General features: G+C 42.7%; 1 protein-coding gene across 5 annotated transcripts; it reads left to right on the top strand.

Moving 5' to 3' along the window:
• Positions 1-388: 388 nt before the first annotated feature.
• mettl14 (methyltransferase 14, N6-adenosine-methyltransferase subun) lies at positions 389-53,030 on the top strand. Of its 5 annotated transcripts, none has more exons than XM_055640639.1 (12): positions 389-550; positions 9,076-9,164; positions 12,958-12,972; positions 13,549-13,636; positions 14,805-14,882; positions 26,930-27,017; positions 38,107-38,197; positions 38,326-38,467; positions 42,139-42,231; positions 43,051-43,167; positions 47,392-47,602; positions 51,661-53,030. In XM_055640639.1, exons 1-12 carry the CDS (start codon positions 485-487, stop codon positions 51,963-51,965), a joined length of 1,383 nt encoding a protein of 460 aa, XP_055496614.1. In that variant the 5' UTR covers positions 389-484; the 3' UTR covers positions 51,966-53,030. The 5 variants fall into 5 exon arrangements, with proteins under 5 accessions (XP_055496614.1, XP_055496624.1, XP_055496631.1 ...); XM_055640656.1 differs by lacking the exon at positions 389-550 and adding an exon at positions 10,649-10,721; XM_055640666.1 differs by lacking the exon at positions 389-550 and adding an exon at positions 11,260-11,323 and having other exon boundaries at positions 9,091-9,164.
• Positions 53,031-60,948: the final 7,918 nt, after the last annotated feature.

Below are 60,948 nucleotides of genomic sequence, written 5' to 3'. Positions count from 1 at the left end.
TCCCCCGCCCCTAATATCTCCCACCCCAATGCCAAACCCAACCCTAATCTCATCACCTCATCTTCTCCTCTTCTCTCCTCTCATACACCCCTCCCTTCTCCCCTCTCCTCGCCCCGCCCCCCCTCATCGCCCGCCCCGCCCCCTTTCCTCGCCCCGCCCCCTTTCCTCGCCCCGCCCATGTTTCATCGCCCCGCCCATCTTTCCTCGCCCCGCCCCCTTTCCTAGCCCCGCCCATCTTTCCTCGCCCCGCCCCCTTTCCTCGCCCCGCCTCTTTCCTAGCCCCGCCCATCCCCTCGCCCCGCCCATCTTTCCTAGCCCCGCCCATTTCCCTAGCCCCGCCCCCTTTCCTCGCCCGGTCAACGCCAGTTCAGTTGCAGGCAAAGATCTTTGGTTGCAGGTTGACTCGTTCGCGCATGCGCTGGTGCTCGCCGCGCAGGAAGTGAGGCAGGCGGTACGCGGTACGTGAGCGGAGCGGTTGGCGACGATGAACAGCCGGTTGCAGGAGATCCGCGAGCGGCAGAAGCTGCGCCGCCAGCTGTTGGCTCAGCAGGTGAGGAGCGGCCGCCGCCGCCGCCGGCCGGGGGGACGCGACAAGACAAGACGGGACAGGACGCGGGCTGTGTCCGCTCTCTCCAGGCCTCTGGCCTGCGCTCCATGTGAGGCGAGCCGGGCCGCTGCAAGCCAGCCGGCCTCTGTAACCAGTTTGAGCCTCGGGGCCCGGCTCAGGGTCGTGTTTGAAACTGGGTGGTGAATCTGTGCAATTCATTGCCACGGAAAGCTGTGGAGGCCAAGTCATTGGATATTTTAAAGGCAGACATAGATAGATGCTTCAGAAGGAACTGCAGATGCTGGAAAATCGAAGGTAGACAAAAATGCTGGAGAAACGCAGCGGGTGAGGCAGCATCTATGGAGCGAAGGAAATAGGCAACGTTTTGGGTTGAAACCCTTCTTGAGGGTTTTGACCTGAAACATTGCCTATTTCCTTTGCTCCATAGATTCTGCCTCACCCGCTGTGTGAAAGATACATGTTCTAGATTCTTGGAGCTGCACTTTATCTAATTGACCCTCGGGCTATTGAAGGGCTTCCAACAGCCCATTCCACTGACGCCTCAATCTGGACACATTGACCCACGAACGTGCCATCTCTCTCCCCACGTGGCTATCGCTCTAACACCATGCTCCCGAGACTCCTCAGTGATGTGACCTGGGGTCATCGGGTGTTTTGGGTCTCACAACATAAGACACCCTGGCCCAGGCGACCCAGCCGAGGTTGCCCAAGCTCTGACTTGCGTCTCAGCAGCAACCGTTCACGGATCAGCCCTCTTAATCCAAAGAGTTTCTCCAGCATTTTCATCTACCTTAGATAGGTGCTTGATTAGCACGGGTGTCAGAGGTTATGGAGAAAAGGCAGGAGAATTGGGTTAAGAGTGGAAAATTGATCAATCATGATTGAATGGCAGTAGACTTGACGGGCAGAAACTCTGCTTCCTGTAAAACGTCTATCCCCTACTCACAATTCCTCCATCTATGCCGCATCTGCACCCAAGATACATAGAAAATAGGTGCAGGAGTAGGCCATTCAGCCCTTCAAGCCAGCACCGCCATTCAATATGATCATGGCTAATCATCCAACTCGGTATCCTGTACCTGCCTTCTCTCCATACCCCCCGATCCCTTTAGCCACAAGGGCCACATCTAACTCCCTCTTAAATATAGCCAATGAACTGGCCTCAACTACCCTCTGTGGCAGAGAGTTCCAGAGTTTCGCCACTCTCTGTGTGAAAAATGTTTTTCTCATCTCGGTCTTAAAGGATTTCCTCTTTATCCTTAAGCTGTGACCCCTTGTCCTGGACTTCCCCAACATCGGGAACAATCTTCCTGCAGCTAGCCTATCCAACCTCTTAAAAATGTTGTAAGTTTCTATAAGATCCCCCCTCAATGGCTATAGCGTTTGGTGATTTCACCAAAGGTCAAATGAGCGTAGATCCCCCCCTCACGTGACCGGAAATTTTAACTGGAGGACATATCTCAGTTCGGTACATGTTAGTGAATGGGGAAACACGCACTTTCCCACCCGTTAAAAACATTGGAAAACGGCCGATTTTTGAGCTGAAATTTTCTGTGCTAGTCGGGGTGACCGTGGAGCACAGCGACCTAAATTTTCAGGCAAAAAAAAAGATAGAAAGTAAGGTAATTACAAGAGGGAACTGAAGGTAGAAAACAGCGGAAGTGAACAGCCGACATTTGCCATGGTGATTTAAAGATCCAAAATATCGGGAATTATCGCGTTTGCTCGCTGAATTTCATCAAAAGTAAGTTAATAATTCCTTACTTTTGATGAAATTCAGCGAGCAAACGCGATAATTCTAGAGAGTATAAGCCGAGTCTATCCAGTCTTTCTTCATATGAAAGTCCTGACATCCCAGGAATCAGTCTGGTGAACCTTCTCTGCACTCCCTCTATGGCAATTATGTCCTTCCTCAGATTTGGAGACCAAAACTACGCAATACTGCAGGTGTGGTCTCACCAAGACCGTGTACAACTGCAGTAGAACCTCCCTGCTCCTATACTCAAATCCTTTTGCTATGAAAGCTAACATACCATTTGTTTTCTTCACTGCCTGCTGCACCTGCATGCCTACTTTCAATGACTGGTGTACCATGACACCCAGGTCTTGTTACATCTCCCCCTTTCCTAATTGGCCACCATTCAGATAATAGTCTACTTTCCTGTTTTTGCCACCAAAGTGGATAACCTCACATTTATCCACATTATAATGCATCTGCCAAACATTTGCCCACTCACCCAGCCTATCCAAGTCACCTTGCAGTCTCCTAGCATCCTCCTCACAGCTAACGCTGACCCCCAGCTTTGTGTCATCTGCAAATTTGGAAATGTTGCATTCAATTCCCTCATCCAGATCATGAATATATATCGTAAATAGCTGGGGTCCTAGCACTGAGCCTAGCGGTACCCCACTAGTCACTGCCTGCCATTGTGAAAAGGACCCGTTTACTACTCCTCTTTGCTTCCTGTCTGCCAGCCAGTTCTCTATCCACATCAATACTGAACCCCCAATACCGTGTGCTTTAGGTTTGTATACTAATCTCTTATGTGGGACCTTGTCGAAAGCCTTCTGAAAGTCCAGATATAACACATCCACTGGTTCTCCCTTATCCACTCTACTAGTTACATCCTCGAAAAATTCTAGATACGTCAGACATGATTTACCTTTCATAAATCCATGCTGACTTTGTCCAATGATTTCACCACTTTCCAAATGTGCTGCTAGCCCATCTTTAATAACTGATTCTAGCAGTTTCCCCATTACCGACGTTAAACTAACTGGTCTGTAATTCTCCGTTTTCTCTCTCCCTCCCTTTTTAAAAAGTGGGGTTACATTAGCAGATGAGGTATTCCATACTATCTGAAGAAGGGGCTCGACCCAAAACGTCACCCATTCCTTCTTTCCAGAGATGCTGCCTATCCTGCTGAGTTCAGCATTTTGTGTTTACCTTCAATTGAAACCAGTATCTGCAGTTCTTTCCTGCACTGTTTCATACCATCAATGTGCTAATTCTTTAGGGAATGGGGGTTATCCTGTTCCATCATAGATGAGGCTCTCTCTAGAGTCTCCACGATATCCCACAGATCCGCTCTTGTTCCCCCTCCCACCAATCGTAACAAGGACAGAGTCCCCCTAGTCCTCACCTTCCACCCAATCAGCCATCGCATACATCACATAATCCTCTGACATTTTTGCCACCTCCAACGGGATCCCACCACTAGCCACACCTTCTCATCTCTACTTTCTGCAGAGACTGCGCCCTCCACAACTCCTTGATCAACTCGCCCCTTCCTACTGAAATCACCCCCTCCCCAGGTACTTTCCCTTGCACCTGCAGGAGATGTAACACCTGTCCCTGTACCTCCCTTCTCGACTCCATTCAAGGACCGCAACAGTCTTTTCAGGTGAAGCTGAGGTTCATTTGCATCGCCTCCAACCTCATCTTCTGTATCAGTTCCAGTTGTGGACTGCTGTATATCGGTGAGACCAAGCGCCAGTTTGGCGATCATTTCGCTGAACACGTCCGCTCAGTTTGCCTGAAGCGACCTAATCTTGCTGGACACTTTAACTCCCCTTCCCATTCTGACCTTTCTGTCCTGGGCATTGTCAGAGGGAGGCCCAGTACAAATTGGAGGAACAGCACCTCATATTTCACTTGGGCAGTTAACACCCCAGTGGTGTGAACATTGACTTCTCTAACTTCATATAACCCTCGCTTTCCCAATTTCTTCCCCTTCCCTGTTCTGCCTACTTTTTATCGGTTTACTTTGTTGTTACCTTAGAGAGTAATACAGTGTGGAAACGGGTCCTTCGGCCCAACTCGCCCACACCGGCCAACAATATCCCATCTACCCTAGTCCCACTTGCCTGCGCCTGGTCCATGTACCTGTTCAACTGTTTCTTAAAAGATGGGATAGTACCAGCCTCAACTACCTCCTCTAGCAGCTTGTTCCATACACCCACCACCATTTGTGTGAAAAAGTTACCCCTCAGTCATATTAAATATTTTCCCCTTCACCTTGAACCTATGTCCACGGTCCTCGATTCCCCTACTCTGGGTAAAAGACCCTGTGCACATACCCGATCTATTCTTCTCATGATTTTGTACACCTCTATAAGATCTCCCCTCATCCTCCTGCACTCCATGGACTAGAGACCCAGCCTACTCGACCTCTCCCTATAGCTCACACCCTCTATTCCTGGCAACATCCTTGTAAATCTTTTCTGAACCCTTTCAAGCTTGACAATATCTTTCCTATAACATGGTGCCCAGAACTGAACACACTATTCTAAATGCGGTCTCACCAACATCTTATACAACTGCAACATGACTTCCCAACTTCTATACTTAATGCTCTGACTGATGAAGGCCAAAGTGGCCAAAAACATTTTGACCACCTTATCTACCTGCGACTCGATCTTCAAGGAACCATGCGCCTGTACTCCTTGACCCCTCTGCTCTACAACACTACCCAGAGGCCTACCATTTACTGTGTAGGTCCTGCAAAATTCAACACCTCACACTTTTCTGTATTAAATTCCATCAACCATTCTTCCGCCCACCTGGCCAGTCGATCCAGATCCTGCTGGAATTGTTCACAACCATCTTCACTATCTGCAAAACCACTAACTTTTGTATCATATGCAAACTTGTTATTCTTACCCTGTATGTTCTTATCCAAATCATTGATGTAGATGACAAACTACATGACATCAGTAGATGACAGCACCGAACCCTGAGGCACACCACTAGTCACAGGTCTTCATTCTGAGAAGCAACGTTCCACCATCACCCTCTGCTTCCTTCCAAGGAGCCAATTTGCTATTCATTCAGATATCTTTCCTTGGATCCCATGAGATGTAACCTTCTGGAGCAGCCTATCATGCGGCACCTTGTTGAACGCCTTACTAATGTCCATGCACACATCTACAGCTCTGCCTCCATCAACCTTTTTGCTCACGTCTTCAAAACAATCGATCAGATTTGTGAGACACGATCCCACTGATAAAACCATGCTGACTGTCCCTAATCAGCCTTTGCCCTTCCAAATGCCTGTATATCCTATCCCTCAGAATACTCTCTAATAATTTACCAACTACAGATGTTAAGCTCACTGGCCTATAGTTCCCAGCATTTTCCCTGCAGCCCTTCTTGAAAAGAGGCACAACATTTGCCACCCTCCAATCATCTGTCACCTCTCCTGTATTTAAGGACCTCATAAATTTCTGTCAGGGCTCCCACTAGTTTCCCGGATACATCTCATCAGGCCCCGGAGACTTGTCTACGTTTAAACACGACAGTGCCTTCAGTACTTCTTCGACGGTAACCCTGACTGCTATCATGACACAACTCCAGTGACTGCTCCAATTTCCTTTGTCCACTCCTGTCTTTCTCCTCGGTAAATACAGAGGAGAAATACTCATTGAAGACTTTGCCCATCTCCTGTGATTCCACACCGAGGTGACCACTTTTATTCCTGAGAGGTCCCACTCTCTAGTTACCATTTTCCCCATAATGTATCCCAGCTTCTCCCAGCTAACAATGATCTATTCTCCATATTCCTTGATCTCCATTCCCTTTGCCCTGTTTTGACACTTTCACACTTCCTTATCTATCTACCTTTCCCCTGACGTCAGTCAGAAGAAGGGTCTCGACTCGAAAGGTCACCCATTCCTTCTCTCCAGAGATGCTGTCTGTCCCGCTGAGTTGCTCCAGCATTTTGTGTCTATCTATTGATGGGCTGAATGGCCTAATTCTGTTGCTATCACTTATGAACATGATCTTCAATGTGCGGAGGCACACACCGCTGCAGATGCTGGAATCCTGTGTGGAGCCAGGCAGCATCCGTGGAGGGAGTTGACGGGCAACATTTAGGGTTGAAACTCTCAGTATGTGGATCTGTTCTATATTCATTTCAATACTGTTACTTGTCCCTGCATTCACCATAGGATCACAAGTCATCCCCTCCCTATTCAGCTTTCCAACATTTGCAGTGTTTGCCTGTGGAATACTTGGGGCTGGTGTTAAGGTTGTTTGCCTATAAAATGGTGCTGTGACCAGAAACGTCACCTATTCCTCTTCAAGAGATTCACTTGATTCCAAATGTCTATACCTAATATATGCCTCCTTTTTGTTGACCAGAGCCTCAATATCTCTAATCATCCAGGGATTAAAAACTGCAGCCAGTCTTGCGTGTCAACGAAACACGGCACAGACCATGAACACTGTCGTAATTAAAAGCCTCCCATACAGATATTGCTTTACCTACAAACGTCCTCCCCACAATCCACTACTAAAGTTCCCTTCTAATACCATTAAAAATGGCTTTGCCTGAATTTGATACTTTTGGACCAGTCCTATTCTTTATTATTGCAATTTTAAAATTGATAGAATTATGGTCATTTTCCCAAAATACCCATCCACGAATACTTCGGTCAACTGGCCTGCCTCCTGTCCCAAGATGGGATTGGGTTTATCCCTTCTCTCACAGCCCCATCTACATTTTGATTGAGAAGTTTCCTGAATACATTTACAAATTCACTCCATTCATACCCTATGCACTATGACAATCCCAGTCAAAATCCCCACTATTACAACCCTCTTATAGTGAATAGACAATAGGTGCAGGAGTAGGCCATTTGGCCCTTCGAGCCAGCACCGCATTCAATGTGTTCATGGCTGATCATCCCCAAACAGTACCCCGTTCCTACCTTCTCCCCATATCCTCTGACTCCGCTATCTTCAAGAGCCCTATCTAGCTCTCTTGAAAGTATCCAGAGAACTGGTCTCTAAGGCAGAGAATTCCACAGACTCACAACTCTCTGTATGAAAGGTGTTTTCTCATCTCCGCTCTAAATGGCTTACCCCTTATTTTTAAACTATGGCCCCTGGTTCTGGACTCGCCCAACATCGGGAACATGTTTCCTGCCTCTAGCTTTTCCAAATCCTTAATAATCTTATATGTTTCATTAAGATATCCTCTCATCCTTCTAAACTTCAGAGTATACAAGCCCAGCGGCTCAATTCTCTCAGCATATGACAGTCCCGCCGTCCCGGGAGTTAACCTTATAAACCCACGCTGCACTCCCTCAATAGCAATGATGTCCTTCATCAAATTAGGGGACCAAATCTGCACACAATACTCCAGGTGTGGTCTCACTAGGGCCCTGTACAACTGCAGAAGGATCTCTTGGCTCCTTTACTCAACTCCTCTTCTTATAAAGGCCACCATGCATTCGCTTTCTTCACTGCCTGCTGTACCTGCATGCTTACTTTCATTGACTGATGAACAAGGACCCCCAGATCCCATTGTACTTCCCCTTTTCCCAACTTGACAGCATTTAGAAAATATTCCCAACTTGACATCATTTAGATAATACTTTAGATCATAATTTAGATTATTCATGTAGATCTCCTGCTATTTCCACACATATTTCCTCCTGATGATTACTGAGGGCCTATAAATATAATTCCATTGAAGTGATCACCCCCTTATTTCTCAATTCCACGCAATTAGGTTAACTGGACGATCCCCAAGGATATCCTCATTAAACCACTCTGATTTTCCTTCCCAAAAGTGCAACTTCCCCTCCTCTCTCACCTCCACCTATATCCCTGCTGTAGTGTTTGTACCTCTGAATGTTGGGATGCCAGTACAGTCTTTCCCTCAGCCATGTTTCTGTAATAACTAGTTGTAATAGTCCCACATAACCATCCATGCTTGGAATTGATCAGTGTTACATGTTAGGCCTTCTGTATTGTAATCAACAGGATAAACCATTAGTTTTCCCTTACTCCATGCCTGTCATGTTTATTGAGGACCAAATAGATGGCAGCTGCTGAAATCATGAGCAAAAAAACAAAGTGGAGCAACTTAATGGGTCAGGCAGCATCGATGGAGATATTGGATAAATGATGTTTTCAGTTGGGACCCTTCAGACTGGTGTAGGGAGAAAAAGCTAAAATAGGGAGGTGGGGTTGGAGCAAAGACTGTCATGTCATTGGTGGTTAAAGATGGGGAGGGCATATTGGCAGATGGGTGGAGATGGTGATAAAGGTTAGGTGCAAAGGAGACAAAAGAGTGTCAAATAAGTTATAGGAGTCAATCGGCAATAATGAACACCATTCCCTCCCACCCCTCCCCTCATGGTGCACTACTATGACGGTTTATTGCATTTGTGTCAACCTCCTCATCTGCCACCCTTCGAAGTAGCCACCCTTCAAAGTAATTTCTAGCAGATTTCTCTGCCTCAGATCCCAATGATCCAATAACCTGACCCCTGCTCTGCTCCAGCAGCTCAGCCATATTAATCTGCCCTAATCTCCTGTTCCCACTCTCACTTACATTATTGCTAAAGGCATTAAATCAGATACAATTTTATTATACTCTAATCTTTCTAAAAAATATTATTTTCTTCACTTTTCTTTACGAATACCTCTTCTTTACCTTACTAAAGAATGATCCCTTTTGTGTAGCTTAACTAATAAAGTTGCTTTGTTTCCTTAGCTAGGAGCTGAAAATGCAGATAATATTGGAGCAGTTCTAAACAGCAAGGAAGAACAGAGGGAGATTGCTGAAACAAGGGAAACTTGCAGGTTAGTATGAAGGCATTTGTTTTCTGAATCTTCCTAGATAAAGTATTTAAGAGAACAGTTTATAGATGTTAAATTTAGATTGCCAATAACTGCAGTTCGATCTGTATAGCGAGCAATAAACTCAATAAACTTTGTTCAGGGAACATAAAGCTGCATAGAACAGCATTCTTAAGTTGATGTTCAAAAGAGATCTGACTTCTTTACATAGTGCAATCTTGCATATCTTCGGCAATATTCTTTAACAAAGATGAAAAGGGAATCATTTCCGTTTGCGGGTAGCATTCCCTGGCTCTTAGATATCTCTACTTGAAGCCCATATTTTTTATGCAATTTACTTGCAAAATTGGTGAACAACTTTGAAGTTGTTGGCAGAAGTTGCTCTTCAGAAATGTAAGTTAATACATCCTTCTTTGCAGCATGTGCATTTGCTTTTCCATAAACCCCAGGCTTGGAATCTACAACTATACAAATGAAAAATTCTATGTGTTTACGTCCCACAGTACAACAACGTGTTATTTATTAAATTCAATTATGCTCATTTCAACTTTCGAAGACCAATTTGGTATGCTGTAGAATTTTTATTTTGTATTTGGAAAGAAACAATATGCAGTTTGTACAAGTGCCTATGCTTGGATATTATTTGTCAACAAGGTGATACTAACTTTATAACTTCATATAGTAGTCTTCAATTTCACTTTTGATTAAAAAAACAAAATTTGTAGATTAATATCACTGAATCTCATTTTCATGTTTGCACTTGTTACTTCTGAGCAATTTTACAAAACATGCAGATGCTGCAGAATCAGGCATTATCTGCCTTGTTTTGCATTTAAATTTGAATGTTCAACAAATATTACAACAATCCAAAGAGCAAATGCCCGTGTTTTATTGATGCTAAAGAGGCATTGTCAACTGAGGAAAGAATCTGAAGTTCACTGCTATTTTGAATAATTTATAATTTCAGTATCTGTATAAAAATTATACTCCAACATAAAATCAAGTTAAATTGAGTCATCAATTTCAAGAACCAGATCGATCAAGAAAATGCCGTCAGTGCACCCTTGTAATATGTTGTGGTTTGAAATACTTGTTTCTATACCTATTTATTGAAATCTGCTTGATATTTGTACTTCAGAGTTATAAAATCTGAGCCAGGTATTTAAAGGATTGCTTTTGAGCAGAATTTTATTTTTACAGTGACTAACTTAGGAATTTTAATTGTTAAATCAAATATTTTTAATGGAAGAAACTGACTTTTATCAAATCACTTCTGTTTATTCGTTGTGCAACTGCAGAGGTTGCAAATAGGTACTTTGTACTTTCACAATCTCTGCAGCTGAGCCATTTCATTATATAAAGTGCAAGGTTTTATTTTGATCATTGACAATTGAGTAACATTGTGGTTATAATAGTTGGAGTTGATTATAATATTCTCAACTCTAGTGCTATGTGATGACACAGTAAAATTACTCTTTCTATTGCAGCAACCCAGCCTCTATTGAATTGTGCTGTGGATAGATGTGTGCGGTCGGTCATGGTTCGCTTGAACAAAATAGGGTACTATGTTTCCTCCTGTGATTAAGAATGGTACTGCACATAATATATACAGAAGTTTATGCATCCATTTTTTTGTATTTTGCATGGTAGAACAGCCATGTAATTAGTAAGACTAACAATTTGAGGTTGAATTATGGGGAGTTCTGTTATAATTATTTTTCACGTAACAGAGTTGAGACTAGTCCAGCATGAAAGTGAGTCTTTAAAATCTTCTTGGAAGATTTTTCTCCACACGGCTTAAGGGCTTTATTGAACAAGTGAAAGAAAGTATTTTCTTATTCATAGTAAAGCAGATGTACACTATTATTTGTAAATGTACCTCTTGATCTAATGATTGATTGTGTTAAAAATTATTTCATTAAGAAATCTTGTTCCTACCCAGCACAGAAGGAATTGGTTTGGAAAGTAGATTGACCAAGAAAAATAACAAGCTAAACTGAGCTGATGGCCTTTAATTCTTGAAGTAACACGGTTTTGGAATATTGCTCATTTGTAGCATAGATGAGTATTTTTATAATTGCGAACTATCTGTTTTTAGATGCATTGAGATTGAACAGAGTGAAGAAAAGGTATAGATCAAAATTGCATATATCATGAAGCTGGTAAGCACTGTTTGATGAAAAGAGCTGATGGGAATGAGCTGCACTGAAGTAATTAACAGTTTTATAACAATGTTAGCAAATCCTGCCAAAACTAAAATAACTACTTGATTCTTTGAGTGATTATTGCCAAATACACTCCTGTTAGAGGAGTTATATTAAAAAAGTCTGTTTTAATCAGTACTGATCTCTCCTCTATCCTCACCCATATAACTATACTGGAACATTTTTTGATGTTTAGCTCGGTGTTGGATTCAAATTCCCCAAGCAGATTATAGTCAAGCTATTTTAAATATTCCATTTTAAATATCCTTAGTAACTATGAAGACCACTTGACCTTGGTTACATTTAAAGCTGTTTTATGGATAGTTGTACACATTTCCTGTACAAACATATGGATGTGGCTTGTGGTTAGCATTGTTTTTATGCCTCAATATTAAAAAGCAAAATGTCTGATATAGTGTTTCCTCTTTGGGTTTCATTGAGGCTGCAGATATGCATTAATTTGAATATTTTAACTTTTGAATGTTATGCAATGTTTGAATCTGGAAAAGCTGTGTGAGGAGATCAGTGAAACCAAATTTTAGTACAACAGTGATTCACTTAATGATAAAAATAACTTGCTGCTTTTATAAGGAAAGATCAAGTTTTGTCAAGCTGGTATTAAATTTGTACCTAAGGCAGTGCACAAAGTGAGGAGGAAAGGTGAAAGGGCACTTTCCAGGTATAGTTTAGGAAAAGCAATCTTGAATAATCTTTCCTTGTTGTTCTTGATTAATTATACATAGCTGAGGTTCTACAGCTATACAGTATGATTAACACCAGATAAGGAATGCTTTATAAAGGTATTGAATGTCACAGAGGGTTAGAAAAATAAACCTTTACCCATTGGCAATAGTTAGAACAGACAACTTGAATGTGTAGTGTTATTAATACCGATCTCATGTGAAATATGTTCATTTCAATCCAAGAACTCTTCTAATTGGCATAAAACCACAACAACATAAAAGCATTTTTCAGGTGTCATAAGTACCTTTTGAGTTTGGGATTAGGGTACAACTAGTCCAGTTAGAACATTGGTTTGTGCAAACAATAGGAAAATATAATGTTCTTAATATATATGACTTCAGAGTGTCAAAAAATTAGCATTGCCTTGAAGTAGTTTCTGATTTTTGTTTGTTCCATTTTGAATTTTCATGAGAACTCTTGGCATTTAAAACTAATGCATCAGGTAAAATACATTCCACCACTTACAGTTCTAGAGGGATTGCACTTTTCTAAAAATTCCTTAACATTCCATATCAATATGTAACCATGAACCTATTGCATTGAACACAGTTAAAACAGTTTATCGATTTCTGATTCTTTGGTACAATTCAGTACAGTTCTGTCACCATCTGCTTTTTGTATACATAAAATGCTTAATCACTTCATTAAAAATTTGGATTGTGATTTGTTTCCTGTTGCCCTACGTTAGTTATTATGCATCAAAAATATGCAAAACTGAACAAATGGGGCAATTTGGAAGCAAACATCGATGAATCTTCTAAGATGAAAGTTTTAGTGAGTAAAGTCCAATTTAATCAAAACACAACGATTCTAGATGATGATGCATTTTTGTTTCCTTTTTTTTAAAGGAGCAGACTATTCTGGTGAGTACTTTTCAAAGAAAAAAATATTTCTCCAAGTTTTGATGGAGAATGCAGCTTTAATATTGGTACATTCCTCCTCTGGTGTTATGTGCTAACATTACACAATCAATTTCAGAGAATTTATAGTTCAACAATCTGATCTTTTGAATTATAGCATTTATAAAATAAAGGTTATTTGCATTTCAATCAAAATGAAACATTATGAGACTCCAACCCATCTTGTAATTCCTTCTTCTATTTGTTTCAAGTTTTCATTCCATATTAAAGCTCCATTTGTAACCAGTAGTGTAAACTTCATAATTTATGGTCGCCAATTATTTTGCTCTGCCAGCATCTTTGATGTACAGAATGCAATAGTATTTGATGTACTTTGTGTAAATTAATTCATGGAATGGAAGGGGTGAGAATGATAATTCTTTGCAACATTTGGAGATAGCCAGAATAATGTTGGGTTGTTTGCATATTATTCCTGCAGTATATTTTGCATGTGCATGTAAGAGAAATATTCTTACATTTATGGTATTTCTTAGGAACTAATGCCTTTCTTAACACACATATTTTGTTTAATGCCTCTAGGGCAACTTATGACACATCAGCCTCAATTACAAAGCGCAGGCTTCCAGAAGAAGGGGAAGCCAGTGAAGAAGAATTTGAAGAATACAAAGTAATTATGACATGCAATGCTTCTGGGTTTATTTATCCTAAAGATTAATATTGATATATGTGTTCCCAATTTCCTTTGTCTTGCACATCACATTTTATGAATAATGATTCGAATTTCGAAATAGTTTCCAAAAAAATAATATGTAATTGGCTTGTGGTGTTCATCGCAGTGTGTTCATCACCAAGATCTGTAAATTAATATCAAGCTGAAAATAATTCCGTTTATTGGAGTAGAAACTGCATATGAATCGCTAATTCACTGGGAAAGACTGTTTAGATATCTGGATGGTGGAAAGAAAAAAGATGAAAGAAATGTGACATCTGGGAAATAGTGATGGGGCGGGAAAGTACTATATAACTGGGAATGTTTAAGAAAGTACTGCAGATGCTGGAAAAATTGAAGAAAAATGCTGGAGAAACTCAGCAGGTGAGGCAGCATTTATGGAGCAAAGGAATAGGCGACGTTTTGCGTCGAGACCCTTCTTCAGACTGATGTTGAGGGGGGTGGAGGGAAAAAGAAAGGAAGATGCGGAGATAAGAGGCTGTGGGAGAGCTGGGGAGGGGAAGGAGGGAATGATAACTGGGAATTATTGTTTGTGGGGACTTTGATAAGTTCTGATTGCAACTTCTTGATCCTTGCTTCAGAAAGTTTATTTGTCATAATTATAGTCCATTACCCACGTATCATTTTGGACATTATTTAACCTTCCTAAAATCACAATATTGTTTGTAAAGTAGGATATTAACACAACTTTAACTCCAGCCTAAGTAATGATTTTCATAGGCATAGAATGTTATACTTGGTGTGCTTAGTTATATCATTGATTCCATAATTATATCCTGCAAATGTATCAACTTGTCTTGGCTCCTGGGTAAATTCATCCATGGTCATTGGAACTATGTTTATTCTGTGTACTCTGCCTCTGAAATTAATACCATAAGCTGACCTGGGAAGCCCATCCCCATAACATTGACATAAAATATGCTTAAAGGGACAGGAACTTGATATTTTAAACTAATTTTTTTAAAAATATTTTACTATATGTTGAAAAGATGTTCTAAAATGGCCGTTCTAAATGTGTAAAATTGAATATGTTCTGTACTCAAAGGAAGCTACTGTAGAATCATAGATCTATTTTAGTGTTCACAAATATTTACTCTGTTGATAGGATGAAGTTGTGGAAGAGGAGGAAACAGAAATGCAATACAATGAGGAAATATACAAAGATTCCAGCACCTTTCTAAAGGTAAATACATGATTTTAAAATATTGGACGTGACAAAAGTATACTAGCTTCAAGTCATTAAATTAGCAGGATGCACTTTTGAACTTCTATGACAATAAGAAACTTAATGTTTTGTGATATTACTTCAATAACATTGAAGAGCGCTTTAACTATAAAATATCAAAATGTGGACTGTGCAAGCCAACCATTTACTGTACCTCCCCAAAAAAGATATAAACACATGTCAATGATAAAATATTATAATTCCATGTACATTATTATTACAAGCAGCACCTGGGGTGATCCGATCACCATAAAGATACGAAGTTCAAATATAGTGTGAAATATTTATTGTAAACATGGAAATGATAGTAACGAAACATTCCTGTTGAATTGGCATTTTTCATTTTAAACAAAGTAAAAACAGGCTTATTTCATCAGTAGTTGCAAGCACCATGCAATAAAATAATAAGCATGTTGGAGCACAAAAGCAAATGCCAGGTATCACAAATTGGAGTGTTTAAAGCCTTTGGGAATTAAAGTTTAAATACCTGGTTAAATAAACATATTTATCAAGCATTATTACCTCCAATTGAATTTGCATTTTACCTTTGAGTATAACATCCCATGATTATCCATAGGAATACAATCAGACTATAATGGCACTTAACCAAAAGAGAAGATATTGGGATTTACCCAAAAGTTTACTTGGATGTTTCATTTAGAAAATAAACTTGCCATTTACATTGTTCTTCAAAACTTCCCTGTCCCAGTTGTTTTACGCTTGGGGGGCATTTTTTTAATGTAATATTTGAAGATTAGCATGTTCTTAGCCCGGTTTCCTATTATTTTGTAGTCTTCTGCCAGAAAATAGAAATTAAAGATATTTTGAGCATCTGCAAAACCAGTCTACATCTCTGCTTAACAGCTGATCGGAAATACTGGTCCCCAACAGAGTAGCCCTCCGTCAATATTATATTAGAGTGTTGGTTTGTTGCAAGTGCTCAAGTCTTGCCACTGGGACTTGAAATTGCAACCTTGTACGAAGATCTTAGGACATGGTAACTAGATATAGATGAGTGGGTGAAACCATGAAATCAAGTTTAACATAGACAATTGATGTTTCAAAGGTTATTTATTAGTCACATACACCATAGGTGAAGTGAAATGCTCCTTGCCAATGCAGCACATAAAAGAAAGAATACAGACATAACAATAATTAAGAGATTTAAACATAAAAAAAATCCCCCCACAATGGTTCCCATTATGAGGGAAGGCACAAAGTCCAGTCGCCATCCCATGTCCACCCATAGTCGGGCCTATTGAGGCATCCACAGTCGCCTTTACGGAGGCTCGATGTTCCAGGCCGTTCTCACCGGGTGATGGTGCTCCGGTGTCGGGAGAATCCTCTCAACGGCTTGGGACACCTGGAATGGCCACTTCCTTACTGGAGATCACGGCTTCCGAAGCGAACAAGGCCGCGCTGGATGGAGCTCCACCACTGGCGATCTCGGCAAGATATCCCAGGCTCCTGATGTTAAAGTCAGTGCCGCCGCCCGCGGCTGGCCGCTCCACAGACCCGCAGCTCCACGATGTTTTTCTCGGCGGTCTCAGCTCACCGGAGTTCCAGCGCGGCGGCCCGGGCAAGGCATAACAATAATAACAAGGCATCGCGATAGCGCTCCAGCGCTCTGCCGCCACATTAATAATAAGACATTATTGTTTAAACATATGAATGAAATAGAATATCAGAGGAAATGAAGGCTACAGACCTTTGGTTATTGAGTAGAGCCACTGCTCGTGGAAAAAGCTGTTTTTATGTTTGGCTGTGGCGGCTTTGACAGTCCGGAGTGGCCTTCCAGAGGGAAGTGCTTCAAAGAGTTTGTGGCCAGGGTGAGAGGGGTCAGAGATGACCTTACCCACTCGCTTCTTGGCCCTTGCAGTGTACAATTCATCAATGGGGGGGGAAGGTTGCAGCTAACAACTTTCTCAGCTGATCAGACGATTCACTGAAGCCTCCGGATGTCATGCTTGGTGGTTGAGCCAAACCAGACCATGATGGAGAAGGTGAGGACAGACTCTACCCTGGCAGCATAGAATTGAACCATCATTGCCTGTGGCCAATTGTGTTTCCTCAGCTGCCGCAGGAAGTACATCCTCTTTTGGGCCTTTTTGACTGGAGTCGATGCAGGCCCCCCATTTAAGGTTCCTGGAGATGATGGTTCCCAGGAACTTAAAAGACGCCACAGATGTGACTGTGGTGTTGTTGATGGTGAGTGGGGGGAGGGAGGGGGAGCTCTCCTAAAGTCTACAATCAGTTCCACTGTCTTAAGAGCATTGAGCTCCAAGCTGTTACGTAGGCACCAGGACGCCAGCGGTGTCACTTCTTGTCTGCAGGCAGATTCCTCCCCATCCTGGATCAGTTCAATCAGGGTTGTGTCGTCCGCAAACTTAAGCTTGACAGGAGTCTGTGGAGGTGCAGTTGTTGGTGTAGAAAGAGAGTAATGGAGAGGAGAGAGTGTGCAGCCTTGTGGTTCTCCTATGGTCTGTGGGTCCGAGATGTGGTTTCCCAGCCTATCATGCTGCTTCCTGTCTGTCAGGAAGTTGGTGATGCACTGACAAAGGGGTTCAGACACAGTCAACTTGGAGAGTTTGGAGTGTGGTAGCTCTGACACAATGGTGTTGAATGCAGAGCTAAAATCAACAAACAAAATCCTTGCGTAGGTCCCCTGGCAGTCTAGGTGCTGGAGGATGAAGTGCAGGCTGCAGAGGGTCCAGCAAGAGGGTTTGTGATATTTTTGATAACTGAACTGCTCTTTTCATTGTCCATGTTATCACTTTCACATCCTACACACGAGAGGCAATTTACAGAAGCCAGTTAAACAACAAACCCGCACATCTTTGGGATGTGGGAGGAAAAACCTATAAACCCACACGTTTGTAAGATGTGGGAGGAAACCGGAGCACCCGGAGGAACCCATGGGGTCACAGGAAGAACGAGCAAACTCCACGTAGATAGCACCCGAGGTCAGGATCGAAACTGGTACTGGTGCTGAGTAGCACTGCCATTTATGTACAAATTCAGTATAAACAAAACAATTAAGTTTATTGTTAACTGCATGGAATATATTAAAATTTGTTTTGAGAATTAAAATTTCAAAATGTGAATTTTGCAATATTGGACAATGGATTATTTAAGTATATCCACATGAAGATGAACAGGAGTATAGGTAGATGATTCACCCCCTAAGACTGTTCCACCGTTCACCAAGATCTTAGCTAATCTACCATTTACTGGTAATCTGCCTGACCCGCTGAGTTACTTCAGCATTATTTTTGGTATAAACCAGCAATTCAAAACAAAAGAGAATAAATTTGACTACAACATCTGAGGATACAGATAGACCTTGAAGTTTTGCACTTTGTTCAGATTTTGTTAACGTGAAGTATTTGAAAAGCAATGTTATCTCCAGGTGAGGTAGTGACATTAGTTCCTGCCTGCAGACATGATCAATTAAAGTTAACGTTACTGGATTACTGCCTATTGATCCCATCAATCCGAGCTGTGATTTCAAAATAACCGTACAACAGAGACTTGCTCAAGAACTTTCTGTGAAATGGCAAAATTTTTCAATTATTTCAATTAATGTTAGTTAAGGCAGGCTCTGCATTATCGTCATCTTGGGCTGTAAGATTACCTATAAATTGGTTCAGCTGCGAGCAATTATTTGATCGGTGAGCCTCCAGAGATTGATAGATTACACAGTACATATGGAGTCTTTTCATAGGCAGCATTCATTGAAATCTCTTATACTGTACCTATTTGTCTTGGATTTTTTTCCGTATTGTCTTTTGGACAAGATGTTAAACAGTGGCCTTCTAATAACATTATTTTGTAGAAAAAAATGCAGATAATCCCGTGGCAACCTAGACAGCAAAAACCAGGATTAAAAACTAGCTGTTGTTGCATTGCTGTTTGTGGCTGCCTCCTGTTCTTAATTACAGCATTCCCTACATTACATACGAAGCCATTTCAAATGCATTAGGTTCATCGAGACAGTTTGAGCCATACTAGGACATAAAAGGAAATTTTTTAGTTGCTCATCCAATAAGACTTTTATAGTCTCTTCAGTTTTAACATGATATTGATTAGTGACTTTTAGACACAGCGCAGAAACACTGACTCATTATCTGTGCCGGCCAATTGCCTCACATGGACCTGCACAGGCCCATATTTGTACCTGCACAAGCCCAAGCCTCAATTCCCTCCATATTTGTGTCTCTAAAAGTACCTTAGACAATAGGTGCAGGAGTAGGCCCTTCGAGCCAGCACCGCCAGCATCTTAAATGCCATCTAAAAGCGCACAACATCTCGTGATGCTGAGAATTGAGGAATTGGACTGAGATTGCAAATAAGGTAGGTATGTTACAAAGCTTACCTGAAGCGTGTCTGAGAATCTGCCCCACCCCTTGTACGCGATTTTGGCGCTGTTTAGAGGGGGCGGGTTTAAAACGTGATTTTTACTAGGCTGTTGCAATCGAAAATGTTCAGCCTAGTAAATCATTAACGAAAAATCGCTGAAAGACCCCGTCGCAAAAGGTATTATTCGTTTTTATGGCCTTGTATAATAGTTATAGTAGTTTAAAAATCACTCTCTAAACCCGCGACCTCTCGCAGCCCCAGGGTTTTATAAAGCAAACAATTAAAGGTATGTACCTTATTTTTACATTAAAAGGGGCTTCTTAAGAACCCTGTATATAAAGTTTTCTATAGCGAGTAGCTCATTTTGGGCTCTTTATATCCCGCAGTATTTTTCTGGGCATTTGAGGACACAAATCCAGCGCAATGTGAACGTTCTAAACCAGCGCGTTCACAGGAACCCACTGAAAAGCCGATTTAAATTGACTTTAATTTGCAGCAATTGAACACTAAATTCCTTCCATTTGGCCTATAAATTAATGTAAATGAGATTTTAAAATCATGTTTTATTGTGAATTATTCATGAATATTATTTGGACACAGTCTATTTAAAAACGTTAATCATTTATTAAGAAATGGATAGATGTTTAGATCTAGTAATTGAAGTTTGAAATTTGCTACACTTGGGTAACTAACTAATTATATGCTTTAATTTCAGGTCATCCAAGTTAGATTATTTCATGTTTGTTTCAGAATGGTTCAATCTACGATAACTGAAAATTTCATTCAGTTCTCTTAATTTTTAAGAAGGTTATGGCCTTTTGACAGCACGCGATCACAGCTTTTTTGTTATGTCCATAGAAAATCAATAGGGAACAAGATGCTAATTTCCGAGTATGAAAATGGCCATAACTTTTTAAATACTTGAGATATTAAAGTGAATTAGGTGTCAAATTAAACTTATTTTTATGCTTTATCTGATGGGATAAATTACAGACTTTATTTTTTAAATCTCAAAATTTTGTAACATTGCTAAATAAGGTGGTGAGTTTGAATATTTCCTCTATTTGAGCTCTAGCTTTTTATTTGCAAATTTCTAAAGCAACTTTGCATTGGACAGTTTACTTTCATCGTCGACTTGGTGGCTCTTTGATGTGTCAATCCTCTGACCAAGAAATTAAAGAGATTTCCTGTCAAACCACGGTGCAGATAATAGCACCCTGACAGTGTACAGGTACAATTAGAGGTCATTTAACATACTCTCTGAAAGATTCCAGGTCTTTGGTTCTGTCATCTATATTAGTAAGACAGAAACTTGTTTCAACCTGCTTCTCATTCCAGTACTTGACACTCATCTTCATTTGGGATATGTTGAAAAAATATAGCCAGTGTTAGCAGAATAGTCTTCAAAGATCAAGGAAATGAGTTGCCTCTTGGCATCAGTGATATCAGTTCAGTCCTCAACTCGGTATCTGCTCCTCCACTAAAGGTCTACGCCATAGTTGTTTTAACATCTGCTTTGCGTTTTTGAAATTGGGACTCCCCACAGGTGCTACTTTACCCCTGCTCCCTTTCTTTAATAATGAGCATTTGCTGTTGTTCATTGTTGCATATGAGGAAATGCTGCTTAAAAATACAACTTTTGTAGACTGGAGATTAGATCGCATGGAATCCAAGGAGAGATATCTGAATGGATAGAAAGTTGGCTTCATGGAAGTACAAAGAGGGAGACGGTGGAAGGGTGCTTCTCAGACTGGAGGCCTGTGATTAGTGGTGTGCCTCGGGGTTCGGTTCTGGCCCTGCTGCTATTTGTCATCGACATCAATTATTTAGATTAGAACATACATGGCAAGATTAGCAAGTTTGCTGATGATACAAAAGTGGGTGGTTTTGCAGATTGTGAAGATGGCTGTGAAAAATTGCAGCAGGATCTTGATCGATGGGCCAGCTGGGCTAAGGAATGGTTGATGGAATTTATTACAGATAAATAAATATGAGGTATTTCATTTTGGGAAGTCTACCATTAGCAGGACCTACACAATGAATGGTAGGGCTCTGGGGAGTGTTGTAGAGCAGAGGGATCTAGGAGTGCAGGTGCATGGTTCATTGAAGGTCAAGTCACAGGTAGAAAAGGTGGTCAAAGAGGCTTTTTGTACATTGGCCTTCAATCAGAGTATTGAAGTTGGAAGGTCATGTTACAGCTGTATAAGACATTGGTGAGACTGCATTTAGAGTATTGTGTTCCGTTCTGGGCACCATGTTTAGGAAAGATGTTGTCAAGCTGGAAAGGGTACAGAGATGATTTACGAGGATGTTGCCAGGACTAGAGGGTCTGACCTATAGAGAGAGGTTGAGTAGGCTAGGACTCTTAATCCCTAGAAGGCAGGAGGATGAGGAGTGATCTTATAGAGGTGTATAAAATCATGAAAGGAATAGCTCGGGTACATGCACAGAGTCTATTGCACAGAGCAGGTGAATCGAGGACCAGAGGGCATATGTTTAAGGTGAAGGGGAAAATATTTAATAGGAATCTGAGGGGTAGTTTTTTCACACAAAGGGTTGTGGGTGTATGGAACAAACTGTGAGAGGAGGTAGTTGAGGCTAGTCCTCTTTAAGAAACAGACAGGTACATGGATAGGTTTGGAGGGATATGAACCAAACGTAAGCAGGTGGGTCTAGTGTAACTGGGACATGGTGGCCGGTGTAGGCAAATTGGGCAGAAGAGCCTGTTTCCAAACTATCATTCCTGGTTTTATAGTCCCTCCCCCTCCCTCCAGCAGGGGCAGCAGAGAGAATGGGGAATTGTGTAAAACATTAATATCTCTGTCATTTTTCATCAACGGGAAAAATCCTCGGCACACATGCGGCGGAGGGGGGCTCTGAGCAAGGTGGCCAAAAATGACGGCCGTAGATGGCGGCGTTCTCTCGGAAATCGCAGCACAGAAGGCCAAAAGCGGTCAAGAACAGAGATTTAGTAATATAGATATATGTGTGTGTGTGTGTGTATATATATATATATATATATATAGTCTAACAGGGCCCTCGCTTAACTTTTTTTCACTGTTGCCAGCCGGGCAACCTTGGCAGCTTGTTAGCTTGCCTATTTCGGTGGTCATTTGAGATGGCTTGCATGACGCGTGCGATAATGTGCTCGGACGAAGTGCGTAGTTACCAGTCGGAATTATACTCAATGAAGCATTCACATATTATTTCTGCTTCAAATAAAGTCACAAACTAAACATTTTCACCAATCAAGACATGATATATCCCACAATGACATGCAGCAAAATTATCTCAACTCTTTTTACACATTGCAATTAATACAATTTCTATTAGTCCTTTCCACTTCCAAACAAAAATGTGATTGGATTATTCAGCGTATGATCAACCTGTGTCAATAAATCCTGGACAATGGTAACATATATGCGTACGTATAGTTGTGAATGTTGCTCATTAAATAACTACAGTGCTGATATTCCATATTAAGAGCATTGATTTTCCGTTAAAACGAATTCTGTAATAACATGTCAACGGCAGCAGTGACAATCTAACACTGCGGTTTTCATGTTTCACGTGTTCACAATTTAATTAATCCATCTTTATGGATTAAAACAAATAATAAAATTGAGAATTGGAACACATTTGATTGCATTCCATTATCAAACATAGTCAATGTTCGTTCTGAAGACATTTCCAGGACGATAGGGTCAGGGAGGGGTGTGTGTGTGAATCAGTGTGGGGTGGATAGATGGCGGGGGGGGGGTTAGAAGGCAGTCGGTGCAGAATGGGTCGATTGAGGCAGGTGAATTAGTACGTGTTGGTTGGAGTAGGTAAAAGTGTGAGGGGAGAGCACGGGGGATGTCAGTGGTGTTGAAAGGGAGGGTTCAGTATGGGATGGATGGTGGTAGACAAAAGTGCTGGAGAAACTCAGCGGGCGAGGCAGCATCTATGGAGCGAAGGAAATAGGCAACGTTTCTGGTTGAGACCCATCTTCAGACTGTTCCCCCCCATTCTTCTTGAATGGGAGGATCAGTACAGGATGGATGGGGGAGGGCGGAGATCAGGGATGGAAGGAGGGCGGAGATCAGCGCAGGATGAATGGGATGGGGGGGGGGGGGGGTCAGGACATTTGGGGGGGGGGGTGGCAGGAGAGTCAATGCAAGGTGGAGAGGGTGATCAGCGCAGGATGAATAGATTGGGGGGGGGGGAGATGGGGTGGGGAGCACTGGAGATGTCAGTGAGGACTGAACAGAGGTGGGAATGGGTATCAATGCAGGATGGAGAGGAGGAGCCCCATGATAGGGGGAGGGGGGGGAGGGTGGAGGGGCATACAAGATAGAGAGAGAGAGAGATAGAGAAGGGGGGCGAGGTATGGAGGAAGGAGGGTCAGCGCTCCTCGGACAACATCGCCCTGCTGTCTTGGCCGTTGGGAACTCCCCGCCACTGCCTCCCTCCTCCGCCAGCCAACAGCAAGGTGCGGGGCCGAGCGGTGCAGCTCAAAGATCCCATAGTTATAGTATCTTTGGTGCAGCTGCTTCAGAAGGGTCGGAGCAAATGACAGGTCCCGCACAGCGGCACCAGCGGCCGTGATAGCGGCTCCATCACCTCCTCCTCCCGCCCCCCCGCCCGCCCTGATAGCGGCCGCTGCTTGCAAATCCGCTAACGCACGCCAAGGCCGGGAGAAGGGAGGGAGGGAGAGGCCTCCGCATGCGTGAGGGTTTGTTTTAAAAGCTCCATTAACGGATTTGCAAGCTGCGGCTGCTATCAGGGCGGGCAGGAGGAGATGGAGCCGCTGTTCGGGGCCTGTCATTCGCTCCGACCCTTCCTCACCCCGCACCTAGTATCTTTCCTACGCAATACAGCCGTCACCGCCGACACAAAATGTCACGAGAGATGCTGCCTGACCCGCGGAGTTACTCCAGTATTTTGTGTCTATCTTCGGTACAAACCAGTATCTGGTTGCCAAGCCGGGCAAAATGACTCTGTCTTTAGGTTGTCCGGTGGCGCTTTGAGTGGTCAATGGCAACCGCGTATTTCGAGCCCTGTCTAAGCTATGTAGACATACTGAACTGTTCTGTATTTATGCTTACAATACTCTTTTGTTCTCAGCAAGCACAAGCTGGGGGCGCTGTCCTGTGCACGGCTGCCCAGCCAGCAGCTGTCTGTCTTTTCATCTTTTTATTTTTTATTTTAGTTAGTTAAGTGTTTTGTTTGGAGGTCTAGACTTTTTTATGTGGGGGGGGGGGGGGGGGGGAAGGGGGAAACTACCTTTCAGGGTCCCTACCTGGTCGGAGAGGCAGCTTTTCTCCGGGCTGCAGCTTCGACCCGTCCTCGCGGCCTACCAGCGGGCCTGGAGTGGCGTTTCCTGTCGGGGACCGCCGAGAACCTCGGCTTCATTGGCGGCACAGCGCTGGAGCGCTATCGCGGAGCGGGTGATGCCTTGCCTGGGTCGCCGTGCTGAAGATCGCTGAGGAAAACATCGCGGAGCTGTGGGACTGTGGAGCGGGCGGCGGCACTGACTTTACATCGGGAGCCTGGGATCTCTAGATGAGATCGCTAATGGTGGAGCTCCAACCGGCGCGGCCTTGTTGTCTTTGGAAGCCGCGGTCTCCAGTACGGAAGCGGCCGTTCCAGGGTTCCCAGGCCGCTGAGAGGACTCTCCCAACGCCGGAGCAACATCACCCGGCGAGAACGGCCTGGAACATCGGGCCTCCGTAGAGGCAACCTCAATAGGCCCGACTATGGGTGAACTGGGGTTGGGGACTGGACTTTGTGCCTTCCCTCATAATGGGAACAATTGTGGGGGGATGTTCTTTATGTTTAAAACTCTTATTAATGTTATGTCTGTATTCCTTTATGTGCTGCAAAATGGCAAGGAGCATTTCACTACACCTAGGTGTATGTGAATGTGACCAATAAAATACCTTTGATACCTTTGAAGCAAGAATTTCATTGTCGTATCTGGGACACATGACAATAAACTCTCTTGACTCTTGAAATGCTTTTTAAGCCGTAAGAGTTTTAAAGCATTATAATGTAAGCCTTAGATCAGTGGTAACATTCTGATTTGCAAAATTGTCTGTTTGCCTTATTCCATAGTTTGAACTTTCGCACCATTAGCTGCTGTGTTCCCTTCAACTACTTACCCCAGAATATAGCTTCCAGGGAAAGGTTATGCACTTGCTGTTACACAACTGTCAATGAACAGGGAGCCTAAGTACTCATACTCATGCTTACTTTATTAGCCAAGTATGTTTTGCATCATACGAGGAATTTGATTTGCCACACAGTCATACTAATAAAAAGCAACAGAACACACAAAATACATTTTGACAGAAACATCCACCACAGTGACTCCTCCACATTCCTCACTGTGATGGAAGGTGAAAAAAGTTCAATCTCTTCCCTTATTTGTCCTCCCACGGTCGGGGGCCTCGAGCCTTCTGTTGACGGGACGATCTTGACTCCTGTAGCTGTCGGCTTTCGGGCCCTCTGCTTCGGGGGGATCAAGCTCCCTCATCGGGGGGATCTCAGCTCCCCCGCGCCGAGCGATCGGACCCCAGGTCGGGGCTGGTCAAACCTTCTCCGTAGTTGGAGCTCCCGACATCGATGGTCTCAACCCGAGACTGTGAGCTCCCGATGGTGAAATGCACGTCAATCCCAGGCAAGGAATCAGCTCAGATGGTAAGTCCACGCCCCGCGGTGGGGCTCAAAGTCTGTACTGAGCAAGGCATCCAGCTCCACGATGTTAGGCCGCAGAGCGACCAGAAACACAATCCGGAAAACAATCTCATCTCCGGCAAGGTAAGAGATTGGAAAAAAAAGTTGATAGAGCTCTTAGGGCTAGTGGAATCGAGGGGTATGGGGAGTTGACCCCGACCCCCACCCCCACCCACCACATAAAACAAACCAGAGAACAATAAAACAAACTTTTAAAACACACTAAAAATATCCCCAAAAAAGGAAAAGACAGACACTGTTGGCGTGGCTGCATTTGTCAGCGCCCCCCTGGTGGTATCAGTTTAAATGGAAGGACTAACAAATTATGAAGGTAGAGGTTTTCAAGCAGGATTAATTCTGAATACCATTGCAATTTCTTTTGTGAAATTTGTGCCACAGTATGCTGACTGAAAGTTTGTCTATTTTGTTAGACAAAAATATAGATGTATTATTTGTCATTGAATGTTAATATGATTTTATGGACCTAATACACTTTACCTCATGAATCACAGATGTGTAACTTTTGTGCTGAGTGTAATTTTGTTGAAAATTCCTTGCAATCTAGTTACAGATTTATTTTTAAATACTTCCAGGAAAATGTTACGGATTTAAATAATTATTTCAATTTCAAAGTCAGAAATAGACCAATAGTTAGCATCTACATTTTTTAATTATATATAATAAATCGAACAAGGCAGAGTTCTGGGTATACTTTGGCATGTTATCCTTAATGCTGATTTTTAAAATCCTAGTCGAAATGTCTGTAGTTAAGATAAAAATGTTGGTTTCATCTAGACTACGTCATTTCCTGATTTTCTGTAAATAATTCTGAAATTTTAACTTGAATGCTACATTGTCCATAACTGAAGTACACGTCCATAACAATGTGTTGTCTTTAAACCTGCTTAATGCATTCAATTTTCCTCCAGGGTACACAGAGCTTAAATCCACACAATGACTACTGCCAGCATTTTGTAGACACTGGTCATCGCCCCCAAAACTTCATTCGTGATGTAGGTAAGTTAAAGCAATCATCAGTGAGTCCTTGAAACTTTATCCCAGATATATCTCTGATGAATTGATGCTATCTGAAAGTTTCATTGATGTAAAATTATTCAAAAGTTGTATTCGATTTGAATATTTTCATGGCAGTGACTTTTGCCAGGTTTATACAGATGATCCTGATATTTATTGAGATTTATACCATAATTTTCTTGTGTTAGAATGATAGAGTAAAATCTTTTTAGTTCATATAATTTCATAATTTGCAGTAAAGTAGACTGTGTCTGTTGTGGTGTATGTGTGCTTGTCAGTGTGAGATTAAAGAAAATGCTTTCAATGCTGTGGGTACTTGCATGAAATGTAAACGGGGGGGGGGGTACTTGCATGAAATGTAAACGGGGGGGGATGGGTTGCATTCAACAAGCACAATCCTGAACTGATTGCCGCATAAATAGCAGATAGACATGAAGCTGGAGTAACTCAGCAGGTCAGACGGCATCTCTGGAGAAAAGGAATAGGTGGCTTTTTGGGTCGAGACCCTTCCTCAGACTGAGAGTCAGGGGAAAGGGAAACGAAAGATATGGGCGGCAATATAGAGTGATATAGAACAAATAATTGAAAGATATGCAAATAAGTAACGATGATAAATGAAACAGGCCATTCATTGTAAGCTGTGAGCTGGGTGAAAACGAGTTGCAGACAATGAGGCTCAATACGATGACTTTGCAGCTAGCACAACTTGGGGACGGGTTTAGTTTAGAGATACAGTGCGGAAACAGGTCCTTCAGCCCACCGTGTCCGGGCCAAACAGCGATCACCGCATGTTAACACTATCCTACACACACTAGGCACAATTTACATTTATACCAAGCCAATTAACCTACAAACGTGTGCCTCTTTGGAGTGTGGGAGGAAACCGAAGATCTTGGAGAAAACCCATGTGATTACGGGGAGAACGTACAGACAGCACCCATACTCGGGATCAAACCCGGATCTCTGGTGCTGTAAGACAGCAACTCTGCGCTGATGGAGAAAGGGGGGGGGGATGCAAGTGTTGCTTGAAGTTAGAGAAATCAATATTCATATGGCTAGGTTGTAAGCTGCAGAAGCAAAATTTGAGGTGCTTTTCCTCCAATTTGCGTTTGCCCTCACTTTGACAATGGAAGAGGCCCAGGACAGAAAGGTCAGTGTGACATTGCACAAGATGGCATTTCAAAAGAACTACATGAATCATCATGCTACATTTTAAACCCATTTCCTTAAAGTTTTGAGTCTAATAGTTGTAACTATGCTCTTGTGGCTTTTTTTTATTGTTTATTTTTGGAAAAAATGCATTATTCATTATGATAAAAGGAAAAAAAGTTACATAGGATTATGACAAATAAAAATTCCATTGAATTAAATAAAAATTATAAAAGCATTACTCCAAAATGTATTAAACTAAGGCCACAGGTATGAGCTAAATGGCTAAATTATGACAAAATAAAATTCTCAAGTGCAATAGAAATTAAAACTAAATGCATAGGTAGTTAAGTTTGCTACGAAAGTACATACCTAAAATGTATTAATAACGTGCTTAGGAAGAGAATTTCTTCTGCCAAATCCTCTTTCATTGAAGCCCTTAAATCTGATTTAGTTATTTTCAGTGCGGAGACCTGAGTGGGTGTTATGGATGTTACTATCATAGCTGCAAATTTTACTATTTCTGGATAAGCAGGGATGACTTCTTGTACTGTAAATTTAGATGAGCGATCATATTTCTCTACTTTTAAACCACCAAGAAATAGTTTTCATTTTGATTGGAATTGTATCTAAAACGAAAGCCTTGTTTTTCTTAATCTCCAACGGTTTGCAATAAAGTTTGATTCAACCAGACTTGGCATTTTTTTAATGTATGTGTAGATATGACATATACACGACATGTAATTTAAGATCATCTTTAATCCACATACAGACAGTAGCATGTTAGTTGTCACTGCATCCTGTCTGCTACTCGAACTGCGTAGCATAGGAAGTGGGTGTTAATATAAATGATACAGTAAGGCGGGGTTAGTGATGCTAACCTATATATGATTGGTTGCATGCATAAACCAATCTACAATATGTGCACAAACTTTTTTGTTCCAATTATGTGTTTATAAAGGCATTTCAATTGCTTGTGCCCCTGTACATTAAATTCTGACTTCATTTCAAAGTTATGTTTGTGTCTTAGATTGTTAATTGTGACTGAATCATTCTGAAAATTGTGGAAAATATAACTGGACGCTCTGTATTGGAATTCACTTTTCTAAATCTAATTAAAGTAGAAAAACTCTTACCTAAGGCATATTCCTTCATACTGGGCCCACTGTGCAGGGGAGACTTTCAGTTATTTTAAATTCCGCATGAGTGGATACTGGGCTCACTGCGCATGCATTTTGCGTTACTGCCAGGTTTATTAAAGGTCCCCCTCCCCCAACGCAATATTCCCCCAGTAGCACTCACCTATACACGACGCTGGATGTTAAAATGGCGATCCCGGCAATCCTCAGTGCAGGCACGGCTGACAGGTCCCCGTTATGACGCCAGAGATCGCCTTTGTGACGCGAGTCAAAATTGTGATTTCAAGATGGCGGTGGGGCGACTGCGCAGGCACGGCTAATGATCTCAAAATGCCGTCGGGCCGGGCAACCCACAACTGCGCACGTGCGGATAGCGGGCCCGGCAACCCTCCCCCAACTGCGCAGGCGCGGATCCAGTGGCCATCTTACCGTTGTGACGCGTTGAGATCCCATTGTGACATCGTTGTGACGTCAAACGCGGCTGACAGGCAGGGCATGTGGAAAAGAGGTTTTTGTAAAGTTTAAAAAGTGATTTTTTAAAGTTTAAAATGTCAATAACTTGTAAATTATAACGCAATCTGAACGAAGCTTGGTAGTTCATCGCAGGATAATGGTGAGTAAGGTGGGCCTAAAATTGTAGTGCTATCGTATATCGTTTTGGCAGTGTTTTGGGAACACATGGTACAGCAAGTGAAAAAGTGATTTTTTTTTTTTTTTTAAGTTTAAAATGTCAATAATGTAAAATATATAACAAGTTTAAAATGTCATAACTTGTAAAATATAACATTAATATGAACGAAACTTGGCTCATGCACAACCCCAGGACAATGGTGAGTAAGTTGGGCCAACAATTGTTGGGTTATCGTGTACCGTTTTGACGGAATTCCAGGAACACACGGCACGGCTAGTGAAAAAGTGATTTTTTTTTAAAGTTTAAAGTGTCAATAACTCTTAAATATAACATCAATCTGAACAAAACTTGTTTATGCACACGCAGGACAATGGTGAGTAAGGTGGGCCAAAATTTGTAGCGCTATCGTGTACCGTTTTGGTGGTGTTTCGGGAGCACGCATACAAACAAACAAGATGAGTTTTAGTAATATACAAGTGCGGACCTGTTGGGCCTGGTCTCCGAACGCATTATTTCACCACTCACCCATAACCCCCAACTGCGCAGGCGTGGCTGACGGCTTCCGGTTGTGTTGCCAGAGATCCCCGTTGTGACGCTGCTGCTCTGGGCCATTGGAGAGGGAGAGGAGCGGGACCCGGGGCAAGGACTAGGCTGCAAGCTCAACCTCTCTCTCCTCCTCCCCCGGCTCCAGGCCACTCGGTCCGTTCCCCTCCCCGACTGCCCCCGCATCAACTACAACTTCATCGCCGATGTGGTAGAGAAAATGGGGCCGGCAGTGGTTAACATCGAGAACTTGGGGAGGTGAGGAAGGAGTGTGGGGGAGATTGAGGAAGGGGAGGGGGTAGGGAGGGAGAGGAGTGGGGGAATAGAGGGAAAGCAGGGGAGTAGGGGGGATGGGATACGGGGAGGGGAGAGGGGAAAGAAGAGGGAGGGTGAAGAGGAGCGGGAGAGAGTTCTGGGGGATGAGGGGGAATGGAGTTCGATAGGAGTAGGAAGAGGGATGGCGAGGTAATGGAGGAGTGGAGGGCAGGCATGATATTCACCTCCAGAAAAAAAGTAGGAAGTATTGGCTGGGGGGTCCTAAAGGCCGGCTAGGCCTCTGGCAGGGTCCAGGGCAGCACCCCCGGTGCAGGTTCAGTGGGCTTCTGCATTTTCAATAAATTGAAAGAAATCCCTAAGCTTTCTGCTGGTAGTTTATAACAGAAGCTTAGAATTTTTCTAACACATAACCCCCAAAAGATAAATATTTCATGAAATAATTGACTTCATACAGCTAAAAAAATCTTTACAAAAAATGTTACCTGAATTTCTAAATGAGCTATTTGTAGAGATGCCAAAAGAACTCAAAAGTAAAACCTACACTTCACCTTGTAAAGGTACCATCTCAAGGCATAATTATGCCCAATACTGCAAGACACAGTTAACTGTCAATACACTGATGTCACATCTACAACGCTAAGAAGGTAGAAAACTAAAAACCTCTGCCAATAACAATGAAAACAAAAATTCCCAATATAAACAGAAAATCACCAGAAAGGTGAGCGGGTAGCCGCTGCCCGGGAGGTAAGGCCCCACATCTCTCTCACCCCCTCTATCATCGCCGGTCCCATTCCCTTTCCAGTCACAGTGCCATATGGGAAGCACAAAACACTGTTGTGTTAATTTATTTATTTTCCCCACAAGAGAGGAGGAGGTGGAGGGGATCAACAGCCATCACCCCCGTCTCAGCTGTCCGGGCGTCCCGGTCACCCCAAGCCCGCGCTCCCATTTGTGGCTCCGTGTCTCACCCGCTCGTGCTCCAGTTCTCTCCAACAAACAGGCAGTCACAGCTTGAACGGCACGCCGGGCTGATCTAAGCAGCAGCCAAAGAGCGTAGTTGTGTTCCCTCCGCAAACGGCCAGCCGCGTGCCCTTGCTGACTTCCACAATGAATCACAAGCTTGCCCGCCTCCAGACCGGTACCTCCACTCCCTCACCCTTTTATTTTACGATCTTGCAAACTAAACTGTGTCAAAATCAGGCACAAAAAGTTGAAAAATCTGCTTCATTGTTCTGAAAAAGGAAAAAATTGGAATACTGATTTAAATCGGAAGAATATCATGCCTGGGAGGGGGAACAGAGAGGGAGGGGGTTGTGCGGAGAAAGCAGAGGAGGGTTGGTAACGCGTGGGAGAGGAAGGATAATGGAGGAGGAGAATAAGGGACTGAAGACGGAGTGAGATGTGTTCACATTGATCTTATATTTTACAAGTTATTGCCATTTTAAACTTTAAAAAGGACACAGTCGCGTTCCCACTTGCTGGCCGCGTCTGCGCAGTTGGGGGAAGCTTGCCATGTTTGAAGCGAGGGGGAAAAAGATTGCGGTCTGAAAGGCTGTGCTGAGGACCCATGGGGTGTCCTTTTGACGCCAGTCAAGTATAGACGGGAGTGGCGAGGCAAGTGAGGGCGCTGTTTTACTTTTTTTTAATTAAAAATTAAAAATGTCAATAACTTGTAAAATATAACATCAATCTGAACTTGATACACCACACCACAGAATAATTGTGAGTAAGGTCGGCACGCAGACACACGCGCACACACACATAGAAACAAACAAGATGAGAGTTTTAGTTATTATATAATACTAGACCAAGTGCAGACCCGTTGGGTCTGTTTCCCCAACAGTGTTTGCGGGGGGGGGGGGGGGGGGGGGGGGGGGGGCGTGAGGTGTGAGAAGAGGGGGAGGAGGAGGAGGAAATGGGATAGATTTGGGAGGGAAAGGAGGAGAGCGCGGTAGGGGGTGAGAGATGGGGAGAGAGATGTGGGGGAGGGGGGGATGGGGAGGAGGGAGGGATGGGGAGAGGTGTGTGGGGGAAAGAGGGGAAAGAGTCGGGAGGGAGAGTGGAGGGGAATGGGGAGAGAAGTGGAAGAGTGGGGAGGGAGGTGGAGAGGTAGCGGGGGTGATGGAAGAGGGATAGGGGGAAGGGGTGGGGGGGGGAGAGAGGGAAGGGGGGGGGGTAGTAGACAGGGAAGGGGGGGGGGGGGAGAGAGGGATGGGAGAGGGTGAGAGAGGAGGGGGAAGAGAGAGTGGGGAGAGAAGTGAAAGAGAGTGGGAGGGAGGGAGGGGTAGAAGAGGGATGGGGGAGTGGTGGAAGAGGGACAGAGGGGTAGGGGATGGGGGGGGGGGGGGAGGGGAAGAGAGAGAGAGGTGTGGGGTGGGAGAGGTGTGGGGTAAGGGGATAGAAGTGGAAGAGTGGGAAGGGAGGGGTAGGGGGAGTGGTGAAAGAGGGACAGAGGGGTAGGGGGAAGGGGGTGGTGGTAGCGAGGGAAGGGGGGTGGGGGAGAGAGAGATGGGTGGGAGAGGGAGAGGGGTGGGGAGAGGGAAACATAGAAATTAAGTGCAGGAGTAGGCCATTCGGACCTTTGAGCCTGCACCACCATTCAATATGATCATGGCTGATCATCCAACTCAGTATCCTGTACCTGCCTTCTCTCCATACCCCCTGATCCCTTTAGCCACACGGGCCACATCTAACTCCCTCTTAAATATAGCCAATGAACTGGCCTCAACTACCTTCTGTGGCAGAGAGTTCCAGAGACTCACCACTATCTGTGTGAAAAATGTTTTCCTCATCTCAGTACTAAAGGATTTCACCTTTATCCTTAAACTGTGTCCCGCTTGTCCTGGACTTCCCCAACATCGGGAACAATCTTCCTGCATCAGACAAATGCAATTCAGGACTTTTCTCTTCACAAGCAAAGTCAGAATGACAATTAGTGAAGAATTCGAACAATCGCTGAACGTTCAGATGCTGCGCGCGCCTCCTGCAGGGGGGGGGGGGGGGGGGGGGGGGGGGGGGGGGGGGGGGGGGGGGAGAGCGTGTGTCGTCACGCACAAAGATCTTGTAGCGGTGAGCTCCGCTATAAGATCTTTGGTCACACACTAAGCTCGCGCCTCCACAAACAGATGAGCGTCTTCTTGAATGGAGAGCGCGTGGCTGCCTCCACAAACAGTCACACGCACTGTGGACCCGCCCCCACAAAAAATATTGTGTGAGGAAGGGGAGGAGGAGGGTGGAGAGGGGGAGGGGGAGGAGAAGAAGAGAGGGAGGAGAGGATGGGGGAGAGAGGTGAGGGGGAGGGGTTGGAGCGGGTGTGCATGAGTCGAGAGAAGAGAGAAGGGCAGAAAGAGAGAGAGGCTGGAACAACAACAAAAAAGCTGGATAAACTCAGCGGGTGCAGCGGCATCTATGGACCGAAGGAAAAGGGCAACGTTTTTGGCCGAAACCCGGAAGAAGGGTTTCGGCCAAAAACGTTGACCATTCAATTCGCTCCATAGATGCTGCCGCACCCGCTGTGTTTATCCAGCTTTTTTTATGTCGACCATCGATTTTCCAGCATATGTAGTTCCTTCTTAAAGGCAGAGACTGTGCACGGTAAGGGAATGAGGAGGGAGAGGGGGAAGAGTGTGGAGGGAGGGGGAGAGTGGGATGGGTGGGGGAGAGGGGTGGGTGGAGAGTGGAGAGAGGGGAAAGAGTGTGGGGGGGGGGGGGGGGGGGGGGGGAGAGAAGTGGAAGAGTGGGGGAGAGAGGGAGGGGGGGGGGGGGGGGAGAGGGGTAGCAGGAATGGTGGAAGAGGGACAGGGGGAGTGGTGGAAGAGGGACAGAGGGGTAGGGGAAGGGGTGGGGGAGAGAGAGGGGAAGGGGGGGGAGACGGGTGGAGGAGGGAGAGGGGTGGGGTAAGGGGAGAGAAGTGGGAGGGGAAGGGGGGGAGTGGTGGAAGAGGGACAGAGGGGAAGGGGTGCGGGGGAGAGGGAAGGGGGTGGGGGGACAGAAGGGAAGGGTGCGGGGGGGAGAGGGAAGGGGGTGGGGTAGAGAGGGAAGGGGTGGGGGAGAGAGGGTGGGGGGAGGAGAGGAGAGGGAGAAGGGGAGGAGAAAAGGATGCGAGAAGTGGAAGAGGGGGCAGGGTGGGAGGGGTAGCGGGAGTGGTGGAAGAGGGACGGGGAAGGGGTGTGACAGGGAAGGGTAGAAAGGGGTGAGGGAGGGAGAGGGGTGGGGTAAGAGGAGAGAACTGGGAGCGGGGGGAGGAATGGGTAGAGAGACTGGTGGAAGAGGGACAGAGTGGTAGGGGAAGGGGTGGGGTAGAGAGGGAAGGGGGGTGGGGGAGAGAGAGAGATGGGTGGCAGAGGGAGAGGGGTGAAGAGAGGGACACATAGAAAATAGGTGCAGGAGTAGGCCATTCGGCCCTTTGAGTCTGCACCGCCATTCAATATGATCACGGCTGATCATCCAACTCAGTATCCTGTACCTGCCTTCTCTCCATACCCCCCGATCTCTTTAGCCACAAGGGCCACATCTAACTCCCTCTTAAATATAGCCAATGAACTGGCCTCAACTACCTTCTGTGGCAGAGAGTTCCAGAGACTCACCACTATCTGTGTGAAAAATGTTTTCCTCATCTCAGTACTAAAGGATTTCCCCTTTATCCTTAAACCGTGTCCCGCTTGTCCTGGACTTCCCCAACATCGGGAACAATCTTCCTGCATCAGACAAATGCAATTCAGGACTTTTCACTTCACATGCAAAGTCAGAATGACAGTTAGTGAAGAATTTGAATAATCGCTGAGCGTTCTCTATGGCAACAATGTATTTGAGCATTGGGCATTATGACATCACACGATGGAACGTTCACCAGGGGCTGGGCTCCTGCAAAGGCATATATATATGAATCCATTCCGATTGGCCATCTGTGAGCATTGGGCATTGTGACATCACACGATGGAACATTCACCAGGGGGCTGGGGCTGCTTCTATGGGTGAGAAGCCTGATTATTTTTGAAATATTGTGGTGGGGTGAAGGATTTGATTAAAAAAGTGTACTTAAACTCGACGAAATGTAATGAGGAGCGGATACTTAGAAAGAAAAGCGAAATCTCTACCGAAATGGAAAAGACGTCGGCGATTCTGCGTCCGGTTTCGGAGTTGCGGTGAATCAAAGGAAGAAACGCGGCCGGAAGCCGTACATGCAAATGGATCCATTCCGATTGGACGTCCGCGAGCGTCGGGCATCGCGATTGGACGTCCGCGAGCATCGGGCATTGTGACATCGCACGGCGGGAACGAATCGAAAGGCAGGAAGGGATCCGTACGGCAGGCGGTCGGATGGGGCGAGAGTTTTAAAAGTATACTAGACCAAGTGCAGACCCGTTGGGTCTGCTCCCCCAATGGTGTGATTCCCCCAACCCAATATTCCACCATGCACCCGTCTCCTCCAATGGAACTGAAGCCGTTGCCAAATGTAAGTTTCCAGCACTCCCCTGCCTCCCTCAATTGCACCTCCCCTGCCTGCTGCAGCAGTGAAAAGTTCAGTGTTCCTGTCTTGCAACATTGTTTCGAAGTGTGTTGGAAGCTGATAGGAAGGAGCAGCCGTCAACGAATCAAAAGGCAGGAAGGGATCCGTACTGCAGGCGGACGTCGGATGGATTTGAGTTTTATATATGTATAGATAGATAGATAGATAGATATACACTATATAATATATAAATATTATATAAATATAATATATTATGTATGTGTGTGTGTGTGTGTATGTGTATTTATGTATATCATATACATATATATATATGTGTGTGTGAATGTGTATATATATGTGTGTGTATTATTTTGGAGAACAGGGGAGTGGTGGAAACTGGTTGCATTGGAACGGGTGAATGGTGGAATATTGCGTTGGGGGAGCGGGGCCCAACGGGACCCACTTGGTCTAGTATCTCTCTCTCTCTCTCTCTCTCCATATGTCTGTCTGTCTAATTTTGGTAAGCCTATGGCCTGGCTGATGTCTCTAATAGTTTTATTTGTGTTTCGCAATCTCATAATGGCTTCTTTGACTTTTATTGGCACAATTTTGGTCGTCGTGTTGATAAACAGCAATAAAAGTTTCCAAAGCTGATGGAAAGACTGGACGAAAGTTTAGGTGCTGAGAGCGCTCTTTTACCTGCATTAAGTTCAAGTTCACATTTATTACCACATGCACCAATTAAGACACTGTGGAATTTGACTTGCCATGCAGCCTTCCAAACAAAAGAGCACAATATACAATAGAATATAACATGAACATCCACCACAGTGGAATCTTCATTCTTCACTCTGGTGGAAGGCAACAACTTTGTCAGTCCTCCTCGTTTGTTCATCCTTGGTCAGGGCCATGAACCATCCACAGTTGCCGCTACGGATGGCCCGATGTACAGGCCCTCTCGTCGGGATGCTCGAAACTCCGACGTTGGGACGGTTCCGAATCGGCCGCTTCCTACCGGAGTTTCACAATGTTATCCACACCGCTCAATAAAGTCCATACCGCTCCCGCGGCTAGAAGCTCCGGCTTCAGTATGTTATAGGCCGCAGGCCGGCAATCGGAGCACTTCTTCTAGCGACCCCCAGCAAGGGATCGCCCGGCTCCGCAATGGAAAGTCCGCGCTGCGCCCCCTGCTGAAGCTCTGGACCCAACTCCGGGAAAGGCCACACCAATCCAAGTTGTTAGGCCGCGAGGGAGGGCGAAATGCAACTAAGAGAAAAGTCGCATTCCACCGAGTTAAGTGACTAAAAAACAGTTTCCCCCAATTCCCGCCCCCATCCCTCATACTAAAATACACTTTTAGACATACTGAAAACAAAAAAAAGTGGTACGGACGAACAGCTGCAGGCGAGGCTGCCGGCTCGCGGCGCCACCCGTCGATGGAGGCAATTAAACACACCTGAGCAATTACAAACGCCTGTGAAGCCATGTGTCCCAAACATTATGGTGCCCTGAAATGGGGGGACTATAAACACAGCTGTAATTTCTACATGGTGAAAATCAAAATGTATAAAAATGCCCTTTATTAAAATCTGACAATGTGTACTTTAGCCGCATGTGATTTTTTTTCTATTTCAAATCTTAAATTGTGAAGCACAGAGGCAAATAAATAAATGATCGGTCTTAGTCCCAAACATTATGGAGGGCTGTAGATATATTGTAGATATAAAGGAATAAAGTAAGAAAGTAATGTGATAAGAGTTCAACTATGATCTTGTTTGCACCTCACATAAGGGACTGAATGGTTTACTATAATTTATGTTTCAACTATAGTTCATTGAACTGAAGCTTATCTGAATCAAAATGTACATTTTAATTTTCTTTCAGGCCTTGCAGACAGATTTGAAGAGTACCCTAAACTTCGAGAGCTGATCCGGCTGAAGGATGACTTAATTTCACAAACTAACACTCCGCCCATGTAAGTGCTTCTCGATGAAGACCAATTTTGTGTCAGATGCAGGATTGAACCAGTAAAGAGAAGTGCTCTGCACAAGCATGTGTTCATAAAGTGTACTTTGAAATTAACCTTATTTTGTTTATAAATAGGTATTTGCAGGCTGACCTGGAGTCATTTGACATTAGAGAACTAAAGTGCAAATTTGATGTTATTTTGGTGGAGCCACCCTTAGAAGAATATTACAGGGAAACTGGGGTAACAGCTATTGAAAAATGCTGGACATGGGATGATGTGAGTTATTTTGCGCTTAGTGCTTTTATTTGTAATGATCAATCTACTAAATTATATCTCTAAATATTTGCCCTTTTTTTTAAAATGGTGTAAGTTATTTCCAGTTATTAATTTTCCATTAACTTACAGAAGTTTAAGTATTTTGTGTGACTAAGGAAGATTGGTGTATTTGCCAAATATCATAATTATTATTTAAAAGTAAACACCAAGTAAACATACCAAATAATTTCCTTGAACAGTGGACTCAAAATTGTTTAAGCTGTTTATTGATAGTGAAAAATAGTATGAATGTAGTCCAATTTAAAATATTGGCATATGTAAACAGTTGACTGTGTGTAACCCTAACATTGTAGTTTAACGTCTATTTGTTCTATTTTCTATTTTGTTTTATATTGTCTATTTGTTGGTTGTCTAAATTATTTTTTTGGTAGCACAGGCTTGCTTACCTCAATGGATGATATGCATTCATAGGTTAAAAAAAAAATTCTGGTTAACAACGAAACATCGATTGGCACTGATTTGTCTCCGACTTAGTGAAAGATTGCTAAATCTGCTCGCAATTTCCAATTGGTGAATTTTGAAAGGCAAATTCTCACTTGATTATGTAAAAAATTATGAAAATATAGTGCAGAATTACAGCATCAAAGGTACAATGTAAAAACAATATTAAACATGTTGAATGTTATGCAGGTATAAATATCGTAATATTTGGTGAAATACTCTAAGCAGATAAATCTATGAATAAAAGTTAGTTTCACATTTTACATTTGTGAATAGGTTGGCTCCCGATATTAACGAAGCCAAAAATGTTAATGGAAACTACTGATTGGATTACCATTGAAATTCTTCCAAATATCTTAAATCCCATATAAATGGGTTGTGTGGCTGCAAATGTATTTCCATTAAAATAATTCAAGACTACTGTGCTGATATTGAAAATCTGATCTAAAAACAAAATATTGAGTATGCTAACAATGCTTCCAGTGTCCATTGCAACATTAATAACTTCCAGTTTCCTGGCCAAAGCTATATCATTTTGATCATTTATAGAACAATGCATCACAGAAACAGGCCCTCAATCCATAATGTTTGTGCCGCATATGATGCGAAATGTAACTAATCTCTTCTGCCTGCACTTGATCAGTACCCCTCCATTCTCTGTATATTCATTGCCTATCCAAAATCCTCTTAAACACCACTAACATTTCTGCTTTCATCTCTGGCATCCACCACTCTGTTTGGAAGTAACTTGGACCAAAAGACATAGGAGCAGAATTAGGCAATTCTGAACTGCCAGTCGATCATGGGTGATCTATTTTTACCCTCTCAGCCCCATTCACCCGCCTTCTCCTGATAATTTTTGATGCCCTTACTATTCAAGATCCTGTCAATCTCAGCTTTAAAAAATGCCCAGTCACTTGACTTCCACAGTCGTCTGTGGCGATGAATTCCACAGATTCACCATCCTCTGGCTAAAGAAATTCCTCCATCTATATTCTAAAGACACGTCCTTTTATTCCTAGGCTGTGTTCTCTGGTCCTAGACTTTGCCAGTACAGGAAACATCCACTCTATCTCGTCCTTTCATTATTCCATATGTTTCAATGAGAACCTCCCTCATTCTTCTAAGTTCCATTGAGTACTCACCCAGTTCCTCAAATGTTAGCCCATCATCTCCAGGAACATTCTCTTAAACCTCTTCTGGACCCTCTCCGACACCAGCACACCCTTCTTCAGATATTGGGCCCAATACTGCACTCAATATTCTAAATGTGACTTGACCAGCTGTTTATAAAGCCTCAGCATTACATCCTTGCTTTTATATTCTAGTCGTCTTGAAATGAATGCTAACATTGTATTTGCCTTCCTTACCATCGATTCAACCTGCAAATTAAACTTTTGGGAATCCTTCAACTCTCCCGAGTCCCCTTGATTGATGGGGACTATGTGTCACTGTGCAGTCCTCAAGTACATGACTTCCAGACTTTTATATTCGATGCCCTTACCCATGAAAGCAAGCATTCCATACACCACCTTTACCATTCTATTTTTACATGGTGATTTCTACATGGTGAAACCAAAATGTATAGAAATGGCCTTTATTAAAACCTAACAATGGGCACTTTAACCACATGTGATTTTTTCTATTACAAATCTCAAATTGTGGAGCACAGAGGCAAATAAATAAATGATGGGTCTGTCCCAAACATTATGGAGGGCACTAAATAGAATGGCAAAGGTGGTGTATGGAATGCTTGCTTTCATGGGTAAGGGCATCGAATATAAAAGTCTGGAAGTCATGTACTTGAGGACTGCACAGTGAAGCAGCGCTAGAGTTGCTACCTTGAGTTGCAGTCTGTATGGAGTTTGTACGTTCTCCTGACTGAGTGGGTTTTCTGCGGGTGCTCAGGTTTCTTCCTACATTCCAAAGATGTGCAGGTTTATTTGTCGGTTAATTGACTTCTGCAAATTGTCCCTCGTGTGTAGGATAGAACTCGTCAAGTCACATTTATTTATATAGCATATTTAAAAAACAACTCTCGTTGGCCAAAGTGCTTTACATTTATTATATGAATAGCATAACAAAACAAACTACATACATATATACATGTAGCCCTCATTCAGAGGACATCAGGAAAGGCTTGGGAGCATAGATACGTCTTTAGTCTTGACTTAAAAGAGTCGATGGAGGGGGCAGTTCTGATGGGAAAGGGGATGCTGTTCCACAGTCTAGGGGCTGCAACCGCAAAGGCGCGGTCGCCCCTGAGCTTATGCCTGGACCGTGGGATATTCAGCTGCCCCAAGTCGGCCGATCTGAGGGGCCTGGAGGTGGAGTGGTGGGTGAGAAGACTTTTTATGTAGGTGGGGGCAAGCCCATTGAGGGCTTTGTAGACATGGAGGAGGTTCTTGAAGTTTATTACGAACCGCACAGGGAGCCAGTGGAGAGAGGCCAGGGTCGGGGTGATGTGTCCCTTTTTCGGGTGCCCGTCAGGAGTCTCGCTGCAGCGTTTTGGACCAGTTGCAGGCGGGACAGGGAAGATTGGCTGATGCCAGTGTAAAGGGAGTTGCAGTAATCTAGGCGGGAGGAGATGAATGTGTGGATGATCTTTTCCAAGTCATCAAACTAGATGAATTGTTTTATTTTAGCTATCGTCCGTAGCTGAAAGAAGCTAGCTTTTACCACGGCATTGACTTGTTTGTCAAATTTCAATGCGGTCTTGGAGGCTTGAAGGGCCTGTTTTCACGCTGTATCTCTAAACTAAACCTCCAGTTTGTTTAAGCCAAAATTACACCCTTCCACCACTTTCATGTCTTTTCATATAGCAGTCTAATTTGTGCATAACAACTCCTTTCAATCTGCAAACGTGACCTTAAATTTCTGCTCACTCAAGAGTTCAATTGTTCATCGTACTCCCATTTGACCTTTTCCTTAAACTTCCTGCTGCTTCATTTCACTTATCCTGAATCTAGTAAGAAGTAAGTCTTTATTTTTTTCATCAACTTTTACTCACTCATTTGTAGATATCAATAATTCATACATATTGCATGACAATTTGCAAATGTCTTTGCTCTGAATGACTAAAATCAGTTGTTTATGGAATCCATGAAAATAATTATGGATAGTTTTAAGGTGGGTAGGAGCTTTTTTAGCATTTTTTTTTTCTTTTATAGATAATGAAGCTAGAAATTGAAGAAATTGCAGCTCCACGATCATTTGTCTTTTTGTGGTGTGGCTCTGGGGATGGTTTGGACCTTGGTAGAGTGGTAAGTTGCAGCAGTAATCTGAGCCAGCAAAGGCCTTAATTCACAGAGTCCTCTATTCAGATGATAAATAGTGTCTGGTGCACAACTGACCAACTGTTTGCCAACAATAGTATGCAAATGTTAAGTCTTAAAATCCGTATATAATTCACACTGAATATTTAATCTCATATTCTGTTTTGTGCCTGTCATTCTGATTAATGGTTTTCTCCTTGGTGAGGTATGCTCATTATAATGCCTTTCATGGGAAGAAAATCTCTAGAACAGCATTTTTTCAAACATTTTGCATCTCAGAAGCTGTTAATACTATTGGATCAATTTCTTTGATTAAAAAAATCTACTATAATTGTTAATTAAAATGATTATTTAGCTATGCAGGGTTTTAATATGCGATTTGAATTACCCTGGAAAAAAAATCAAAAAAAGTAGTTCCTATCCAATTAAAAAATAATCTGTAATTTAAAATTAGTTTTTTTCTTTTTTCTTTTAATAAAAGTTCTGAATGTTCTTTCATGAGCATCGATTTTAACAATTTTTTATTTATTTCATAATGTGGTAACTGTAAAGGAGAGATTCCATGCTTTTGTAATTTGAATGTAATTTTGCCACAGCATTCTGGTAGATACTTCAATGTCTTTAAAGATTGCGTGATTAATAAATTTGTTACGATCTTTTACTCAAGTACGATAAATTCCTCAACAAATCTCTCATCTTTTAAAATGTAATATGGTTTGCAATGAGTAAGCCTCAAATTAAATAAATATTTTTACATATAGACATATACATTTTTACACATATTACATATAGTCTTTATTATTCCAGTGTTTACGTAAATGGGGATTCAGACGTTGTGAAGATATTTGCTGGATCAAAACCAATAAAGATAACCCTGGGAAAACCAAAACCCTGGACCCAAAAGCAGTTTTCCAGCGAACAAAGGTAAGTGTTTTTTATGACCTTGGGGGCAGACTTATATAGCAAGTCTAAACTTAATTCCTGCAGTCACAGCGAAAGAATTGCCTGTTGTTTCTTCTCCTGTTGCATTGAATTACACGAGGAACGCAGCTTAGAATGGACAATTAATGGCTTGTCAATTCCAAAGGGTTTTTTTTGGTGTGAGATAATATGGAGGCACTGTTCACTTTTTCATTGTTGTATGAAGTTTTGTTTAAATTTACACTGTTAATTTACTTATGGGTAGGAATGAAAGAAAGAGTATTCCAGCATAGAGCACAAGGGTATTAATAGGCAGGACAGAGCCCATTTCCTGGAATTACTGCTCCCTGTCTACCCACCCATGAATGAACTAAGGTCAAGTGCAAAGGGACTTTGTCATTGTCCACACCCTGGAATCCACTGGGATGGTCCAGATAGTTATTCTGCTGTGCAATCAAAATGCTGAAGCCCTATTCCCCAGAAATTCCATGGCAACCAGTTGTAAAACCTGAAAATTAATTTTCCATTTAAATGTCTTTTAAACTATTTAAATTGGAAAAAAATGTAATTTAAAGTATTTAATTTGAAATCCATAACATGAAAAAGCATATAAAATTAATGTATATGCTCAAGGGAAATTGTTTAAAAATAATAATTTAGTTCTCCTTTATTTCCTAATTCATAGACCAACAATATATGCAAATCAATGGGATGTTAGATTCTAGATCCCTGTGACGATTTTTTTTACAGCAATATGGCAATCTGACAGAATTGGCCTTCCAATAATTGACAATCGATAATAGGTGCAGGAGTAGGCCATTTGGCCCATCGAGCCAGCACCGTCATTCAATGTGATCATGGCTGATCATCCACAATCAGTACCCCGTTCCTGCCTTCTCCCCATATCCCCTGACTCCACTATCTTTAAGAGCCCTATCAAACACTCTCTTCAAAGTATCCAGAGAACCGGCCTCTACCACCCTCTTAAACTATGGCCCCTAGTTATGGACTCACCCAACATCGGGAACATGTTTCCTGCCTCTAGCGTGTCCAAACCCTTAATAATCTTAGATGTTTTAATAAGATCTCCTCTCATCCTTCTAAATTCCAATAGTATACAAGTCAGCCGCTCCATTCTCTCAGCCTTTGACGGTCCCGCCATCCTGGGAATTAACCCTGTGAACCTATGCTGCACTCCCTCAATAGTACAAATTTCCTTCCTCAAATTAGGGGACCAAAACTGCACACAATATTCAAGATGTTGTGGGGCCCTGTACAACTGCAGAAGGACCTCTTTGCTCCTATACTCAACTTCTCTTGTTATGAAAGCCAACGTGCCATTTCCTTTCTCCACTGCCTGCTGTACCTGCATGCTTACTTTCATTGACTGATGAACAAGGACCCCCCAGATCCCGTTGTACTTCCCCTTTTACAACGGGGAATTATTGATATTTAGATGAAGGGATTCAAAGTAACATTAGCAAATTTGCAGATGAGACAAAGCTGGGTGGCAGTGTGAACTGTGTGCAGGATGCTATGAGAATGCAGGGTGACTTGGACAGGTTGGGTGAGTGGGCAGATGCATGGCAGATGAAGTTTAAATGTTTGATTGCCATCTGTTTGCAATTTAAATGGTTGATTGGCATCTGTTTAGATCTGAGCGGGCAACATTCATCACCATCTAACCCAGTAATTTGGATTAGCGGTAGTATTCCATTTATTCTGAAACAACATTCCCCTAATTAGAATTCCTAATATGTACAAATTCTGCATGACTGAATATTTTCAATATTTTAAATTTATTTGGGATTTCCAGCATCTACAATATTTTGCTTCTGTAGAATGGTAAAGATGTGATATTATTCGGATTTGCACTTTTTTTAAAAGCAATCTGCTGCTTCAAACTTTTGTCCAAATTTAATAGAAAAAATTGTACGTTCTGATGTGTCAGAAAGTGGGTAATTTCTGCCACAGTGAGCAATATGATGATGAGTGGATAGGTTGGTTTTCCCGCGATTGAGTGATAAGTATTGCCCAAGGCACCTGTTGCTTTTTGAAACAGTTGCATAATTTGGGCCATGGGTTCAGTTCAACCTTTCATTCAAGGAACAATGCCTCCAATAAAGTGGTACTGAATTAAGTACCACCCTGGGTTTTATTTTTGTTCTTAAGTTTCTGGAGTTTCACTTGAACGTCCAACGTGGATTCGGAAGTAGACTGCCAATCAGCCACACCTGATGTGAATATCTATATTTTCTTTCCCCAATGTCCTTTTTCTATAATTCTATGAAACCTACTGAGCTAATATGTCTTACGAGAATTGGAATTAATTTCATTGCAATAGTTTTCTCCTTTCAGTAAAATCTTAGTTTTTGTGCACATTTGCAAATAAGCTATATCACAAGGTTCTGTGATTTAGGCTTGTCAACACAGTCATGTTGTTGAAAACGTTATTTGATTTGCAGTGCCCAAGGAAAAAATGGTGGTGGATTGAAATTAGGAGTGGGGAAATGCCAAGTTTCTCAGGTTTTTTTTAGTTTAGTTTAATTTATTATTGTCATGTACCGAGCTACAGCGAAAAGCATTTTTTTCCGTGCTATCCAGTCAAAGAAAAGACTATACATGATTAGTTCAAGTGATCTGAGAAAGTTATTTAGAAATGTTGACTAACAGAAATGCTGCAAGCTGCTGGAAAGTCTAATGATGGATAAAACATGGTTTGCAACAAAGAAAATGAAAACATCAAAGTTGTGGAAATAAGGAACTGCAGATGCTGGTTTACAAAAAAGGACACAAAAGTGCTGGAATAACTCAGCGGGTCAGGCAGCAACTCTGGAGAACAGGGATAGATGACCTCTTGCCGATGTAAAGGAAACAGTCATAGGCTCACGTGCAACTCCTCTAATTCCATCTACTGCATCGAATGTTCAGATGTGATCATCCTTATGTCGGCGAGACCAAACGTAGACTCTACGACCGTTTCGCCGGACACCAAGGTGTACAGGATCTCCCTGTTGCTAACCATTTTACCTCCCTTTTCCATTCCCATACTGACTTTTCTGTCCTGGGCCCCCTCCGTTGTCAGAGAGCTGTCGCTCGCAAACTGGGAAAACAGCACCTCATATTCTGATTGGGTAGCTTACAAACAAACTGTATGAACATTTGAAATCTAAGATTTTAGGTAACTACCCGAACTCTTTCTCCTTTCTCTTCTCTCCCACCCCCCCCGCCTTTTCCATGTGCTCCATTTGGAATTACACTAATTTCTCTCCTCTCCCCTCACCTTTCACCTACATTCCTTCCTCTGCCTTCATAATTCGCAATTCTTCTATCCTTATCTCATACCTTTTGTCTTTTAAATTCAGGCACTTGTCTAACAATTTTCCTATCAAAAACCTCCATTGCTTTTATGTACCCATCTCTTGCCAGGCTTTGCCCTGCCTCTCTTCTCCAGTTCTTTACTCCCCTCATCCCCCCCCAATCAATCTGAAGAAGGGGCCCGATCTGAAACATCACCTATCCTTGTTCTCCAGAGATGCTGCCCACCACTGGGCTAAACAATTTTATTGAGCATGCTAATAATTTCCTATGCTGAAATACAATATCTTTGTTGACCAATATTTAGTTCATGAATACTGTACCAAACCTAACTGAAGATGAGCATACTCTGAACCTCTTGTTTAAAGTGGTGTTAAGGAACAAAGTATGCTTTTCAGCTATTATCATAAAATATATTTTTAAGAGATAGTTATGTACTTGGTTCACGATTGTGAAAAGATTAACATAATAAATTCATAATAAACCACTAGGTTTCTCAAGTTTTTAAAATGTATTAATTATATACCATTATGTAGCATTAATGTCCCTCAATAGCTGCAGCAAGTGGGAATTTAATTATATTCCCAGTGCATATGACAATTAAATACACTTGACTCAGTTTCTAATTAAATGGAGATAGTTTGCTGATTAGATTTAAATTTGCTGAAAGTTTATTTTTTTTAAAGTGTTTCCTCAGTAAATTAATCATTGTACAATCAGTATGGTAATTATGACCGATGTTATGACATTTTCCAGCAATCACGGTATTTACTTTTCTATTGTGAAATGTTTCTGGAGACATTGGGCGAAATACAAACCGTAAAAGTTATCTAGGATCCCTGTACAGTATTACTTGATGTAAGAGTTAATAGCTGTAATCCCTAATGTGTTATGTGTTTTATTTTTTAGGAACACTGCCTAATGGGTATCAAAGGGACGGTTCGCCGAAGTACGGATGGCGATTTTATCCATGCAAATGTAGACATTGATCTTATTATTACAGAAGAGCCTGAGATTGGGAACCTTGAAAAGCCTGTGGAAATATTTCATATCATTGAACATTTCTGTCTGGGACGAAGAAGATTGCACATTTTTGGAAGGGATAGCACAATAAGACCAGGTATGTGACCCCGTTGCTTCCAAATGTAAGATGCTAATAACGTGCTCTTTATTTTTATGATTATCTGAAAGATAACATAAAATTCCATCTTAGGATATTTTCTGGGCACTTATTGATAACTCAATGCCTAAACTAACTATTCTATTCCTATGTGGCATCTAAGATAACGTAATCCAGTCACTAGAACTGCATTTGTGTTTGACGTAAGTATGAAAAGGTAAAATAACATTCAAATCAGAAGTTGACCTTGCATGACTATAGATTTTTACTGAGTCAAATTACTACTCAGTGGGTGGGTGGGTGATGAGCAGATAGAGAGGAAAGAAACTGAGCAATCGGAGGCTGAGGAATTAGTTATAAAGAAGGCAGTGAATGAAATAACGAAATGGGTGGATCAAAAGGAGAGAGAGGAGCACAAGCAGGTCAGTTACCTGAAACAGGAAATTTAAATGTGCATTACATTGGGTTGTGGACTGCACTGGTGGAATATGAACTATTGTTCCAGTTTGCAATTTTCTTACTGCTGGCAGTGGAGAATGCACGTAATCTTGTTGCACCAGATGTTCAGTGGACCATTGATGTCATTGTGATTGTGCTGATTATTGTTTAATGTTAAAATCTAGGATTTTATATCCCACGTAAACAATACACATTTAAATTTAGATTGAACAAATTAAGGAAACTGAATTAATGCGATGATTGAAGTAAATCTAACAATTATGTAACTTTAAATCTTGTTTAAAGGCTGAAGGGCCTGTTCCTGTTCTATCCATATGTACCATTAATGTATCATTTAATAGAAACTAGACCAAGTGGGACCCATTGGGTCCCTGTCACACGGGAGACCTGGTCCCACAACGCAACCCATTCCCCCAAAGTAATATTCCACCACTCACACATAGCCCCTACGGGAGGCTGGGTCCCTCATGCAACCTGTTCCCCAATGCAATATTCCGCCACTCGTTCACCCAATGCAACCCGTTCCCCCGAGGCAATATCCCACCATTCACCCGTAGCCCCCAACTCCCCTCCTCTTCACCCTCCCACTTTTTCAACAAAAAATAAATCCAATTCTCTTGTCATACCCTTGCCGTTACAATGTTTCAAATGAGAGGACTCGGTGTCCTGTAATTTGCAACATTATAATTTTTTACACTTGAAGTGTAAAGTTAAATTTGTAAAGTTGAAAATGTGAATAACGTAAAATATATCATTAATCTGAATGAAACATGATAAAATAACACAACACAGGACAATTATGAATAAGGTGGTCCTAAAATTGTACCGCGGTCGTGTATCGTTTTGGCGAACTTCTAGGATCACATGGGCACGCAGACACGCAAACAAGACGAGTTTTAGTAATATATACTAGACCACGTGGGACCCGTTGGGCACCATCCCCCAACACGGGTGGGGGAGGGCAGCGTCACATGGGAGGGCTGGTCCCCAAACGTGACGTGACGTCGGCGCTCACCCCGGCCCCTCCCCAGAGCCAATCACCCGATCCCCCAACGAAACCCGTTCGCCCAACGCAATATTCCACCACTCACCCATAGCCCCCAACTGCACAGGCACGACTCATTTCCCCTCATCCCCCAACACTCCTCCCCTTCACCCTCCAACACTCCTCCCCTTCACCCTCCCTCTTCTCTACCCTCACCTCCTCACCCTCCTTCATCTCTCCCTCCTTCTCCTTTCCCCTACCCTCAGTCACTCCCACCCTCCATAACCCCTCTCCCCACCCTACCCCCCTGACCCGTTGGGCCCCGTTTTCCCAATGCATATTCCACCAGTCACCTGTTTCCACAACGCAACCCGTTTCCACCACTCACCCGTTCCCCCAACGCAATTAATCCTTCCCACGTGGTGGGGGAAGTCGTCGTTTCCCTTAGCCAATAAATGGATTCAACTTTTGGGTTGGCATCGGCGCTCCCTTGAGCTAATCAATCCTTCCCACGTGGTGGGGGGTGGGGGGGGAGCAGTCGGCACTTCCCGGAGCCAATGAATGGGCTTGATAATTGGGTCGGCGTTGGTGCTCCCTGGAGGCAATGAATCCTTCCCACGTGGAGGTGGGGCAGTGGGAGCTTCCCTGAGTCAATGAAGGGAGTAGGGGGTGATAGTGGGGTAGGGGGAGACGGGGGAGGGAGGAGAGACCGCTGGGTCCCGTTCCCTCAACGTGCTGCTGCGGGGGGGGGGGGGGGGGGGGGGGGGGGTGGCTGCGGCTTCACACGCAAACTAACCGCCTGCCATACACACGGGGGGGAGTGGCAGAGGGAGAGAAAGGGGGGAGAGAGGAGGGGAGGAGGGGCAAGAGAGGGGAGAGAGATGATGGGGGGGGAAGGGAGGGCAGTAGAGGGGGTTGGAGGAGGGGAGAAGGAGGGTGGAGGAGGGGAGATGGGTGGGGGAAGTAGGGGAGGGGGAGAGGGGGAGGTAGGAGAGGAGGAGGGGGGGGGAGATGGAGAGGGGGAGGAGGAATGGTGGAGATGGGAGGGAGATTGGGGAAGGGAGAGAACGGGAGGAGGAGAAGGATGGGGGAGGAGAGGGAGAATGGGGTGAGGAGAATAGGGAATGGGGAGAGAGTGGTGAGGAGAGGGGGGAGGGAAGGGGGAGAGCGGGGAGGGTGAAGGGGGAGACAGGAAGGGGGTTGTAGAGGGGGGAGGGGGAGAGGAGAGGGAGAAGGGGGAGGGAAAGAGAAGGTAGTGGGGGAAAGGCTGGGGGTGGAAGGGAGGGTAGAAGGGGAGAAAGATTAGAGGGAAGAGAGAGAGAGAATAGAGGGGAGAGAGAGAGATTAGAGATCTGGGTTTTATAGTCCCTCCCCCCTCCTACCAGAAGGGGTGTGGCCTTCATGCGTGATTGACAGGAGAAAGAATCTCAACATTTAGCTTTTCCAAACCAAAGGCAACACAGCTTTAGCATTTCTAAATTATATTTTCAAACCACATTAAGGGCACTGACAGGCCAGTAAAACCACTCACAGTTTAGTAGACATGTGTTCAGTGTTATTCACAGTTCAGACTGAGAGACGTGACCCTCTCGCTCCACCATCTTGCAGAGACTGACTGAGGCACTCAACACTTCCGGGTTTTATCGTCCCTCCGGAAGGGGCATGGCCTTCAGGAGAGAGAATCTCAACATTTAAAAAAAACTAATAACTCTTTTATTTTTGATGGGAAAAATCCTCTTGTCCTGCGCAGCGGATTGGGACTGAGTAAGATGGACAAAAATCACAGCCGTAAGTGACAGCGTTTTTTCTAAAATCAATATAGAGAACAACAGGAAGTGGTCAAGATCAGACTTTTAGTAAGATAGATAGATAGATAGATAGATAGATAGATAGATAGATAGATAGATAGATAGATAGAATGAATTAATCTCTTGCAAGAATTTTTTATTGTATTTATGTGATGTCATTTGGTAACGCATGTGACATTTTGGATAACTTTCCAAAGAATGGCCCAATAGGATCATTGTTAACTAGCAGAAGGTGATTACGAAGCATACGGAGATAAAATTTAATCGGGGGGACTGCTGGACTGGTCTGAGAATCAGGAAGGGGGAGTGATGGGAGAGAGAGGGAAAGCAAGGGTTACTTGAAGTTAGAGGTCAATATTCATACCGCTGGGTTGTAATGTGCCCATGCGAAATATGAGTTGCTGTTCCTCCAATTTTCGCTGGGCCTCACTCTGTCAGTGGAGGAGGCCCAGGACCGATGGGGAGGAGGTGCAAGTGAACCTCTGCTTCACCTGAAAAGACTGTTGGGGTCCTTGGATGGATGAACTGCTTAGTTTTTGTGTTATTATATGCTTTTGAGATGCCTATTATTCTGAGCTACTGCAAAATGGAGAAATCTGACTAATAATTACTAATGGAGTGAGGGAGATAATATTATTTTGAGTTTGTGATTAAAGTAAATTAACTGATTTCCTTACAATTCCTAAATGTATTATATAAAAAATGTATTATTTCACTTCAATATTTACAGCTGCTTCTACCCTTGATTTGTATGCTTTTGAATTTTTTTAATTGCTTCAGTGTCTATTTATTTTACTTTTCAATAGGATGGTTAACTGTGGGACCTAGTCTTACAAACAGTAACTTCAACGCTGAAACCTACAGCTCCTACTTCACTGGAACAAATGTACATCTGACTGGTTGTACAGAAGAGATTGAGAGACTTCGTCCCAAATCACCACCTCCAAAATCTAAATCTGACCGAGGAGGTGGAGCCTCCAGAGGTGGAGGAAGAGGTGGCCCTTCAGCAGGACGTGGAGACAGAGGCAGGGAAAGAAACAGAGGGAATTTTAGAGGAGAGAGAGGATTCAGAGGCCGAGGGGGCGCTGCCCATCGAGGATTTGCTCGGTGATGACAGTTTTCTTTTCTAATTTAGGAGTGCAGTTTCAGAATCTAAATCTGCGCCACTTTTCTACTTTTTTATATGTGTATATATTAAACCATGGAATAAAAGATCTGCAGTAATAAAATGTACACCAGCAATATGTTCAGTGAAAATGGTTTTGCAGTTTGGGCACAAGTTTATCTTGTAACGAACAAAGTGCAGTGCAAATGCCTTTAAATGTGGTATTGTACATTCAGGTTGTTTACTGGTTTAAAATTGATTGCAATTTTTTTTAAAGCCTGCAATATCTCAATTTGTGTAGCATTTAAAGTTTAGTATTTTTAACTTTTAAGCGTTGGATTTTGTCACTTTTTAGTGACACAATTGTAGATTGAGTTCTTAAAGAGGTGCTGAATAAAAGGCAGTTCCTGCAAAACTGACTTGGAAGCATTGATTCAAATATAAAGTAATATTCTGTAACCATTGGAGTCAGCATCTTGTTTCCTAACCATTGCATCTGCTTGAGCCTGACCGTTGGAATCTGCCAAATTGCAGAGTAAAAAAAAGATCAGTTTATTCAGCTGCACATGTCTAATGTTCCAGCTTTTACACTGCATTTGTAAATATATAGTTCTAAAATTTGTTGTGCATCAATTTTTTTAATAGCACATCACTTTCGTAAGCAGATTTGTGCCCAGTAATAATAATTGGAATTATTTTGCATCCAGACCTTAGACAGGAAACTGAAGCAAGATGCCATTTGTTGCCATCTTTTTAAATGTTTTACTTTTTGATTTTTATCTCTTTTCCATTTTTGTTGTTGTTTTGAACTAATTACTTTCATTGAATGCAATCTATACAGCATTTAACAGCAAATCATAAAATAAGTGTATATCTTGTGTCAAGTTGGTCACAAGTGAGGATGAAATATCAAGATGTCATGGGACCATATAAATTACTGAGTAAATATTTCCGAACCTATAAATTAATTTAACTTAAATCACACAGTTGGCTGATATCCTGTCATATGTGTCATGGTGGTTTTGTTTGGCATCATTGAAACTGCTTTTTTAATAAACACGTCTTTTTATATTTGTTAAATTTGCTGGAATTCTTTGAAGAAGTAAATAGCAAGACAGACAAAGGAGAGTCAGTACAGTGTTTACTTAGATTTTCAAAAGCCTTTGACTGTGGAGGGTCAAGACCCCAAACACGGGTGTACAAAAAGGAGGAATTCTGAACTTTATTGCCTTCCATCACAGTGATCACTGTGGTGGATGTTTATGTTAAGTTCTACCGTTCTTTTAATTGTGATGTGTTCTTTGTATGGCTGCATTGTAACTCAAATATCACTGTACCTTAATTGGTGCATGTGACAATAAATGTGAATTTGAATAAGGTGTGGAATTAGGCTGCTAGGGAAGATGAGAGCCCACTGTATCAAAGGGCAGATACTAGCACGGATAGCAGGTTGGCTGAATGGCAGAAGACAAAGAGTGTGGCAATAAAGGGGACATTTTCTGGTTGGCTGTCAGTGTCTAGTGGAGTTCTGCAAGGGTCGGTGCTGGGGTCGCTACTCTTCACGTTGCATATTAATGATTTGGACTAAGGGATTGAAGGTTTTGTAGCAAAGTTTGCGGATGTTACCAAAAGAGGTAGTGTACAGAAAGCAGGAACTCTGCAGAAGGACTTGGACAGGCTGGGAGAGCGGGCAGGGAAGTGGCAGATGGAATCGTGCATTTTGGTGGTAAGAATAAAGGCATAGATTATTTTCTAAATGGGGTGAGAATCCAGAAATCGGAGGTGCAAAGGGACTTGGGAGTGCGTGTGCAGGATTCCCTAAAAGTTAATCAGCAAGTTGAATCAGTAGTAAAGAAAGCAAATTCGATGTTAGCATTTATTTCAAGAGGGCTTGTATACAAAAACAGGGATGACATGTTAAGGCTCTATAAGGTGCTGGTAAGACCACATTTGGAATATTGTAAGTAATTTTGAGCATCATATCTGAGGAAAGATGTGCTGGCCCTGGAGGGGGCCCAGAGGAGGTTTACAAGAATGATCCCAGGAATGACTATGATGAGCGTTTGTCGGTACTGGGCCTGTTCTTGCTGGAGTTTAGAAGAATGAGGGGAGACCTCATTGAAACAGACAGAATAGTGAAAGGCTTAGATAGAGTGGATGTGGAGAGCATGTTTCCACCAGTGGGAGAGTCGAGGACTGGAGGTCATAGCCTCAGAATTAAAAGACGTTCTTTTAGGAAGGAGATGAGGAGAGGGTGAAGGAAATTAGTCAGAGGGTGGTGAATCTGGAATTATTTGCCACAGAAGGCAATGGAGGCCAAGTCTGATTGTGGTACTGATTGTGGATGATCAACCATGATCACATTGAATGGTGCAGCTGGCTTGAAGGGCCGAATGGCCTACCCCTGCACCTATTGTCTAAGTCAGTGGATATTTTTAAGGCAAAGATAGATTCTTGATTTGATACAGGTGGCAGAGGATATGGGGAGAAGGCAGGAGAGTGGGGTTAGGAGGAAGAGATAGATCAGCCATGATTGAATGGCAGAGTAGACTTCATCGGCCGAATGGCCTAATTCTATTCATATCCTTTATTACCTATATTTTCATAATTAAATTAATATGTTCTGTTGCAGAGAAATAACAGGATTAATCTGATTATTATAATGTCCAATGCATTTAATTATTTCAAGGACTTAAAAAGAAAACTGACTGTGTCTGACCATAAGGTTATCTCTGTCTCTGGCCATTTAAGAATTATGTTTAGATTGCTTAATTTCCAAGGGTCTTTTGTATAAGGTGGAATTATTACATTTAGAATTTAAATAATTTAAAATTATTCTGCACCTGTGTTTCAACACATGAAACAAACACATAAGTGAATAATCTATCTGTTACATTACAGTTTAAGACGTGTGCTTTATGTTGAATTGTATCCCCAAATATAGTCAGATAAACTTGTTTTACAGCATAGATATACTTGATACAGTTAATTTTTTTTAGTATACAAGTATTGACTGACAGACTTATGTGATGTTGCAGGTGACAAATACCTTTTTCATGCATGTTTAAAATATAATTAGATTTGCCAACTTTTTTTAAACAAATTGAATTGGAGTCTTATCTAGAGTTCATTACTTGGGTTCTGTAAACATTTTTTTTAGAAATTGAGTACACTCTGACATCCACTTAACCTACTTAACCTGTGCCTAGATTAACCTATTCTAAAAGGAGGCTCATGTATAACTAGGTTGTAGGGTACATAGTGTTGGCTATGAAGGGATATAATTCACATCAACTCTACAATTTCATGAAGGGCCTGAAACAGGCATGGGTTAACATGTTGTACCATGTTTAAATCAAGAGGTTTTTATGAAGGTTACATAGGCCAGTTTATATATTATAATAAAAATACACATTTAACGGCAATGTTTTATTTACAACAAATCACTAATTATCGATCCACAAAGCTACATCTGCATAATTTGACTACTTCAATTATATGGTATTCAGTGTTGTGCATAAAATACTTAAGCTTTACTTTAAACAAAAGATGTGGACAAAATTCTCTTGCATTGAAGAGATTCTTTCTTAAATGTGTGATGCAGGTAAGTACAGGTGCACAACCTTTTATCCGAAAGCCTTGGGACCAGACACCTTCCGTAATTCAGAATTTGTCGGTCTTCGGAATGGAAATTTTTTTGCGTAGATTTTAATGGCTGGCTCAGTGGTAGAGTGCTCGGCTCATATCCGCAAGGTCGCGAGTTTGCGCCTTGATCCCGGCAGAAGAAGTTGGAGCAGGGCTGGGCTGGGCTGCTGCTGGCTGTGGGTCTCTGGGATCTCCGTGCTTGCGGTGGGCCTGGTGGTCGACGTCCAATTGGTCCTGACGTCTCCGGTGACTGCACAGACCTGCAGCCATCGCCGTCGTGAAGACAGTACAAAGCCCCCACGCCGGTGCAATGAGCGGGGAGCTGGAGAGGGGAGGGAAGGGGTCACACACATGGCCGGGAAGCAGAGGGGTGTAGGTGGGGTGAAATTGAAGGGAGCGACAATCTGCTGCTGCCTGCACGCTAAGTTTAAAAGTTCCCACGCAAGACTCACGATACACTGTGTATCGTGTCTACCGTGGGAACTTTTAAACTCAGCGGGCAGGTAGCAGCAGATTGTCAATTATTAACCCTCCCGCGCAATATACTCTCACCTTCTCTTTTATGAATGGGGATTTAGTTCCCCTTTCTTCGAGGACCGACCGGAGGTTCCGCTGTCACCTCTGCGGGCCGCCCTCGGTGAACGTCCTGTCTCCCTGTCCCTGGGATAGTAGGGGGCGATCAAACAGCACAATATCCCACTCCCCCTCCAACGCGACCCCAAGAACAAGAAGTACCTTCCACACTATCAGCTTCTGCCCATACACTGCGTGTTCCTCTGAAGTTGGAACGGGGCTGGGCTGGAGTTGCTGATCTGGGATTTCCGTGCTTGCAGTGGGCCTGGGGGTCGGTGTCCCGATGAGAGGGCGCAGCTCGGGCTGTGGGCGAACTGCCACTTGTTGCCGTAGCGGCCCATCGGGGAGCGGCTTCTGGTGGTCCTGACGTCTCCGGCCAGTTTGCAGTTTTCCTCTGGAGTTGGAACGGGGCTGGGCTGCTGCTGGCTGTGGGTCTCTGGGATCTCCGTGCTTGCAGTGGGCCTGGGGGTCGGTGTCCCGTTGGTCCTGACGTCTCCGGTGACTGCACTGCGCTGCTAGAATCGCCGACGTGAAGACAGTGCAAAGCCCCCGCGCCGGTGCAATGAGCGGGGAGCTGGGGAGGGATGGGGTCACACACATGGCTGGGAAGCAGAGGGGTGTAGGTGGGGTGAAACTGAAGGGAGCGACAATTTGCTGCTGCCTGCACGCTAAGTTTAAAAGTTCCCACGCAAGACTCACGATACACGGTGTATCGTGTCTACCGTGGGAACTTTTTAACCCAGCGGGCAGGCAGCAGCAGATTGTCAATTATTAACCCTCCCGCGCAATATACCCTCACCTTTTTTATGAATGGGGACTTAGTTCCCTTTTCTTCGAGGACCGACCGGAGGTTCTGCTGTCACCTCTGCGGGCCGCCCTCGGTGAACGTTTTCAAGGACCTTTCTTCAAGGACTGAAAAAATGTCGCTATTCGGAGGTTTTCGTTATTTGGATCGTCGGATAAAAGGTTGTGCACCTGTATTAACAAGGGGTGGAAGATTGCAACCTCCAAGTGGTCCGCCCTGTTTCGACAAATGCAATCCGGCGTGCACAATCAAACAGAACAATTTGTCCTGCAACTTTAGGCTGTGCAAGAATATGCAAGAAGAAGAAGTATTAACAAAATATTGTCATTTTAGAAGAAAAACTGGAAAAAAAAATGTATACGGTGGGCAGCGAATGTAAGGGGAAATAAAGGATAGAAATATAAACCATTGGTAGTGCTTGCAGCTTTGGTTGAAATTAAATTGTATTTCTAATATACTACATTGTTCTTATTCCAAGAGTAATCCCTTGTGCATGAGTGTTTTAAAAATTGCAATAGTTCCAGCTTCAGTGTCACATCGCTATTCTGAAAAAAGAAAGCAACATTCTATTCAGCCCAGGAAGATGTTACGTTCCTTAACTCATCAACTATGTTAAAGTATCATTGAGAACACTTTTGGAGACTGTCTTTATAAATGAAATTGGTTTTCAGGAGTTGTGCAAAGCAATTGATAGCAAATCACCAGTTTAAAAAAAAAAAAAAAAAATGTTCTTTCCATTATTATCTTTTGTGCTTTACTCATTTTCACACTTTACTCATTTTCATATTTTACCGGAATCCACAGAGACAGGTTAATTCCAAACGTTATTACTTGGAGAGCCCAATAACAAGCATATGTGTATCTTCATTCATGCCCAGTTTTCTGTGATTACACTTATTTTTCAATGTGAACATTGTAGATAAATAAGAAGTATTTTGTAATCTATTGTGCTTTGCTCTGACTCGTATCAAAAGATAATAATTCTTGACCCACTGGAAAGAAAAGATTTGATATGATTTATTGCCTTCCTCAAAGATTTTTAACATTAGTATGCATTCTCCCATGTGGAGAATGAGCAAGTTGTTTTGAAGTGAGACACCCGATTCAGATGCAGGAATACTAACACCAAAGGCAACAGCTTTGGCAACCACACAAATTGCACTTGGACTTGGGGATGTTTCCATGTTGATGTGCCCAAGGAATGTCCAAACATTTTCTATGGAATTAGGTGCTGAATCTGGCAGGTAGGCTAAAATCTTACAACTGCCTTAAATTGCTCAATGTGAAAATTCAGTTCATTTTTGGAGGCCATTCTGAGAAAGGATGTTACCTTCATAACATTTGTGAGATTTATGTAAATCTCTTAAGGCAGCCTCCATGGCCAAGTTTCTTTTGTTCGTCTGTACAATGATAAAAATATCAATACAAATTATCTCGCTAGATGCTGAAAAAGCATTTGATTAAGTGGAATGGTCCTGTCTTTTTTCTGTGATGTGTGAAAACTTTTGTTCATGGGTGAACCTCTTATATAAAATCCCAACAGCCAGAATACTGACAAACCAAATGTTACCCAAATTTTACTTATCCAGAGGTTGTAGACAAGGATGTCCATTATCCCCGCTTTTATTTGCCCTCGTTATAGAACCACTCGCAGAGAGTATCAGATCTCACCCAGACATCCACGGGAACAATACTAAACATACAATTAATAAAATTTCTTTATACGCAGATGTATTATTATATATCACAAACCCCAAAATTAGCATTCCGAGTTTATTAAATCTCATAACTCAATTTGGCTCATTCTCCGGATATAGAATTAATTGAAATAAAAGCGAAATTATGCCAATAACGCAACAAAATCCATTTATACTTCAACAATTCCCTTTTAAAATCGCCTACGAAAAGTTTAAATACCTTGGAATCTATGTGACCAGGAAATATCCTTCTCTATTCAAATCAAATGTTCCTTGTTTAGTTACTAAATTACACAGAAACATCCAATTTTGGAAAACATTTCCCATCTCACTAGTTGGTAGAATAAATGCTGTAAAGATGATCTTTCTCCCACAACTATTATACGTATTCCAATCAATTCCGATATATCTTCCAAAAAAATTGGAATTTTTTTTAATTGATTCAATTATTACTAATTTTATTTGGCATTACAAGACCCATAGAATAAACAAAATATATCTATGTAAGTCTAAGGCTAATGGAGGATTAGCTTTACCAAATGTTCTATTTTATTATTGGGCGGTTAATATTAAAAAATATAACCTGACTGGATGACACTGATCAGCAGTCAGATTGATTAAAGATGGAGAAGGAGGATTGTTTACCTTCTGAGATAGGCTCGATTCTCTTAGCTCCAATAAATTTTAATAAAAAAACATATGGAGGAAACCCGATTATACATAGTGTTATCTGCATCTGGAAACAATTAAAATTTACTTTAAAATTGGGTAATTTATCTATTTTCCTCCCTATTGCAAATAACCCTTCTTACAAACCGTCTGGCTTAGATGGAAGATTTTTTTCAATGGAAGACACATGGAATCAAAATGGTGGGAGACCTTTATCAAAAGGGGACTTTTCTCTCTTTTCAGGAATTACAGCAGAATTACGAATTACATGTTAATAATTGTTTTAGATATTTACAACTTAGAGATCATTTAAAATTACATACGCAAAATTATAGATTTAGGGGCCCAGAAATCCTTGATGAATGTCTGAATCGATATCCCAATACAAATAAATTAATATCTTATATTTATAATACCCTTTTAGACACTGACATTCCGTCATCAGTCATATAGACGAGCATGAATTGGCTCAACCCATAATGAAAGACACATGGGATGAAAGTTTACTATATATATATCATTGCTCGTTAATGATGGTCCAATTCTACACGGCCATCGTAGAGTCTGTTCTCACCTTCTCCATCCTGGTCTGGTTTGGCTCAGCCACCAAGCACGACACCTGGAGGCTGCAGCGAATCGTCCGATCAGCAGAGAAGATTATTGACTGCAACCTTTCCTCCATTGATGAACTGTACACTGCAAGGGCCAGGAAGCGAGCGGGCAAGATCATCTCTGACCCCTCTCACCCTGGCCACAAACTCTTTGAATCACTTCCCTCTGGAAGGCGACTCTGGACTGTCAATCTCCCGGATCTATCTCCACAATGTTTATATTTGTAATCTCTTTTCTGTCTTGCTTTTTTTTCTCTTTCTATTAGTATACAATTTCTCTTATCTCTTTCTTTCTCTATTTTTTTTCTTTAAAAAAAAAACTTTAAAATTTGAAGCTATGCAAGAATTCTAACCAGTTTGTCGTTTATTATCATTTGTACATAAGCTTTTAATTTAATTTTTAAAAAAAAATAGATTGCACATAGAGAGTCATAGTCGTACAGCATAGTAAGAGGCCCTTCAGCCCAATTTGGCCATGCCGACCAAGAATAAACAAGTCCTATTTTCCAGCATTGGCCCATATCCTTCTAAACACTTTCTATCAATGTACCTGTCCAAATGACTTATAAATGTTGTTACTGTCCTTGGCTCAACTACTTCCTCTGGCAGCTTGTTCCATATTACCACCATCCACTGTGTGAAAAGGTTGTACCTCGGGTTCCCGTTACATCTTCACCCTCTCACCTTAAACAAATGCCCTCCAGTTCTTAGTTCCCCTGCCCTGTGAAAAAGATGCTGTACAATCTCCCTATCCTTATAATTTTACAGACCTATACACCAGTAACCCCCTCTGCGCTCCAAGGAATAAATTCCTCTCTTGTCAACCTCTCCCTATAGCTCAGGCCCTTGAGTCCGGGCAACATCCTTGTAAATCTTATCTGCACTGCTTACAGCTTAATGGCATCTTTCCTATAGAAGCGTGATTAACACTGAATACAATACTCCAAGTGTGGACTCACAAACATCTTCTACAACTGTGACATAATGTC

This window comes from Leucoraja erinacea, chromosome 1, assembly GCF_028641065.1.
Source record: "Leucoraja erinacea ecotype New England chromosome 1, Leri_hhj_1, whole genome shotgun sequence".
Classification (NCBI taxonomy): domain Eukaryota; kingdom Metazoa; phylum Chordata; class Chondrichthyes; order Rajiformes; family Rajidae; genus Leucoraja; species Leucoraja erinaceus.
Note: the sequence above shows the minus strand (reverse complement) of the source record. Positions and strands in the feature narration are given on the sequence as shown.

Coding starts and splice junctions, on each gene's coding strand:
- mettl14 (XM_055640639.1), top strand. CDS start 485: ATGAACAGCCGGTTGCAGGAGATCCGCGAGCGGCAGAAGCTGCGCCGC. Junction 551..9,075: donor GCCAGCTGTTGGCTCAGCAG/GTGAGGAGCGGC, acceptor TTGTTTCCTTAG/CTAGGAGCTGAAAATGCAGA. Junction 13,637..14,804: donor AAGAATTTGAAGAATACAAA/GTAATTATGACA, acceptor CTCTGTTGATAG/GATGAAGTTGTGGAAGAGGA.